Source organism: Staurois parvus, unplaced genomic scaffold (assembly GCF_062004578.1).
Source record: "Staurois parvus isolate SC_StPar_1 unplaced genomic scaffold, SC_StPar_1.0 ptg000078l, whole genome shotgun sequence".
NCBI classification, from domain to species: Eukaryota; Metazoa; Chordata; class Amphibia; order Anura; family Ranidae; genus Staurois; species Staurois parvus.
Window position 1 is genome coordinate 8,417,616 of NW_028317874.1, and position 63,755 is coordinate 8,481,370.

The following is a 63,755-nucleotide window of genomic DNA, read 5'->3' on the forward strand; positions in this document are numbered from 1 at the left end:
ACACACATTTAAAAAAAATTTGGTGTGGGGTTCCTCTCAAAATCCATACCAGACCTGGAGGCCCAGGAGGGATTGGAGGGGGACCCCCACACTTTTTTTTTTTTTAAACCAGCACTTCTTTTGTTTACCTTCTAAAGGTGGGGAATCTTGCTGACAGCAGATGAGTCATGGTTGTTAAGGATGCTCCTTAACAACTACAGATATTCACAATGAATTTGGTGGATCATTATCGAACAAATTGGAAAATAAGATCTTCCAAATGAAATAAATGAACGATTGCATTAGTTATTTTTTCATTATAACTTTCTAAAATTTGTTGCCATTTGTTTCTATGTCCATTCTGAAACTCTGGTGCATCCGAATCTCCTAAAATGAAATTTTTGTCTGAAAAATTAATCTGAGCAAACCAACTTGCATGTCTATTCATTATTAGACAGTAAAATTTGATGCATGTCCATTTCTAACTGTATATGATGCTCCCAGTCTCACTTTGACTTTGTATATCTCATAAAACAACCTCTCCTCTAGGTGCCTGAAACCTACCAATTTAGTATACTTGATAAAGAACATTGGTCACATTATACTAGAATTAATCTTCGGTAAGCATTGTTCATGGCATGTAAAGTCATTGCTATCAAATGAATCAACCCAATCCTTCCTAGCATATCTCAGTTGAAAAAGTTAATTTTCAATAATTTTCAAGTACATCATACCATATGAAAAGGTTGTGTATGGAAGGAAGAACTGCCCCCTTAAATTTCATGAGGTATGGGATTTATGGTGTGAATTTCAACGTGAGGAGTTGACCATAACACTTATAGACCACAATATGGTTACCTACACATATTTTTCTTGATGAAAGTAAGCATATACGGCAACATTTCCACTCACATTGTCAAAGTTTATACTTGTATTTTTTTATTTTGTTATGCTGAATGCTTAGTATACAACATTATATTTTTAATATACCATGGATTTATGCACGTTTATAACTTATTTTACAATTGCATGAGATCAATAGAAAGATAATTGTGCTTATTTCGTAATTAAAAAATAGACATTGATGTATCTGTTCTAAGTATCCAGATCAATCAGATAGCTGGTAATTTGTTTCACAGCCAGCATGGTCTCTCTGCAGGTTGGTTCAATATCATGTTCAGGAAGAAGAAAACCATATTCTCCATCATCGCGTAGTTCAAAAACATATGAGTATTTAATTCCTACATCATACGTCCAGTCAAGTGATGCACCATAAGCTTTGTCTGCAATACAAATTGTACATATATACAGTACATATACACATGATGGAGCCATTTTATAACTGACACCTGTAATCAGCCAAATATCTTGCAATACATATACAGTATAATATTGTCAGACTGCAAATTGGGATCATATTAAAAATACCTTGTGCAAGAGATCTTAAATTTGTAGAAGTTACTGTAGGGCAGACAGAAGCTATGCATTTCGTAGTGTATATCCAGCTTTTTTTCTTTTTTAAGATTTGGATAGAGTGGGTAAAAGCAAGGAAAGGAAACCATCATCAACAGCAAAACAGAGTAGAAGGGTACACTGGTTAAAAAATGAGTTGGGGATTTGATTGATGTCTTAATAATTCTGCATTTTTGTATTGCACAATTTCGGTTAATGACTAACAAAGGTATTTTGTTGTGAATATATATGATTAATTTCCCGCAAGGAGGATGACAATTTTTGTTAGAATTTTAATGGAAAATGATGTGATAATTTAGGGGTGGATCACTAGCTTGATGGACTGTGTACTGTCTGCCTAAACATGACACATGATCATAAAATTGTACGAAAAATACCACTAATCTGATCGTTAGTACACAGATTTTAACAGCCGATCACAACAGCTCCCAACAGTTCATACGAAATTATCCGAAGGGACAAACATAAAAAAATGTTCTTGTACAAAACCAGATCGTATGATTTTTGTTTACCCACTTGCCCTCCAGGGGATTTACCCCCCTTCCTAACCAGGCCATTTTTTGCGATATGGTGCTGCGTTACTTTAACTGACAATTACGCGGTCATGCAACGCTGCACCCAAATTAAGTTTATGTCCTTTTTTCCCACAAATAGAGCTTTCTTTCGGTGGTATTTGATCACCTCTAGATTTTTAAATTTTTGCGCTTTAAAAAAAAAGACTGCCAATTTTAAGAAAATAACAATATTTTTGACTTTGCTATTAAACATGTCCAGTAAATAATAATAAAAAAAAATCTAATTTTGTCATAAATTTAGGCCAAAATCTATTCTGCTACATGTCTTTGCTAGAAAAAAATCCCAATACGTGTAAATTAATTGGTTTATGTGGAAGTTATAGCGTTTACAGATATACAAATTTAGATAGTGGATTTTTTTATTTTATATTAGTAATGGCGGTGATCAGCTACTTATATTGGGACTGTGGCGGCATTCTCATCGTGTGCATGGGGCTTAAGTAAGGGGCCCTGTGTGGCCTAAAATGTTAAACATTGCTTTTAATGGTAACTTTACAATAAAGTTGGATCAAAGTAGCTTCATTGTACAGTCACCAGTAAAACACAGCATGTGTAGCAGTACCACTTTCTTTGCAGGTGACATTTATTAGTAATTTAATTTTTGTAGAGTCAATTTCAAAGACATTTTGGGTTACTGGTGACATGCAATCTACTTTTCTATGATTGAACAAAGCTAGAGGGGTTTGTCAGTCTGCAGCATCACTGCCTTGTCACTTATGGGTATAGAGAAGATTAATTTTTATGTCCTATTACTCCTTGTGAACTTACATATTGTAGTTGCAATGGGTCCATATTTGTAGGTGGTGTTATAAAGGCTGTTCAGGGAATCAAGAGCAGATTTTGCTATCTTGTTCTACAAGATAAAAAGAAAAAAAATATTCTACATATAGCATGACAGAGGACAAATGGGATAAACTATGACAGTCAATCAAAATGCAACTTATGAAGGTTCCATGGTAAAACAAATATAGAACTCTCTCAAAGGCCAACTCCAGACAGGAACAAAAAAATCTTAGAGTGGGGCACTTCTACAGCAAGGGTTAGGTGTATCTTGTGTCTAAGGGGAGATGAAAAAGCTGAATTGCTTCCTTACCCCCAATCCAGCTGGCTTCTCCCTCTGGTGCTCTGGGCTGTGGATGGCCTTTTCAGCATCATTACATACAATGTAGAGCTATTAAATCTGCATTAAACATGGAGGAGCCATGAAAATGACCAAGGTAAAGAGCGCCATACAGAAGAGGTATCGCGTGAACAGTAACATTGCTGGAAGGACCCTGCTGGAGTAAGGAATATGGGATGGTAGGTAAGAGTAAGTTGGGGAAGGGGCAAAGCAGATAAGTACACTTTGCTTTAAAGTGCACTTATTCTTAATGCTGAATCCCAGGCAAAAAGCTCAATGTACAGTTCAACTAATTGTCTTACCTGCCAAAGTATTTGTAATTCTGTGAGCTCACGCTTGTGATCCAGATTCCCTTGCCAGACAGCACAGCCAAGTTTTCTTTTTCTATGATCTCTGTTCAAGCTACAGTGCTTTTGAACAAAGGATCCTGGTCTAGGACCTACCCTAGCCTTCCAATGGACAATGAGGGAGGAGCAGCACACTGATAAAATTATCACTCTTCTCTCTCATCATCGCAGCATATTTACTTTCAGCACATGTGAACATTAGCAGAGCTGGCTTAACTGGCTTCTAGTGCTGCTTTTAATGTGATTACAGAAGACAGATATCCAATCAAATTCAGGTATATTTATCAGCTGCATGTAAAATAACATTTACTGTTTTTTTTAATGAATTTGTAACTAGATTAGGTGGCTTTTTATATCTGACTGCAATTCTGCTTTAAAAATAACTTGGTCACTAATGAAAGGTCAGCTGTTCCCTAAAAAAATACTAATGTACTTCTGTGACAGATCTTAAATTTGTAGAAGTTACTGTAGGACTTTTAAAAAACAGCCACTCACCTGTCCCAGGATCTCGCGGTGTCCCTGCCGCAGCCCGTTTCACTGGCTGTCCTGTATTACCATGCACCGGCATCTTTAGTGTGGGCACCTGGCTGTGATCGCTTGCGGCTTCACAGCCGGGTGCCCACTGCGCATGCACGAGTAGCTTCCTCTACAACGATCCTCTGCAAATTCTCACTCGCATAATAGTGAGCCAAAAAAAGAGATCTCTCACTTCCTTCATCGGCCTCCTGTACTGGGACTGACACACAGCGAGACCACGCCCATCTACCTGTGTGTCAGTCCCAGTACAGGAGGCCGATGAAGGAAGTGAGGGATCTCTTTTTTTGGCTCACTATTATGCGAGTGAGAATTTTCAGAGGATCGTTGTAGAGGAACCTATAAGTCATAAAGGTGAAGGTGTGGAGGAGGCCAAATAGAAGGACAGCCTGAGAGTTACCAACCAGGATTGTTGAGGATCCAGGGTGATCCTAAAGGCTTGTAGGCCCTTAGGGGTCGCTGAAAGGAGGTGAGGAGGCACTGCAGCTGGAGTGGAAGAGTGTGTTTACACGAATGGCACTAATGACACACTGCATGTGTATATAAGCATCACCTGAATTATACTGCTTTATATTTTTCATTATTTGAACATTGGACTATGGATTCGTTTAAAATGAAGTGGCAGGATCACATGGTACATATTTTTGAAGTGGCACTATCACAGGATATATGTTTAGTAGTAAAATATGAAATAGCACTACCACGATGTATGTTTCATAAATATTGCTTATGAATTAAGTGGCACGTGTGTAGATTTGAATATGCTTTTTATGATTTAGTTTACTAGCGCTACACTAGTTTGATATTCATTTGTGCACTGTTTTGGTATCAGTCTGAGTGTAAGCAGCTGAAAGGTAGGGGGGTGGGGTCCATAGAAGCGCAGGAGGATTTATAACAAGTATAAAATATCCGCTTTAAGTTTACCAGTGCAGTGGGATCCCCATAACACTGCATGAGTTAAATGCACCCTCCTAGATAGCTAGGGGGAGCTAGAGTTCCAATCTTCAGTCAGAAAGGCTGAATAGCAACCTGGGTGTAATAGTCAGGGGGTGAAATTGTGGTCAGAGCTGAGAGGCTCTGCAGACCAGCTCTCCAGCTCTCTGGAATTTTCCCCTGCTCTAGAACTGCGGAGCAATTGACTTATGACCATTTTTGTTTAAAAAAGCAAAAAAAACAAAAACAGAACGCAGACCGCCCCCAAAGGGTCTGCTATGTATTTTGGGGGACATTTTGAGGAGCTGACTATGAATGCAATTTGCTGGCAATTCAAACTTTCATTTTTTTTTTTATTTGTAAATGTCATTTTTGATTTAGCACATCCTACAGAAAGAATAAAAATGCATAAATATGCAATCCAAACCCTTTGAGCCTGCTCTTAATTTTAAGGGAATATCTCTCACTCAAACAAAAAGGTCCCCTAAAACTCAGGATCTGCTTTGGATTTTAAGGGGTATTCCATGCAAGTTTTACTCTGCCTGCAGTGTACCACTGTTTTGGCATGTCAATGCTTCTGCAATTGTCTTATAGTCATTTCAATAAAATCTTTATGGAACAAAAAAAAAAAACACAAGAAAAGTGTGAGGTCCCACTAAAAACCGATACCAGACCCTTGATAAGAGCATGCAGCCTAGTCAGCCAGAAATGGGGGGTGGTGGGAGGGGAGGGAAAACGTGTATGTCTCCCCTATACCATACCAGGTCACATACCCTCAACATACCATACCAGGTCACATACCCCCTTGGCAAAGCACCTTGTCCCCATGTTGATGAAGACAAGGGCCACTGCCCCACAGTCCTTCCCAGGTGGTTATGGGGGTCTGCGGGTGGGGGGCTAATTGGAATCTGGAAGTCACCTTTAACAATAGGGCACCCTGATTCCACCCTCCGTGTGAATGAGTATGAGGTTTAACAATTGAAACCTAAAAACGTTTGAAAGTCCTTTATTAAAAAAATACCCCCCCGAAAAAAAAAATGTCCTGTGTTGCAAGTCCATCATCAAAACATATTGTCCAACAATGGAGATCACAATGCCTGATCACAACGACCTGCTAAAAGAAAAAAACTGCCACTGGCAAGACGTCACGCTCGTTCACATGTCACCAGCCGGGGAGGGATGACAACTGTTACATGCAAGAGGTGGTGGTCTACGGGTGATGTCATTGACCATACAGTATATGGATATGATCATATATAGTCAATGACATCACTGGGATTCCACCCCATTGCTTACATGGCCGGGATTCCTGGTCATGTAAGTGAATATGGCTGATATTAAGGACATATTGGTGCCTCCACCTACTGGCATCCTTAACAACCACTGAGAGTGGGAAGCTGCCATGTACAATAACGGTAGTAATACTATCATTATATATGATATTCGACTCTGCTGAATGGGTAAATGTTCAGGTACAGTATATCATCCGAACACCCAAACAGCCAAAGTTTGGTCCACACTTGCGGTCGGACTGAACCTTGAGCTCATCCCTACTTTCGAGTCACTGCTGGGAAAGGGAGCTAGAGCTTGCTTAGAGAAGCACTACAGTGTTTCACAGTGTCTGCAGCTACAGAGATCAAAGAGTGCATTATTTAAAGCTTACTGTATTTGCTGCTTTTAAAGATTTGAAAATAGTTGAATGTCCATAAGCTGGTCACAGGTTTACTTTTAGGGTACACTTAGGAGAGGCCTGTGTAGATCCTGAACAATGTTTTTCCTGTACCCCTTTTACAAAAGCAGGGATATCATCATTGTGTTTCTTTATCATGGATCAGCATATTCTCCATAGTAATAGTAATCCTTTATAAGGAAACAAAATTGATAGCCCTGGATTGTTCAGGACCTACACAAGATCTTATCTAAAGCTCTTAAAAACACTCATAACCCAGTATAAAAAGGTTTATAAAAGGTTCTGCTACTGATTAAAGCTGATTTAATCTGAGATCCACAAAACAGAGGAAAAGAGGAAAACAGTGATTTTACATGGAGCAAGCTGGCCCAGAAGAACCTGGTACACAGACCAGGGGCGGACTGACAACTCATGGGGCCCCTGGGCAATAGGGGATCATGGGGCCCCTGTGTCCTTGCCCAAACTCAAAAAAGCCTATGAAAAAGGTAACGGGCATCTCATGGGGCCCCCTACTGATCCCGGGTTTCCAAATGGTCAGTCTGCCCCTGACACAGACATGTTCAGGCTTCTAGCCAACTATCCATGGTCTCTTCCTAAGAGGCCAGATCTGTTTCCACAAGGCCCTCTAATACATTCTGATTCACAGTCTCTAGCTTCTCTCTCCCTTGTGAAAAGCTTTATTTAAGGTTTTGCTCTTGTTAGCCCCCCCCCCCACCACCACCACCACCAGCACCTTTGCAGCATCCTCTGCTTCCCTGGGGCCTTGATCTGGTTATGTCTGTCCTGCAGAAACCACCCTTTGGACCCATTAAGGAAATTCTATCGCTTCTATTAGAACAATTAATTCCCTGTTTGATCTAACTTCAGGACCTTGTGGGGGACACTTGTGCTTCAAAATCCACCATTAGATGGTGGATCAAGAACTTGATCCCAAGAGCTTATGCTATTCAGAAAAAAACTCCTCCTGAGCTGTTGCTTGCTCACTCCTCTTCTGTGGAAGACTGACACTTGGTCCTCTGTTCATATTTTTTGAACATTTTACTCATGGCTGCAAGGTTCTTGCAGCAGTAGCCTGAGCTTGGGTCTTAGACCCGTGTTGTTTTTTTGTGCCTGATGGCACAGTTCCATTTGCATAAGTTGTTGCACACCCATATATTAATTGCTTGGGAATGTCCTGTGGTGTATGAACAACTTTCCTGTGTCCTGTACTGAACAATTAAAATAAAAACAAATTGACTTAGCTGTAAATTCCATATCTTGGAGTGCAGTGCAAGACACAAGACACCCTACCTTACACTCTTTGGTTTGCTTTGCATTGATGTGTTACAATAATGAGGAGTCACAGAAATGAGGACTCACTGAGTAGATTAGGGTTATAGGAGAGATGCCCAGGGGGTCCTTTGCCAGTGTCCAATCACTTGAATTTATGAGCCTATAACTGGTGTATAGACAAGTTGCGTGTGTCCTGTATGGTACTCCAAAATATGGTATTTGCTGGCTAGTCATAATCCCTTCTTTCTTATTCCCAATTATGTTGTGAAATATATTTATTAACAGTGAATTCCAAGTATGTATTTGAAAATGGAAGCTTTCCCCTAGTGACAGCCCACACAGAGGAGCAGAGGAATGCCTTCAGCCGCTGCTATGCCCCCATCTCTCATCAACAGCAGCATTACATTAGAGGTCATGTAGTAGACAGATCATATCCAAGCTGTTGTCTGAATCCTTCACTCAGATTAATGCCAACCCCTCTATGAAGGGAGTCAATTATTGATCAAAAATTGAAACCAGGAAAAAGTAGACATGGGAATGATACTTTTCAGTCCAGCTGCATAAACATTTTTTTCTAGAAGGCTAAAATGTTACCTTAGGTATATCTTATAAAATGTTAATGTAACGTTTGCCCATTTACTCAGGAAAGTGTAATAATCCCAATATTTTCATTATTTATGATGTATGAAGATGAACCTACCAGTTCCTCGTGATCTGGTACCAATTCCTTTGTATATCCATGGGGATACATGAGCAACTGTCCGAATGCATGGAAACTGATGTACGCTTTCATAATAGAAAGGTGATCACGAATATGTCCAGTAACTGCTTTAGTTTCTGGTGCAGACTCTGGGCCAGTTCCAGAATAAATTTCAAAACATGGATCACCATAAAATCCATCATCTAAAAGAAGAAATTTCTCTATTACTATTGCAGGTTTTTATTTAAAGTACTTATTTATATAAATAGTGGATAGAAAGGTAAAGGCAATGAGCACAGCTTTTGTAGTGCAATTAAAGACTAGAACCTTGCAAGTTTTTATTGCTGTGTCAGCACTGGGAATTTTCCCTGACTTCCTGTCCCAGTGGCAAAGTTATCAATCGAACAGGAAGTGAGGGAAATCTTTCCAATAAAAAGATACCAGTGGGAAAAACAATTTTAGCTGGGGTGCACTTTAAGCAGATGTTCCCGTGTCATCCTTTCCACTATGGAAAGACAGTTGTAAATTGTTTGCATTGAAGAGAACCCACCTGTCCATGAAGCATTGAAATTCCTGTTGAGATCAATGCCAAAACAGTGTTCATTTGGAGTTGTGGCACGATTCTTTCTCCATAACCGATCCTGGAATTTTTAAAAATATTTTGCATCATACACAGATTTTTTTAAAAAGTTAACCTGTTCATAGAATTTCAACCAGCATATAAACTTTAAAACACCTCTTTGAAGACCTCTGTAGCTGCAGACATTGTGGAGCAACATATTCTCAAAGTTCATAACAAAGTCACCTCTGGTCGGGTTGTAGTCAGATTATTAGCAGCTTTGGCTCATTTGCTCTCTCTCCTTAGAAGCTTTTCAGTGTTTAAGTTTAAACAGGGTGTACCTATTCTTTGTTTACACTAGAAGGTCGGAAGGCAGACACTAGTGACATAGATAGAACCACAGCTAAAAGAGAGGGACCGGTAGCAGGGCAGGGAAGAGGGGGAGGAGCCTAACCATGGCGGCGCTGGAGAGCACGATGTGAGTGCTCTCCGACAGACTCCAAGCCAGACCACCACGGAAACCCCCGTTTGCTTAGTCCTGTGGAGACCTACCTGAGTAAGGAGGTCTCCAGGGGGAGAGATGCCGGCGCTCTGAAGGGACGGGAGCCGAGCTAAGGGAGGAGAGCGTGCTACGGAGATCCGCGATCAGCTGCTCGGTTGCCGGGGAGATGCAGTAAGGAGGAGTGAGCACGTGGGTTGGCCGCAAGGGAGCTCTGGGAAGCTGAGACGCCGGCCGGTTCCCTGTCAAGTGCCGGGTCCCAACCAGGAGAGCGGAGACGCCGGTTCAAACCCCAATCCTACCATACAGGAGAGGAAAGAGGAACAGGACCCACAGTTCATAGGAGACCATGTAGGAATCCCCCAGAGACATTGGCCAGATGTAACGAGTGGACGGCTGAGGATCTATGTCGACCCACTGGGTGAGTGGGTGAAGAAGGGTGAGTCCACACGCAAATAATTGTTTAAGCTTGCTGACCTGTGGGAAAGGACTTTGAAATTGCCTATAAAGAAAAAAGGGGGATTCCCAGGGGATTTGGAAAGTGAACAGTGGGAAAAGAAAAAGGAAGTGTTAAATTGACAGAGCCTATCTGACATCATTACCCCAATATACAGTTTAAAATTTCCCCCTGATTAAAGAGCACAGTCAGTGCAGAAGATATGAAGAATAAAAGTGTTAAAGGTAGTGGGCTTAAAGGGTCCCAGACAGGTACAATTAAAAAGTATACCTCCCAGGGGAATGCGACTCCAGAAAGGGCCAACAGTGGAAATGAAAAAGGGGAAATGGAAACCTCCTTGGAGAACAGTCCTAGATTGTCATTGGGCCCGGAAAATAGTAACCAACAGTGGAAAGAAAATTCTGTGAGGATAGACCTGGTAAAAGATCTACAAGTGCCAAATAAAAGAGAGATGGCTGAAATGTTTAAGGATCTGGAAAAAACTATTAAACAAGAAATGACAAATATACGTCAGGATCTAGGGCACCTGCTAATGAGAACGGAAGAAATGGAGGAAAAAATTAACAAACATACCCAAGACATAACAGACTTAGAAAAAAAGTCCGCTATGATGAGGAATATGCAGAAACAACTGCAGTATAAAATAGAAGTACAGGAGAACAGGTCCAGGAGAAGCAACCTGAGGATAAGAGGAATCCCAGATATCCTGAAAGGGGGAGAATTACAAGAAATAGTCTGCAAAATGTTAAATTCCATCATGGACAGACCTGTAACAGAGGAACTTAAACTAGATGGAGTTTTTAGAGCAGGAAAGCCCCAACAAGGTAAAGCGAAGGAAAAATCAAGAGATGTGATTGTTCAGTTGCAAAAATATGGAGATAAGGAAGAGATTTGGAGAAGGACTAAAGGAAGAACAACTATTCAGTATGGAAATATAAATTTCCAGATTTTTGCGGATTTATCGCACGAGACTTTGTGGAGAAGAAGAGCTTTGAGGCCCCTGTTAGAGCAGATGAGATCAAGGAATGTGCAATACAGATGGGGTAACCCAGAGTGTTTAATCGGATGTAAGAACGGTGTTACAGCATTTTTGAGATTTCCTGAGGACTTAAGAGACTTCTGTGACAGACTGGAAATGCAGAGAATGAGGATCAGTGGGTGGGAAACAGAGATAGAAATAGGCTTTGGGGGAAAAGAAGTATGGCAGGAAGTAGGTAGGGGAGGGGTAGCGAGGAGTTAGTTGGGAGAGTGTGAGTTTTTTTTTTTTCCTCTTCTCTCCCTAACTATCTCACTAAACTGCATCGCTAAGGTTAAAGAAATAAAACAGGCATGGGAAACTGTGGAGGTTGGAGGGGGGGTAAGTCGTACATGGGAGGAGTTCAATCCCCAGGTATAAAAATCAAAGGTGGGTTCATTACCACAAATGATTGATAGGCGGCTTGAAGGCCTAAATGGGGGGGGGGGGGGGAGGTGGAGTGAGTAGGAGGGGTGAGAGTGGGAGGGTGTTTAGGGGGAGCGGGGGGGAGGGATTTGATAAGAGGGTTAGGGGGGGCCTTAGGGTTAAGTCTCTGCATGCTAGAGCGGGGAATAAGAATAAATTGATACAAGACTGATGGAAAACTTGCGATTTTTAACATATAATGTAAAAGGTTTGAACTGCCCAGGGAAGAGGTTTAAAGTTTTCAAGGAGCTACAGCACAGAGAGGCTTCAGTGGTTTTTCTGCAGGAGACTCACTTAGAAATTAAATCAAATGTAAAGCTGTACTCAAGAAAATATCCAACATGGTTCTGTTCTGATTCCCCGATTAAAAGAGCTAAGGGTGTAGCAATAGGGTTTGCAAAGAATATAAGGTGGGAGATTGAAGATAGAGTAACAGACCCGGAGGGGAGATTTCTATTTTTGAAGGGTAGATTACAAGAACAGAAATGTACTATTGTGAATATTTATTGCCCAAATAAGAGACCGGAGGTATACCTGAAGGGAGTTCTGAGAAAATTGATGGCATTTAAGGAGGGTCTTCTGATAGTGGCGGGGGATTTGAATTTTTGCATGGACCCACAAATGGACACGACTTCATCGGTGCAGAGAGAGGGAGGTAGAGCTTTGAGAAATCTGAAGGGCGTGTTGTATGAGTGTCAATTGGTGGATATTTGGAGGGTGACACATGGAAAAGAGAGAAATTACACTTACTTTTCTAATGCCCACGGGATGTATTCCAGACTGGACTACATATTAGTTGACCACCAACTCATAGATAGGGTGGACAAAATAGAAATTGAAGAGATTTCTATCTCTGACCATGCTTCGGTTACATTGAAACTGAGGTGGGGGAGATGTTTGTCAGGAGGGACAGGATGGAAGTTGAATGAAGCTCTCCTTCGACCGGAAAATTAGAGTAGAAATCGAAAGATTTTTTCAGGAGAATGAGACAGGGGAGGTGTCGGTGGCCACAGTGTGGGAGACCCATAAGGCCTATATAAGAGGTATACTGATTGCGATCAGGGCAAAAAAGAAAAGGGAAAGAAGAGAGAAACTCACTGGACTGTTAAGAGAAATAAGTGAATTGGAGCAGATACATAAAATTAAAAGAACAGATGAGATAAGACAGAAGATGGTAAAAAAGAGAGAAGAACTAGGGTTGTTGATGGAGGAGGAGAAGAGAAGAATCTTTAATAAAGTTGCTAGTGAGAGATATAGATGGCCAGGTAGATACTTGATGAGAGCTTTGAGGGAAAAGAAAAATAGAAATTATGTAGAAAAAATAAGGACCCCTAACGGAGAAATGGTTTATTCTACCAAAGAGATCACTAGAGTGTTCAGAGAATACTATAGTAAGTTGTATAATATTGCCCCTCAAGACTTAGTCAATATAGGTGGGAAAGAGAGTAGAGAAAAAAGAAGAGCGTATCTTAAAAACGCAGGATTACCAAAGTTAAGTGAGGATCTATTGAATTCCCTAGATATGGAAATAACACAGGAAGAAATAAAAAGTGCATTAAAAAGTACCATAAAGGGGAAAAGTCCAGGCCCAGATGGTTATACAGTGAGGTACTATAAAAAATATAGCGACTTGTTACTACCAAAAATGGAGGAATATATGAATGCCCTGGGAGGAGAGATGGAGATGAGACGGGAATCTTTACAGGCCCATGTGGTATTAATTCAAAAGGAGGGGAAGGATGCTTCTCAATGCTCTAGTTATAGACCAATATCACTTCTGAACATCGATACAAAGTTATATGCAAAGGTCTTAGCAAATAGATTAAAAGATCTAATGCCAGATTGGATCCAGCCAGATCAAGTGGGATTTGTGCCAGGAAGAGAGGGTAGAGACAACGGTTTAAGATCTCTGTTGCTTATCCAGAAGGCCAAGAAGGGGAAAACGCCAGTAGTGGTGCTTTCGATTGATGCTGAAAAAGCATTTGATAGAGTAAACTGGAGCTTTATGATGGACACCCTGGAGACTTTAGGAGTGGGAGCAAGAATGAGAGAGTGGATAGGAGAGCCTTCCGCGGTTATAGTGGTTAATGGGGAGAAGTCAGATACTATAGGAATGTCAAATGGAACTAGACAGGGATGTCCACTGTCCCCATTGCTGTATGTTCTGTTGCTGGAACCTTTGCTGGCAACAATTAGGAAGAATATAGATATAAAAGGGGTGAAGATAGGAGGCGAAGAACATAAAGTGGCAGCTTTCGCTGACGACCTGCTGTTTTATGTGGGAAATCCGAGGATAACACTTCCCAACTTAATGAAGAGCTTAAAGGAATATGGGGAGCTAGCAAACCTGAAAATTAATCCATCAAAAACTGAGATCTTAAATGTTAATCTCCCAAGTAGCGAAAAAGAAAAAATACAAAAAGAATTCTCTTTTATATGGAAAAATAGAGAGATAAAGTATTTAGGGGTTAAATTATCTGCTTCTTATACGAATTTATATAAGTTAAACTATATTCCACTCTTAAATGAGATCAAGGAGGAATTAAGGAAAATGGGAAGAGGTATCCCGTCTTGGATAGGGCGTATAAACCTGATAAAAATGGTAACTGTACCTAAAATCTTATATAAATTTCAGATGGTCCCAGTTAAAATCCCGGAGGCATTCTTTAAAGTAATAAAAAAGATGTTAACAAGATATATATGGAAAAATAAAAAACCTAGAATATCATATGACCTACTGAGTAGAAATAAGGAGAAGGGAGGATTGGGAATGCCAGACATAAAGAGGTACTATAGAGCTGTAATCTTAGCGAGAATGTACGATTGGACACATAACCCAGAGGGAAAAAGGTGGGTTAAGATTGAAAATGATTTAAGCGGATCTACCTTGAGTAAAAATATATGGGTTCCAGCAAAGTATAGAGGTTTAAAAGATTCCACGAGTGTTTTCACAGTAAATGTTTTTAAGGTGTGGGATAATTTGCACAAATATATGAAATGGGAGTTCAATTCACAATTAATATTACTTAGGAACACAGATTTTTTTCCCCCAGGTAGGGAAGAGAGTATAGGAAAATGGTTCAAAAAAGAGGATATTCAACTGAGAGATATAATGGATGGACAGCAGTTGAGAACACTTAAGGACTTGAAAACAGATAAAAGAGAACTTTTTATTAAAATAGATGAATGGAGATATCACCAATTAAAACTCTTTGTTAAAAATTTTCCGAAACCTTTGAGAATGAGAAGGGATTGGAATCCGTTTGAGAGGTTGTTAGATGCACGCGGAGATGGGAAACGGGGCACAGTTAAGGTATATAAAATTCTCACCGAGTTAGTTACACACACAAAGCCACTGTATATAGCAAAATGGGAAAGAGACTTGGAACTAGAGATAGATGAGGAAAAACAAGGGAAAATATATAGGTTGATACACGAAAATATAAGTATGAGAGAGGTGGAGGTAAATTATAAATGTTTATCGCGATGGCACATTGCACCAAACGTGGAACACAAGATGAATGGGGGAAAGGTTTTAGAGTGTTGGAGGGGATGTGGAAGAATAGGTACCTTATATCATCTATGGTGGGAGTGCCCAATGATACAAACCTTCTGGGAGAAAATAGTCCAATTAATTTCGATAATCACTGGGATAAAAATAGGATTGAACCCTGAGGTGTGTCTATTACATAGTACAGATCTACCAGTAAATAGATATAAAGACTCCGGTGTATGGTATTACTTGAATGCGGCTAAAGGTCTGATTCCTAGGTTTTGGCATAGACCAGAGATACCGAGAGAGGAGGACTGGGTAGAAAGAACAAATCAGATATGTAAGATGGAGAAATTATACTACATGCAAGTAGACAAGATGGGGTTATTTTTTAAGAAGTGGAGAAAATGGGAAGATTTTGTAGCAAGATCTACGAAGTAATATCTTAGGAGGAAGTTCTTGTATATTTATTAAGGGAAAAGTCATTAGAAGTATGCAGAGTGGGAGGGTTTATTAATTGGGAAAATGGAGACATTGTAGGGGGGGGGTGGGTTTTTTGGGTGGGGGTTCGGGGGGTGGTAGAGGGAAGAAACTAGGGGTTGTAAAGTAATTATAGGGTTTTGGAAAATGATCTTTTTGTATATGAAACTGATGAAGAAATGTGTATATTATTCTGAAAATAAATAAATATTTAAATTAAAAAAAAAAAAAAAAAAAAAAAAGAGAGGGACCAAGTACCTGACACTTCCAGAATTTTTTTGCATATAGAAGATTTTGCAGCCAACATAGCTTTTTAAAGTGTTAGTTAACCTTTAATGACTTTTGCCAAAAACATCCCTATGAATCCTCAGTAGATGCAGTGCTCTGTTTTGTAAATGAATGCTCATTTTTTAAGCTGATTATTGCACTGCCCACTCTCTCTGTCCTGCAGATAACAGGACATAGTGAACGTTGGATGCACAACCCCAGAAACTCATGAATGGGTACATCTTTGTTCCCTACCCATTCATGTGTAATCTGCTCTCTTTCTGGTGAGTGAAAAAGAGCAGGCTGCACATGTGTGGATAGGGAACAAGCCGAGTTTCTGTTCATGAGTTTGCAGGACCATGCATTCAACACTCGGTGCATCATCTGCCATCTGCAGGACAGCATAAAAATGTGTACCACCCTGCTATAAATGTTTGATTAAGGATGTTGAAGCCAACACAAGATGGCAGTGTCCTACATGTAGCCTGTCATGCTCTCTACCACCCTCTGTCTCTTTACCGTGTCAATCACATCCCACTCTTCCACCGATTGGATTGCTTGATCCATCCAGGTATCAAAGTCATCTTCTCCTGAGGGTGTGGGAACTTTCCCCAAGAAGAACTGTAGTTTGCGATACCCGTAATTGGTGGACCCTACTGAGTTCTTGAGAAGCCCTGTAACTAGTTTGCCAAAGTCAGCCACTAGCAGAGAAAAGGATTCCTCTGAGGATGTCACTGGCTTTGAGGTGCTGACTTCTGGGTCCAGCATGGTGCTTCCTGAGTTCCCCGGAACAGAGTTTGATTCATCTGGGTGAATTAGTATAGCACTGACATCTGCGGTCAGTTGGAAACTGTCTATCTGCAGAACATCAGGAACTCCCTTCTTTCACTCAGTTAGGGCATACGTATGATTTGAGCTAAGGTCTACCCTCACATCCAGCACAGATATTTTGCCTGAGGCAGCCCATGCTTGACGGATTTGGTCCTCGGCCCAGTCACTGCCAGGGCCACTGATCACTACACACAACTCCACCTGCCTGTTTTCTTCACCGCACCACTCAATCGCAGCTGCAGGGTCCATGCTGGCATTGTCTTTAAGAGTTGATTGCAAAGTATTGGAAATTATCCCGGGCGAGCCCCCACATGTAGCGATACCCCCGAAGGGGTCCAGAGTAACAGGGAGCATGAAAATACAAATGTACTGAGGACTCTCTAGTGTACAGGGATGTTTTTGGCAAAAGTCATTAATGGTGAACTAAGCCTTTAGTACAGCAAAGACTGGTGGAACAGGCTATGGGCTGGCCTTTTTCTAAACTATTTTATCTAGTAACAAAGTCTCGTTAAGGACCTATGACACCAAAGCAAAATACTTACACTTGTCCAGGTAAAGATATAGCCGTCAATATTAAATACAGGCAAAACATGGAATATGAGATTATCCAAGAGCTTAGTCATAGATTTATCTTTTCCATATGTATGAATTGCCTATTGGGAAATGAAACATAAAGCGTGTTATTATGTAATATGTAAGGGTTGTATCAGGTTATATAACAAAGAGCTAAGTCTCAGAAAACCATGATAATATACACCATAACAAAAAGAATAACACAAATCATTCTGGGGATTTTGTTAATCTCTATTTTGCTTCATTCTCGTGACAAGCTTCTATACACATATTTTTGTCTTTTTGTAGATCACATCTGTCAAGTTAATGGGTAGCTATTGCTGGCCTGAACACATGCTTCAAATAGCTTCAATACTCCTGTGTAACCGACTCAGGAGATGCATGCAATAAAATGAAAGTCAGAGAAAAGTCAGAATTTTAGCAGTTCAGGGACTCAGAAAATGTTGAACTTAAAGAATCAAAATAATAGCTAGGCAACTAGTATTTTTAGAAAGAAAGATCAGCAGAAGAGCCTTAATAGCCTTAATTATCTCATGATTTGTTTCCTTCAAAAGAGTAAGGTACCATTGCTTATAGCTTGTAACAGGGTGTTAGTCTTGCTTTGTGTAATTCTAATGAGATTTTTGTTTCAGTTCTCACTTTCTACCACTATATGTCCCCATGTGTCCTTAGTTCCTTAACTGAAATTGTTTTTGCCAGGGAAAACCCAGGCATGGCACCAGTGTGTCCTCTGCCGTGGACTCCAGGCATCATCTTAAAGCAGCCTGGACACTGAGTTCTCCCGAGTTTAGGGCAGTATTCTTAGATGGATGCTTTTTAAATCTTTGCTGGGTAAGCCTGGGAGCTCTGTAGTGTGCAGAGAGTAGGTAGGGATCTAGGTAGGGGTCTTTTCAATTGGAAAGGGGCTGCATCTGGTGATTATGGTTATGTTCAGTGAAGTTGTTGTTATTTATCACATGTGAAGGAAACACAGTTCACAATTATGGAGTGGTGTCTCCTTATTTTATTTTTCTTATTTAGACTTTATTTGATTTATGTCAGCAGTGGTGGTGGAACCCACTGAGTGTATATTGAAATAGCGGTGTCATCCACTGGGTTATACAAACTATATTAGCCTGATTTAGCGCTTTATATCAATAGTGGTAATATTCACATTTATAATCCACTTTGGGTAATGTAAAAGACACAGCGCAACATTTATTTTATATTTCATGGATAGAGACCTGCTTTTGAGGAAGAGCTAGGCTAAGCATAGGGACAGGTTCCTCTGCAGAAGGAACAGTCTAGGGCAGCTTTTCTCAATCTTTTTACCCTGGATTAACCTTCAAAATTATTTTGAGGTTTCAGGGAACCCCTGCTAAGAATTATTACATGGACATTTTACGGTAAAATAACATGGTCAGTAAACTGTTGAAAAATTTAAATAAACAAATACAAAATATGGCATACCTATAATATTTGATAACTAGAGCAGATTAATTTCCCTTGCTCTCTATGTCAATCATGAAAATGAATATTGCTACCTGAAAACAAAACACAGACTGTAAAAACTATATTCTCACCTTACATTTGTGGTTAGTGTAGAAAAGCCTCTTTACATTGATGGTTAGTGGAAAAAAAATCCTTTCATCTGTAATCAATCTAGAGTTGGCCCCTTACATTGCATGTTAGTGGTAAGTAGCCCTTTTATTTTGTTAGAATTGTAGGTGGGAGATCAATCTGTCGTTCACTACTCAAGGAACTCCTAGCAAACTCTAAGGGAAACCTATAGTGGAACCTTGATTGAGAAATCCTGGTATAGGGACATCTGCGGCACTCCCTGCTTGTGAAGAGTGATGGGAAAGAAGGCATTTTGCTGCATGAAATCAGCATACCAGTCTGGCATTAGCATGAATGCTGGAAGAGAGCAGCATCACTCTCACAGTCATCAGCTACATGCAAATCTGCTGTATATGCCTACAGCACTACTGAAACTGTCTTATGTTTGATGTTTTAAGGGAAAACTTGTGTCACTTGGTCCCTTTTGCACCATAGCTACATGTAAGGCCCAGCAAAAAGCTAAACTTGTATATTTTTGTAAAATTCTTGAATTTTTTTTTTTAAATGGTTAACATAAGTACCTGCAGATATTTATTTCTGTATTTCCCTGCCTAACAGGAAGAAGGAGAAACAGCATTGTGAACTGTTCATTTGTGTCTGAGACAGGTCGATGACAAAAAAACTCCTAACATTAATCAAAATGTTTTGCTTAGCTACAGAGGAGAAAAAATGTAAAATTGTATCATACTTATCTGTAATTTTCCTTTCCTGGCACCAATTGGTGACCCCAGCTGACAAGTAGGCTCTTTGAACTAACTTTGGACAGCATAAGGTGATTGTGCGGTGACTCCTTTCACCCTTGTTGGTTCTCAAGGAGCTAAGAATAGCTATTCTGAATACCTAATGGCTCTGTCATTTGAAAGTGTGTTCCCATTGATCTACAGTATATGCATTAAGAATTTTCAAAAGCAGTCTTATTGTGGGTTGGGCAAAATGTACACAAATATTAACAGGCCCAAGACACAAGACAACAGCAAAACTGGGAACTGTCTGCAGCACAAAGAGTCTGCTCAAGGGGTCTTATAACTAAAGTTAGCTTCAGATTAGGCCAAATATCCTCCTAGTAGGATGTAGATGAAGCGAGGATAAAAGCCAAGATGGCAGCCTTGAAGATCTGAGAAACCATTGTCTGAGGCAAAAAACTGAAGAAGCACTTATAGATGTAAGAGAGTGTGTCTTGGCAGGAAATGATAGAACCTGAATCATGAGGTTGCAGGATGGTCTGTTTAAATTACCTCAAGATGGTGGAACTAGAACCTTGAGCATTGTTACAGGGTCCATCCTGGCAAACAAAGAGGAAAAAGCCTGTCTGAAAGAAAGAGAGGCTGAGAAATAGACTCTCACAGCCTGAGCCATCTACAATAGCAGGGAATTTCCTTTGCGCAAGCCAGAGGCTGACCAAGGTATAGGATAATGATGTCTTGGTTGGAGTGACAGGTAAAATCTAACTTAAACAAGAGGAAGAACTGGCCCTCAAAACTGCCTTACCTTATGCAAAACTGGGAGGGTTCCTTACCAGATAAGGCCACTAGTTCAGATACATGCCACACCAAAGCAAATCATACACTCTCTATGGGTGAGAGTAGATAGAGGAAATCCTATGGTGGGTTTAAAAGCCATCTGGAACACAGACTGAACCATATCCTACATGGGAGACCCCCCCCCCCCAAGACCTGAATGCTCTCCCAGGCCCAGCACCAGTAGAGGATTCATCCTAAGGAGAAACTCCTTGCATGTCCAATGATAGACTTACAAAAAGCATACCTTCCAGCTTTAGCATTAAGCCATTTATAGACTCAGTGATGCCCTTGTCCCCCATGCTGTTAAAGGTAGCAACAGTGAAGCTGGATGGTGAATTTGGTCTTTGGGGGCAGAAGCACCTGATCCAGTAAAGTCTATTAAAAAATACCTGGCATACCATATCTGCTTGGTTTAAATTGACAAAGTGAACAATATTGGAATGTCATCCATCTCAAACCTGTAAGACAAATAGGGAAATGCATAAATCAGGGAGTAGTGATCCCACAGAGTCACCAGAGCATCCTCTGCTTCCACCAGAAGACTACTGTGCCTGAGGTGAACCTGTCCCGATTTGTTGCTGAACTTGGAGGCCAGGAAGTAAGCCTCTGGAGTTGCTTACTTGTGACACATATCCTGGAATACCTTCAGGAGTGGGAACCAAGCCTCTGGGTTCAGGTGCCGCCACCTGAGGAAGTTTGTGTATGTCTGGAATTCACATAGCTAACAAGGCTGGAACGGGAATTTGTGCCAAGGACAGGATCCAATTTATCTCTCTTGCTGCAGCAAACATCTGGATCCACCTAACAATTAATGTATGCCATAGCCATGACATTGTCTGCTTCAATATAAATGAATAACTTTCTATTAAGAAGGTGTAATGCTTCGGGGACAGTCAAATATTGCCCAAAACCTCTGAATGTTGTTTGTAAAACAGGACTCCTTTGACTGCCAAGTTCCCTGTAATAAGGTTGTTCATGTCTTCTCCCCAGACATGCTGACTGGCAATCTTTTGTGGGATTCCTTAAACAATAAAGAGGAAATATTCCCAGAACTGGATCCCTGAGCCTCAGCAATAGGTAAACCATCTGTCCAAAGACTCAGTCGACTCTTCCCACAAAGAAAGAATGTTACTTTGTAAAGGTTGGGGTGAAAACTAGGTCGAAGGAATTGCCTCAAAAAGCGCTACTCACAAAACTAGGATTCTCACACAAAAGTGGAGAGACGCATGGCTCCTGTACCAGAGACCTCAAATCTGATACCACAGTAGATAAAGTTTTCCTTACAGAAGAAACACTCTGTCCTGAGCTGTGTGCAGGACCAACAAGATATTCAGAGAACAATGAGTCAGTTCTAGTGACTATCTCTAATGGAGTTGATGGAGTTTATGCCAACTATCATCTAAGTATCCCACAATGGTAACGTTTCAGGAGCGCAATAGTGTTACTACTGGGTCCAGTATCCTGAGGAATACCTGAAAGCAGAAAAGAGGCCAAGCGGCAGGCCCATGAACTGGTAATGCATGGGCCCCATAGCAAGAAGTGGGAATCGCTGATGTAATGGGAATATGGGAACATGTAGGTAATCATCTCAGATGCCCACAACAGCCAGAAAATCTTGCAGGAGAAAGGAGGCAAAGCCAAATTTAGTATATTTATATGCACCCTATATATTAACCCATCCATTCAGAACTTTGAGATACATAATGAAAGAATGTCTGCTGTGGGCTTTGGAACAGTGAAAAGAAGATGGGGGACTGAAAATCGAGGAGGGGCAGGGAGCGAAATTCCAGCCTGTAGACCTGTCATACAACTTCCTGCTGCCCATACATCTGCAAAAGTTCAAAAGGGCATCTCACTCCAAAAGGTGTACCTTCATATAGGAGGATTAGTCTGAGGATGTGGTAAACTTGATTGCCAGGATTTGTAGGTGGACAAAGAGCCAATCTTGACGAGGAGTTTAGAAGTAGAAAAACAAAAAAATTACATTTTCTAACAATTAGAAATGGAGAAGACCTTGCAATCTGTTTTATAGCTTTCTTACACTGAGGAATCAAGAGTGTTCTCACCTTCAGTTTCATCTTTGATGCTGATGTCTTGAGCTGTTCTGAAGAGGCACTGTCCCCAAAGACAAAACAGCCTACTTCTTCTGTCAGAGGTAATACTCTAGAAAGTTTCTTTATTTACCTAGAGCCCTTTGGATGGAAACTCACCTTCTCCCTGCTGTGGGAGACTCTTTCCAGTTGATAGAAATGGTGTTATAAAGTACCTTGAGTTATTTGCAATATCTTATTTATAGTAAAGTTAGCACTGAGAAGCTTCAATAGGGCTACTGACACTGACACAATCTAACCCTGTGTTTTCCTGATCTGGAGTTAGATGTGATACTATTGTACCACAAGATCCCTACGTGTGAGAGTCATAGTCTTGAGGAGAATCCTGGCAGAAATGATCACATCACCTGGCATGGGGCAGAAACTACTCCCTGCTCTTAGTTTCTATGACTCTGGCTACCTCTCAGGCAGTCCTGGCACACACTTCCAGGCACAATAACAATTATTTTATAGCTGTGAATAGCCAGAAGGAAAGCTTCAGTGGCAGCATTCTCTAAAAAGAGATCTGGGGTGTCCATAAAGCTAGGATTTTTTATTTTGGGCTGGACTCTTCCTCTACAGTGAATTTTTGTCAGTAGAGTGTGCTTGGATTTTATCCAAGAGAGCCCTGCTAGCACCTGAATGCACTCATTTAGTAGCAAAATACTGGCCTCATATGATGACCCTTACCTAAAGGAACTGTGTGGATTTTATTATGCAGTCAGCTCATGGTGCTGGGCAGCAGCAGTACTGACAAGAGGCAAATATGATAATGCAGCATAGAAGCATGACTAAGGGCATTGATTCATAGACTGTACCTGGTAACAGCAAATGGCCCTTAATTCAGAGTTTGCAGCTACAGACATGCAAATCTTAGCCGTTGGACGTCATATCTATAAAGCTGCTGTTTTTTTTAAACATTTTCTCCACGTGTCTACCTGCTCCCTGTCTCTTGGCCAATCTGCTCAGTTTTCCCATTTCCAAGATGGTTTGCTGGGCAATGTTTTACCCAAACCCAAGATGGCCTCTGGTTGTTTTTTTGCTAAAAAACCAAGATGGCCACCAGGTGATATCAATCGACTGCAAATGGTCAGAATAATGTTTCATTCCATATAGTCACTTTTGGTTTTCCTTCCCTAATGTCTGTTGGAATGCATCCATGTCCAATCAGAGAGAAAACACAGCACATAACTTCTGAGGATGTTAACAGACCAACCCCAAACAGACAGAAAACATACTTGTTGATAATGCAGCCCCACAGCTCTATGAATCATTCACTTCTTGGGGAGTAGGCTGGGAAAACTTCAGACAAGGAGAACTATTTAGAGGAAGATATCTTTGACTGCAATGTTATATGTGGGATTGAAACTCACAGATTTCTACCTCAAAAGATCCAGAGAAAGGTCCCCTGCATTATTGAAAAATGTTGGACTTGGTGTCAGGAAATGGGCTACAGGAAAAGCTGGAACATAAGGTTTTTTCCTCCTCACACTGTTTGTGAGTTCCATCAAAGACTGGCTGAACGGAATTTCAAACCCCTTTGCAGATAAGTATTTCAGCTTTGTATATAATTGTTTGCTGGAATTATGCTTTAAATTAACTGAATACATTTTACTGCTTTTCTAAAATTTTTGATGAAAATAAAATACACAAAAATAAATTGTTACCTCATTCACAAACCACTGGCAGAAAGCTGGAGAAATCCATTCTCTGGCATGAATGCCACATTCCAAAAACACAGCCTTTTTGCCTGACTTTGGGTTTCCAATCTTAAAAAAATAAACAGGATGTTAGATAGTTTTACTTTGTTCCCTTGTAGCTATTACTACCATTTAAAATGTTAACACTAGAATAGAAATTCGCGTGTAGTAGCTCTTGTAATAACTTTTCAAATAATGGAAAAGAGTTATTCCACAGCCGTTCTCCTTAAAATGATAGCGTGACAGTAGTCTTATATTATAATTCAATGGTTATTCATGCCGAATAACCAGGTCTTCATGGAACTGAAGACCAATGCAGCATCACAGGAAAAAAAAATATTTTATACACAGAATGCCCTCATCAGATTTCCAAAACTACACAAATTGTTTGGTTATTAGAATTGTGTTCTCCAAGGAACACTTTTCTTTGAAGGTCTGTATTTATCCTTGAACTTGCTTTCCTCCACAGTACAAAAAATGCTTCTTTTACTAACCTGGAGTTCAGAAGCTCCATGTGGCCCTTTGGCACTTACAGTATTTTGGGGACCTCAGGGTCAAGATAATTTTTTTTACTGTGCTAGATATAAAATATTTATTTTAAAAATCTATATGTACATTATCCTCCCATGACACTAGATCTAACAAGTACTGTATGTTTTTCATAGAGAGATAACACAGCAGAAGCTTGACTTCAGATTCTCTCTCTGTTTGAAGTGCCATAGTTTCCTGTCTGAGCAATGCAGGCAGGTTTGTAAAGGAAAGTGGAGCACTCTGACATTTAAAAAATTAAGCATTTTTCTGGTAAGGTAGCAAAAGTTAGTCTGGTAAGCATATGAAAATATATACCTGCTGTTTTGATATGCAAATCTTTTCATGTAGTCTTTCATATTGGTCTGAAAATATATTGTAAAATACCATACATTCCTTTTAAATGTGAATACTTTAGCAAACATAATGATGCAAGTATTCTATATTAGGGATTAGGTTGGCATTTCCTGCTGCCCAGGATTTGCACAAACTTTGGGTGTTCACCGTTTTGCAAACGGCCAAACTAAATAGAATGTTTACCCTAGAGTTGAACCCAAGTAGAATTGCTCATCACTATTCTATATTCAGGTTTTTCAATCAACATGTCTTATCCTGAAGACCAAATAATGTGACAGAAACTTTTACCTTCAAAACGTGCATGGGGTGTCCTTCAACCGTGTTTCCAATTGTAACCAAGGAGGCCAAATTTGGGTATTTTATTGAAATGGAATAAGCCCACATAGCAATCTAATGAAATGGGTAAATCCTTCATGAATCTTCTGACTGAGCCTTTTCGAAAGAATATAGAAACATTTATTTGTTACTCACCTCCTTCCATTGACGGTACCTTGGCATACCCTTCTGATATTTACCTTGTTTTCTAAACTGGTTGTCAACAGCTTCTTGTAAGTTATGGATAATGACCCTGGTATAGAAAAACAACATCACAATGTGAACCAATCTGAAATGTACAAACTTCACATCTAATGCATGAGTAGTGGCACATTTGTGTATTAACACAATAATAAAAGACTGTCTTATATTTCTAATATATGCAAAGGGACATAAACAATGCACACATTCTTGCTATCCTATATTAAGCAAAAGTATAATAAAACACTTACTTGTACTGAATTCCTTCCCTGTTTAATAGATCCACAATGGTTTCTGAGTGTTCTGCATTGGTGTGGAAGTACACACTGGATTTTGGCGTAATATGATGAGCTGATTGAGGTTTCCAAAAATCAAGCTGCAAAAGTTATAAATGTCAGGAAATACAGACAGAGGTACATTTTCTGCATAATTACTATTAGTAAACCTACTGACGTAATTACATCTATTTTCACTTTTCTTTATTGAAGTGATCTGCAGGTCTTTGTATCATTTGTACGAATATTATTATTCCTACGTCCTGCTTTCTTTAATACATGTTCACATAGAAAAACTTTTTTTTAAATATTCTAAAGAGAAGCAGTGCTATGTTATTTGAGACAGATTTTCTACAAGATTGTGGTTTGAGTGTTTTAAAGTGGAACTTCACTCTCTCCATCAACACTATTTTAAATCCTTATGCTGTTAGCATTAGCAAATAGATAGGAAAGTATATCATATTTACTTTTTTAAACTTTTTTCTTAACATTTCTTCAGTTACTTCCTGGTAAAAAAATGTATTGTACTAGAAACATTAAAGGCTAAGTTTACCCTCTTTTCTTTTCTAAATTCCAGCCTTCTATGTACCAATAATATATCTATGTACCAATGTACCAATAATGTATCTATGTACCAATGTACCAATAATGTATCTATGTACCAATGAACCAATAATATATCTATGTACCAATGAACCAATAATGTATCTATGTACCAATGTACCAATAATGTATCTATGTACCAATGAACCAATAATGTATCTATGTACCAATGAACCAATAATGTATCTATGTTGCTGAAAATAAAAAGCTTTCTCTATATTCAAGAGCAGGTATTACCTCTGCCCCCAGTATGTCCTATAGAAAACTCCTCTATTACTTTCTGGTATTCGTCCTTAGGATAACCTCAATAACCATCTAATATCGTGCTATAGCTGAAACAGGGCAACAGAACCATTTTGGGAGGGCATTCATGGACATCCTCCGAGAACCCTACCCCTTGCGCACCCCTTGGTACACATCAGATGCGCTCTGTGATGGCTGTGTCCTTTGGAGCCCCACAGCTGGATTTAGATTGGGATAAAGGGCCAATCGCAGCGCCCTTTACCATGTGATCAACTGTGTTCAATCACAACTGATCACATGTAAACAGGCTTGCCGGTTATCAACTGTCTTTTCCTCATACGCTGTGTCTGTGTGAGGAAAAGAGAGCTGATAACTGGGAAGGCTGTCAGTACATGGTTTACACTGATAATCCTGGCACTGACCATCAGTGCCTTGATTATCAGTCGAGCCCCATCAGTGCCAATCAGTGCAGCATATCAGTGCCCATCAGTGCCTCCTATCAGTGATACCTAATCAGTTTCCATCAGTGCCCATCAGTACTGCCCAACAGTGCTGCCTCATCAGTGCAGCCTCAACAGTACCCATCAGTGACCATCAGTGCAGCCTCATCAGTGGCCATCAATGCAGCCTCATCAATGAACATTAGTGCAGGCTCATCAATGAGCATCAGTGCAGCCTTATCAGTGCCCACCAGTGCAGCCTATCAGTGCCCATCAGTGCAATCTCATCAGCGCACATCAGTGAAGAAGAAAATTTACTTATTTGCAAAGTGTTATAAAAGAAACTAAGAAAAAGGTTTTTTTCTCAACATTTTCATTCTTTTTTAATTTGTTTAGTAAAAATAAAAAAACCATGTGGTGATTAAATACCTCCAAAAAAGCTCTATCTGCCTCAAAAAAGGTTACAAATTTCATATGGCACACAATTGTCATTCAAAGTGCAACAGCACTGAAAACAGAAAATTGGCCTGGACAGGAATGGGGTGAAAGTGCCCAGCATCGAAGTGGTCAACACACACTCTGCACCTGCCCTCCCCCTCTAGGTGATTGTTCCCACTCGCCTCTGTAGTTTCATGCTTCTCTAGTATAGGCAATGTCAGTGAGCACTGTTCTCACTGTGGTGTCCGTTTATGAACCAGCGGTAAATGATCGCTGCTCAATTCTCCTGAATTCTCAGAGAACACAGTTCTCTTGTGAATGCCGTTTATGAAGCGGTGTAGAGCAGTTCTCCAAACGAAGGGAGAACAGTCTACAAACGCTGGAAAACGGCTGATTTTACTATAATCTTGCGAGATTACAGTAAAAGATCAGTTTACTAAACCGAGGTAAATAATCTCTGCTTAGTTTTCGGTCCCTCCGATTCTCCAGCTCTAGGCTGGAGAATCTGGAGGGAGAACACAGATCTCCAGTGAAGGGCTAAACATGTTCTCCGCTGATCTCCTGAGTGTCATAAACTGTGAATGACCAGAGAATAGCTGCGATCCTCTGAATCACAGCTATTCTCTGTGTCATAAACGGACACCTAAATATGGAGCGGAGCTGTAGTATTGAAAACAGGAGAAGTGTGTCCTGGAAGTCTGTAAAGCTCACCATACACGACACAATCTATTTGCACAACCTCTTTTAGATCTACCATCAACTATGTAGTGCAAGTGCCTGCCTGATTGGATACAGTAATTGGATAGACAGGTGTGTCCTTCTATTGTATCGTTTTGGTAAATCTAAGGGAGATTGTACAGAGATTGTACAATCAGATTGCATAGTGTATGACCATTTTTATACACCTAAAATTAACTAGTTGAGCTTTTGGTGCCATTATTGTTAATGGCATTCCAAAAGTGGAAGCAAACGTGCTTTTTTTCTGAGTGCAAATGTGCACAACCGATGCTCAGTAAAAAATGTGCAAACTGCAACATGCCAAAATGCCCCATGGGCTATTTTGATGTCTTTGTCTATGTGTGTTTCAGGAAAAACACACCAAAACATTGTGCTCCCACTATGCTGTGTAAATGGGGCCTGAAAGTGAAATTGGTGTTTTTACTCCCCATCCTTGAGCTGACGCTGGATTACAAAAACATTGACAACTCAATGTCTGCCTCCCATGTACTTGTATAAATGCAAAATGATTGTACAATCTCTGTACAATTTCCTGTAGATTTGCAGTCTACAGAAGTAAAACTCACCCAATTCTGTGGTGCATTAAGGCAATGTATGATATGATATGAAGTTTCCTGGAGGGTCACATGATGCAACAGGAAGTGATGGGTTCACAATGCAATTTAAAAAAATGTTGAACTGAGAGGTGTAGATTCAAAGCTGCCATGGACTAGGTAAGTGAGAGATAAGCACATTGGAATGACTTGGGTAGATAAGACATTAGAAAAGGACGAAAAGTGAAATACTGCCTGAAAACGAAGCCGTTAAGGGCTCTTGCACACAGTACTGATGAACATCCGATATTACTGGCAGAAAGTTCCTGCGTTAAAATGTAAGGATGAGCTGTATAGTACATGGGAATATGCACGTAAATGTATGTACACTAGGGCCATCTTTAAAGTGATTCTAAAGGTTGTTTTTTTTTATAACAAACATGTCTATACTTACCTGCTGTGTCCAGTGGTTTTTCACAGATCCTCCTCTTCTCAGGTCCCCAGCCGGAACTCCTGGCCCCTCCCTCCTATTGGGTGCCCCCACAGCAAGCAGGTTGTATCCATTTACACATGGAGCTGCGGTTCGGCCCTGCCCCCTCTCTCATCTCATTGGCTCACTGGCTGTGATTGACAATGGGTCCCGCTTGCAATGAGAAGAGGGAGTCCCGGGATAGCCAAGACTCCAGCTTACATCGCTGGATCAAGAGGAGGCTTAGGTGAGTATTAGGGGGCTCAGGAGGATGCTGCACAGAGAAGGTTTTTTACCTTCCTGCATAAAATGTATGAAGGTAAAAAACTTTGAGCCTTTAGAACCACTTCAAGGAGGGGCAAAAAGGGAAGCTGCCCTGGACCCAGTGATTGTTATAGGGCCTAAAGTAGCTGCCCCTTACTTGCCAACTGTCCTGGTTTACATTCCATTGTCCCTTGAAGTCTTAGTCCCCTGCTGTGTCCCGATATCTCAGTGCAAAGTGCTGTCACTTATGCTGCCCAGCTTTGCCCTATTGCCATGTACAGATGACTGGTGCAAACTGTGTCAGCATTCACATGTAAATAACTGGCATTCACATGTAAATAGTGGCAGGCCTGCAGCATTCATATGTAAATAGCAGCACCATTCATATGTAAATAACTGCAGCATTCATATCTATATTATGTCCCCTGAGGATCCAGCCACCATCACCTCTTCTGAATGCTGCCCACTGGGGAGGTAAACAAGGGCATTCTTTAAAGTCCTGCCTGCAACTGTGGTCACCGAGCCTGTTCTGCAACGGTAAAAGCAAAGTGTGGGGGTTAGGGGTGGTGATGCAGAGGTGGGCAGAAAAGGAACTACAGTTTGAGGTGCACAGGTGAGCAAGGAGGGGATGTACAGAGGTAAGGAAGAGGGGGGTTGCAGAGATGAGCAGAGGAGGCATGTAGAGAGGATAGGGGAGGTTTGGGGTGCAGAGGTTAGCATGGAAATTTAGGATGCAAAGGTGTACTGACGGCATGGATAAAGATGTACAACAGGCATGGACAGCCCATCCATTTTAATGGGCTGCTCTATGCACTAGAAAGGTGGGAAAAAAAGTCCCTTACTCTCTTTCAAAATCACAGCTAGTCACACAGTGAATTATGGTGCATGTGAAAACGCGTACATCAGCAGATGTGTGAGGGTGTCAATAACAATTATTGACACTGCTGTGTATCTGCTAAAGGACAGCACGATTCTGTTGTGTCAGGAAACAAATGTGAACATAGGCTAAATATCTTAATTACTTTGGTGGTCAGTGTAAGTCCCTCTTTACATTGGTGGTCACTGTGAATGCTCCTATTACATTAGTGGCCAGTGTGAATCCCCTTTACATTTGTGGCCAGTGTAGAAACTTCTCTTTATATTGGTAGTCATTGGCAGCAGAAAATCCTAACTTGCACTTTTGGTCAATGTTGAATTCTCTCTTACAATGGCGGTCCATGTAGAAGCCCCCCTTTAAATTGGTGGTCAGTGTAAATTCCCCCTGACATGGGTGGCCAGTGTATAAATGTATTGGTGGTTGGTGTAAAATTCCCCATTACATTGGTTGCCAGTGTAAATTCTTCATTACATTGGTGGTTAGCGCAAATTCCCCATTACATTGGTAACCAGTGTAAATTTCCCTTTACATTGGTGGTAAGTGCAGAATTGTCCTTACACTGGGGGTCAGTGTAAATCCCCCCTTACATTGGTCATCAGTGTAAATCACCTCTTACATTGGTGATCAGGACAGAAATGTCACCTCACATCCCCATCCAGCACTCCCACTGATCCCATCCACTCCAATCATTGCCACTGATCCCTCCCCTCCAAGCACTGCTATTGATATCATCCCCCACCAGTTCTGTCACTCATCCCATCCCCCCAGCACAGCCACTTATCCCATCCAACACCACTGCCACTTATCCCATCAACCCCCAGCACTGCTGCTGGTCACACCCTCCCCTCAGCACTGCCACTGATCCCAGGAGTCCTAGGATCCCTAGGAGTTTTCTGTCTTGGTGGGTTCCCTCACCTTCCCTTCTTCTTTTTTGTGATTATCTCCACTTTAACTTGCAATTACGTGGTCATGCAGCACTGTACCCAAATTAACTTTATATCATTTTTTTCACACACATAAAGCTTTTTTTTGGTGGTTTTTGATCACCACTGGGTTTTTTATTTTTTATCATATAAACAAAAAGAAGACTGAAAATGTTGAACCCCCCCCCTCACAAATCCAATAAAAAAACTAAAAATGTGTTCTGCTACATGTCTTTGGTAAATAAAAATCACAATAAGTGTATATTAATTGGTTTGCTAAAAGTTTTAATGTCTACAAACTATGGGATATATACTGGAATTGTTATTTTTTTTTCTATTTGTAATGGTGGTGTTCAATGACTTATAGTAGGGTTGTGATAGTGCAGAAGGCAATCTGACACTAACTGACACTTTGTGGGAATTCATTAACTGCCACTGACATTTCTAGTGACACTAATGTGATCAGTGCTAATACTATTCACTGTCACTGTACTGATGACACTGGCTGGGAAGGGCTTAACATCTAGGGGCAATCAAAGGGTTAACGGTGTGCTTGTATACAACAAGCTGCTGCCCATCTGCGACAGATATCCATGTCTGAAAGTGCAGTGCAACAGAAAGCTCTTGTCAGCTCCAACACATGTGAATGAATGAATATAGCCGTCACCCACAATAGGTCCTGAGATACTTTATTTGCTTGAGGGATGACAACATACATTCATACTCATGCCTATGAATAAGACCTACTGGGGGTCTATCCACATGAGCATGGGGGACTGTATGTTGTATTCCCTCAAGTGAAATATCATAAGAGCAGGGCCGTCTTTAACCACTTCAAGTCCGGACACTTTTACCCTCTTCCTGTCCAGGCCAATTTTCAGCTTTCAGCGCTATCACACTTTGAATGACAATTGCGCAGTCATGCAACACTGGACCATATGAATTTTTTAGCATTTTTTTGAGACAGATAAAACTTTATTTTGGTGGTATTTATTCACCACTGGGATTTATAAATTAAATGTCAAAAAATTTAGAAAAAAAGTTTTTGCAAATAAATAATTTCATCATAAATCTTGGCCAAAATTTATTCAGTTATCATTTTAGTAAAAAAAAACCCACATTTTTTAAAAAAAATTTTTACATTTTTATTTTTTAAAATATTACTTATGTTTTTTTTTTTACATACTGTCACCCTAGAAGTACAGTGTCACCATGCAGTCATTGAGACACTGAGATCATGGTGACACTGTACTACTTGTGGGGGGTGATGAAGATTTTTTTTTTTTTACACTGATTGTTTTTACACCCATAAAGGCTGTAAACGCAATCAATTCTCCTTCTCTCTGGCTGCATTCTTACAGCCATTGAGAAATACTGTGTGAGCTGTGATTGGTCACATCTTGTCACATGGTTCAAGGCTATTGTGATTAGCCTTGTACCATGTGACTTCTGTGATCATTCACAGATTTCACACATAGAAAGCAATGATGTCAGAAGTGACATCTTGCTTACTACTCTGCATGTGATCAATGATTGGCCAATCAGTAATCACATGATCGGGACCTCGTACAGAGGTCTCGTCCGACGATCAGTGTTCCACTGTGTCCGGAGGACACACGGGCACCGGATCGCGGTGCTGCGCGTTCCCAGGGAGTGTGCACAAGCAGGGAGCGGGGAGGCCGTTTATAAACAGTGATCAGTGTTCCACTGTGTCCGGAGGACACAGCGGGCACCGGATCGCGGTGCTGCGCGTTCCCAGGGAGCGTGCACAAGCAGGGAGCGGGGAGGCCGTTTATAAACAGCCACCCACCCCTGCACTGCCACCATTCGGCCATTTATATACAACAGCCGGATGGGAGGTGGTTAAGGAGGGGCAAAAGGGGCAGCTGCCCAGGGCCCAGTCATTGTTGTGGAGCCCAAAGCAGCTGTCCCATACTTGCCAACTGTACTGGTTTACATTCCCTTGTTCCTGGAAATCTTTGTCCTAGGCTGTGTCCGATATCTCATTGTGAAGTGCTGTCACTTAAGCTGTCCAGCTGTCTTATTGCCATGTACAGATGACTCACTTGTGCAGGCCATGTCAGCATTCACATATAAATAAGGGCAACATTCATATGGCATTCATATGTATATTATACCCCCCCAAGGCTCCAGCCACCAACACCTCTGCTGCTGGTCAGTGTAAATTCCCCCTTACATTGGTGGCCAGTATAGAAATGTATTGCTTGTTGGTGTAAAATCCCCCATTACATTGGATGTCAGTGTAAATTCTTCATTACATTGGTGGTCAGTGCAAATTCCCCATTACATTGGGCATCAGTTTTAATCCCCCCCCAGCAATGATGGTTGGTGTAGAAAAGTCACCTTCCATCCCCACTCAGCACTGCCACTGATCTCATCCACCCCAAGCACTGCCATTGATCCCTTCCCCCCAAGCACTGCCACTGATTCCATCCACCCATCAGCACTGTCAGAGTTTTCTGTCAATTGATGGGTCCCCTAACCTTCTCAGTCTATGGTGTGCAGGCAGCGAGGAGATGATGTGCTCTAACCTTCAGCAACCAATCAGGGAGATGTAATTAAGTGCTGTAACCAATCAGTGAGTGGTAATGATGTGCAGTATCCTCTAGCAACCAGTTGGTGAGTGGTATTGATGTGCAGTAACCTCTAACAACCAATCAGTGAGTGGTAATAATGTTCAGTAACCTCTAGCAACCAATCAGCAAGCAGAAATCGTGCTGTAACCTCAATCAATCAGTCAGTGAGCAATAATGATGTGCTGTAACCTCCGAAAATCAATTGCAATTGCTGCCTGGCCTGCTGGAGTAAATTGATTTTGAGTTTAGCTGCTATTGATTGTATGTTTCAGAGCAGGTGGAGAGCAAATTTCATGGGGGGACCCAAGAAAATGTTTGCCCAGGGTCCAATCAATAATAAAGATGGCCCTGCGTAAGAGTTACAGTGGGTGCCGGCTATATTCATTCATTAACTGTGTGCCAAGCAATATGTAACATATTTAGTATATGCTGCTTTTACTAAGCAATGTGCCTGCTGTCTGTAGAGAGCTCTGTGTTGTTTGTCAACACAGAGCTCTGTTCTGTTATACGCTCAGCTGATCAGCAGGTCCCAGCCATAAAGCAATAGTCCACTGATTATCTTGTGCTGTAGTGAATTATAGCACAGACAGGGTGGCATGTGAGACAGCACGCCCCCTACCCGGAAATGCTAGATCATATATATATATATACAGGTATGTGATCCAACAGATAGCGTCTGCCCTGTAGCAGTAAAGCTACAGAAGGTGGTCTGCAAGTGGTTCTAAAGGTTTGAGTTTATTTTACTTTAAAGCAGTTTCAGCATGAAAGTAAAAGCCCTTCTGCAAGCAGCCCCCTTCCAGCCCCCTAATACTTACCTGACCCAGATCTCAATCCAGTCATGCACACAAGATCAGCGGCTCTCCTGGCTCTCTCTCCTCATTGGGCAGAGAGGAAGCAAAGGGAGCCATTGGCTCCTGCTACTGTCAATCACAGTTAGTGAGGAGGGAGTGGATGGAGGGTCTGAGCTGTGCTCTGTGTGTCTATGGACACACAGAACTGGCTTGGGAGCAAGCGTGCATTAATGCCCACAGAGCAAGCGGGTTGCTATGGCAGCACTTGGCAGTGGGGAGGGGCCCGAAGCACTGGCAGGGGAACTGAGAATATGAAGGTCAGGGCTGCTCTGTGTTGCTTTGGTAAGTGTTGCTGGGAAATCTTTTGCTTCTTTGTGATGTGCATTGCCCTTCCATGTGCACCTCACTGCTAAGGCTGGTTGTAGGTTGGGATGGTTGCCATCTTTTGTGTAGTTGGCTAATTTGGATGCAGGGATGCACTTGATGCCTTTTGCTGTCATTTTGGTATAGCTGGGTATCATGTGCGTTCCTGTACCTTTAAGGAGGGATTGGCTCCTCCAGGCACACCTGTCCTTAACCTATCCATTGATATATGTGCTCCTACTATAGAGGCTCTGGAAATTTTAGAGTTAGGTCCACAGTATACAGAGGACCCTTGACGTGGGACTGTGGCTTACACATGTATTTGCAAATGTGTGCAAACAAAACCCTCTGTTTTTAATGCAGACTGTTAGACAGGGCCAAATTGGTTGTTTTGCAGGCTGGCTGGTACGTGTTGCTGGGAAATCTTTTGTTCATTTGCGGTCTGTGCATAAGCAGGAACATATAACTTTGTTATTTATTTATTTTTTTTACCATTAGAGTCACTTTAAATCCCATCCCATGTGACTATCTACAGTGGCTAGGGGGCAGCTACAGCATAAGTGATTGACAGATTAAACGTCTTCTCTGCCAGCTCCATGTAATACTCTTCAGCAGCTTGCAGGGTGGCTCCAGCTGTCAATCTGAAGACACTCCCCCTCCTTTTGTCCAAACATCATAAATATACTACGTATATTTATACTCCACTGTAAAATGTACTATGTACACATTTAATAGCTTTCCCACCACACAATAGCAGAAATACTGCTACATGGCGGCAGGGGTGCTCAAAATCACGTATATATACGTGATTTTGCAGTTCCGGGTAGGGGGCGCGTCCTGCCTGTGCCGCCATTTGCAGCCTCAGCTGTCAATCACCAGCTCTCGCCTGGTGATTACTTGCCGCCATCCGGTGATCGCCGTGTATTACCGACAGAGGAGAGAACTGTATGTAAACAATACAGATCTCTCCCCGCTCAGCTCCTGCACACTGCTTTGTATGGCTCTGCATTGCAGAGCCATACAAAGCAGTGTGCTTACAGTGGAAAGCACACACACAGCACATAGTGAAACAGAACATAGCACAAGGTTAACCCTTTGATCGCCCTAGATATTAACCCCTTCCTGCCCAGTATAGTGTCAGTGCTTTTTAGTAGTACTGATTACTGAATTGCTGTCACTGGGTACTGTATGTCAGTGACACCAACTTATTTCCCCCCAGCATCAGAATGCCCGCCGCAGCCCCGCTATAAGTCTTTGATCGCCGCCATTACTAGTGAAAAAAAAAAATCCAGTATATATACCGCCATTTGTAAACACTATAACTTTCACGCAAACCAAGTAGTTTACGCATATTGGAATTTTTTTTAGCAAAGACATGTAGCGGAATACATTTTGCCCTAAATTTATGATGAGATTTGATTTTTTAAATTTTTTTACTGAACATGTATTATAGCAAAAAGTCAAAAATATAGTTTTTTTCTCAAAATTGTCGGTCAGTTTTTGTTTAGAGTGCAAAAAATAAATAATGCACAGGCAATCAAATGCCACTGAAAGAAAACTCAATTTGTGGGGAAAAAAGGATGTAAATTTCATTTGGGTGCAGCGTTGCATGACCACAATTGTCAGTTAAAGTAACGCAACACTGTAATGCAAAAAATAGCCTGGTCAGGAAGGGGGGGTAAATCCTTTGGAGGGCAAGTGGCTAATTAAAAATAAAATAGTGTTTTTTAACGTAATATCATTACATTACAGTGCCAATTTGCTTGTGCAGCAATGGAGTAAGTAGGCAAACATTGGCTGTGACTTCTACAGGTAGCATCATAGGTTGCTTGCATGCTACACCCATATATCTCACAGTGTGGTTCGGAAGGATGGTGTATAAAAAGCTGTAAAAAAGGTATTGTACAATAATTTTACAAACTGATCTGTTTCCAACTGTTTACAGTCTCCTGATTTTATTATACATAGACAAAAGGGTGTTAAAAAGGTTTAGATACATTTTAGGAGATGTTTTTTGATTGATAGATTAGGGATATAGCCAGGGGCGGACTTACAATTCATGGGGCCCGCCGGGCAATAGGGGATCATGGGGCCCCTGTGTCCTTGCCCAAACTCAAAAAAGCCTATGAAAAAGATACCAGGGGCATCTCATGGGGCCCCCTACTGACCCCGGGCCCTTGGGCAGTGCCCGAGTTTCCAAATGGTCAGTCCGCCCCTGGTTATAGCACCATCATTCCTCTTTAGTCTTCTTTACCAAACCTGAGCATATGAAGCTAAATAGCAAACTATATAGAACACATATAGTTGATCCAGGGAATATCCTCTCGGGGGATCAGGAAGGAATTTTGTTCCCTGCAGGAGCAAATTGGATCATGCTTTGCTGTTTTTTTTTCCTTCCTCTGGATCAACTGTGGGTGTAGGATTATAATTTTTTTTTAATGGATGAACTGGATGCACTTTTGTCTTTTTTCAGCCAGACTAACTATGTAACTATGAAATAGGGTACAGAAAGGAAAGCATTAGCACACAATAACCCCCTCAACACTTTGCTCCCTTGACCTCACTACCACCGAAGAGGTCACTAAGATTTTCTTCGAAGCCCGCCTCACCACCTGCCCCCTGGACCCTGTCTCCTCACAACTCCTGCAGTCCCCCTCCTCTTCCATCATATGCTCCTTCACTCACATCTTCAATCTTTCCCTCTCCACCGGTACCTTCCCCTCCCCTCTAAAGCACGCGCACATCACTCCCATACTTAAGAAACCCTTCCTGGACCCCACTGACCTGAACAACTTAAGACCCATCTCCCTACTGCCATTTACCTCTAAACTCCTAGAACGCTTAGTCTACAATCGCCTGAGCTCCCATCTCACCGACAACAACCTTCTCGACCCCCTACAGTTCGGCTTCCGCCCCCTACACTCCACCGAAACTGCCCTACTCAAACTCACCAATGACCTACTAACCGCCAAAACCAATGGCCACTATACTATACTCCTACTACTTGACCTCTCTACGGCTTTTGATACGGTTGATCACCCCCTCCTCAAAAAACTGCACTCTCTTGGCCTCAGAGACTCCGCTCTCTCCTGGTTCCCCTCCTATCTATCGCAGAGCTCCTTTAGTGTTACCTATAACGCTGCCTCCTCCTCCTCTTCACTCCCTCTCTCTGTAGGGGTCCCTCAAGGTTCTGTCCTTGGACCCCTCCTCTTCTCCATCTACACCTCCTCCCTTGGCCAATTGATAAACTCCCACGGCTTCAACTACCATCTCTATGCCGACGACACACAAATCTATCTCTCTACCCCTCACCTCACCCCCTCAGTCTCTAATCGCATCACCAGCCTACTAAGGGACATATCGGACTGGATGTCACTCCACTTCCTCAAACTCAATCTTTCCAAAACTGAGCTCCTAGTATTCCACCCAGCCCATGCCCCCCCCCCGAATTCTCCATCAAGATCAACAACACTATCATCAGTCCCACCCCTCACGCCATGGTACTAGGTGTAATCCTAGACTCCAATCTGTCCTTTCAGCCCCAGGTCCAATCGCTGACAAACTCATGTAGACTTCACCTCCGCAACATCTCCAAGATACGACCGTTCCTAACCTCGGAAACCACTAAGCAACTTATTCACTACCTTATTATATCTCGCCTTGACTACTTTAACTCCCACCTCATTGGCCTACCTCATCGCAGGCTATCCCCTCTTCAATCTATCTTGAATGCTGCTGCCAGACTCATCCACCTTACTAACCATTCTGTATCTGCCACCCCACTCTGCCAATCCCTCCACTGGCTTCTAATTGCCCAATGGATAAAATTCAAAACACTAACACTGACATACAAAGCTGTTCATAACACTGCCCCTAATTACATCACCGACCTTGTCTCTAAATACCACCCAAACCATACTCTCCGCTCCTCGCAAGACCTCCTACTCTCTAGCTCCCTTGTCTCCTCCTCCCATGCCCGTCTCCAGGATTTCTCAAGGGCTTCACCCATCCTCTGGAACTCCGCCTACTCTGCTCACTTTTAGGTGCGCTCTGAAAACCCATCTCTTCAGGGAAGCCTACCCCGACCCCAGATAATACTGGAATCCTCTACTCTTCCTACCACTCCATCCCCCACAGCTAATTACCTCTTGTACCACTATCCCCTCCCTCCTAGATTGTAAGCTCCAAGGAGCAGGGCCCTCTAATCCCTCTTGTAATGTTACTGTATTGTCTCCCTCCATAATGTAAAGCACTGAGCAAACTGTCGGCGCTATATAAGGCCTGTATAATACTAATAATAATTAATACTGAGCTATTAATTCAAAGAACATACTGTATAATTTAAATAAAATGCAAGTAGAGTGTAACATAAACCGTATTTTTCATTTTCAAGCAGAACATAAAGCAAACATCTAAATAAATATATTAAAATCATATATAGGCACAGTTTTACTTGCCAAAGAATGTGTATTTCTGTCCATCCAGTTCTGAGATTTACACATCTCTGGTACACAGCACAGTCTTGTCTGTCAGGCAAACAATCTGATTTTTTCACTGTTGCAGTAAAGTTAAAATTACAGGTCCTTTTCGCCCCACAGTCTGCGACTGGATGTTGAAAAATGAAGCTGCAAGTTAATGGACTCATCGCTATGCCCTCTCCTTCTACCAGCATTTTTCATCCCGTGCAGTACAACTGCTTATCTCCCTGTGCTGCTTCTTCCTCACCCTCTCTGAGCTCTGCTATTGGAGCTGCAAAACTTTAATAAGTCAACTTCAGGTACTTACAGTATGTTGGTTGAATGTAAATAAGTACATTTAATGATGTATTAAAGGCAAAAATCTTTATTTAATTCTGGATAGAGTGGGGAAGGGGTAGACCATCTGTCAAATAGTAGTTGATGCCTGTATCTTCAATGGAGACATTTACCCCTCTATTGATAATGTTGACTTTTGTACCAAAAATAAAGTGAGTCCTCCCAAGAACACGAGGTAAGAAGAAATCTTAAAATGGTCTGAGAGCAGAAAAAAAATAAGCGGCAGGGGTTTTAACCCTTTTCTTACTGTATAAAAAACAAGTTAATGAAAAAAGCTTCATCATTTTGTGTCATTTATATCTGCCTGGAGTTTAACTTTAAAGTGTTACTAAACCCACAAAAGGAAAATCAGTCTGCTTATGCAGTGAAACATGCTTGTTATACTCACTGTGGAACTTAAGGGGTTAATCCTCTGCATTGTGTAAAAAGGATGTTTGATCCTGTCTTCTCTGATACTCCCCTTCTTCCATGGTTCCCATGTCATCTCATGATAGAACAGAGCCTTGGGGGCAAGCTGCACATGCTCAGTTTAGTGTGTATTGCTAGAGAGCTTTTTCTTGGGAGGGTGCATGTGATTAGCACAGGACCAATCAGCATTGTCCAGACAGAGGGTCAGGGGTTATGCAGACTCATAGGGCAGTGAGAAGAGAATGAAAACTCCTCCTACAAGCTTTAACCAGTGCTCAGCAAGACAGAGATAGAGACCTTAAGACTGCTATATACTGCTGATGAGAAAATCTATTTAGCAGTTTGTATTTACTAAAATCATTGCATTTCCATGCTCTGTACACTGTGGGAGACCAGATATATTGAATGCAGGGTCCTGGGTTTAGTAACACTTTAAATCATATAAATATTTTTATATTGGCATTTTCCTTTCAGCCTTATTAAATAGTCTCTGAAGATGTGTTTAATAGCCTTGATTTTTACTTTTTACTTGTTCAGTTTAAAATTTAATTTAGTTTGTCTGCACATTTTAAATGTACAGTTCCCAGCAGGCATATTTAATGAACATTTGCCTTTTTGTAGCTGAATCCTACTATTGCAGTAAAGACATACTGAGACTGATTTTCTAAAATAGTTGAGAACCTTTACATAATAAGTTGTATGAGTATTCACTTAAATGATCAAATTGTGTGAAAAGCAAACTTTTTTTTTTACATCTTTCATCTGCAAATGACTTGATAATTGGAGTGAATATTCACACAAGTTATTAATGAGAAATGAAGGAGTGTATTCAATAATGGATGCATGCAAAACATGTTGATTGAACAACTATATTTTGGTAAGGAAATCAAATATTTCATGCTAACAATTATCATAAGAGAAAAGAATAACCACATTTATCATGACTCATACAGTTTAGTGAATTGAACCATGTTTCATGCAAAAAACCATACTACATATCTAGTGGAAATTGTAATATATTGCCAGTAACCAGTATGATAAAGGTTGAAATTTTCAGCTCAACATGAGTATATAATTGTATCAGGAAAGTGAAATTGTGTCTTACCTTCATTGTTTCATCCAAATGTTTAATGAAATTCACTTCCTTTTCATCATCTGGCTTGACATGGAATACTTTTTCTCTGTGAAAGTGAAAAAAATATGCTGCAGCCAGAATTTTGATAATGAATCTAAATATATAAATCTATAGTAGATGGATAGATTGATATATGGATAGGTAGAAAGACAGATATTGTTACTTACTTGTCAAACCGACGACTTTTGGAAATGCTGACACTTGCCACAACACAAGGCAAAAGCAGCCACAGCTTCATATTGTTCAGACACAAAAATCTCATTATGGTCATTTTCAAATATGAATTTGAATGAATTTATTCTGGTGATGATCACATGCACCCAAAAGATAAGAGATAAATATAAATGTATCTCTTATCTTTAGGGTGCATGTGATTATCACCAGAATAAATTCAGTTATTCTCTTATCATGTTTCTAACAACGTTTGTACAGGAAGTCAGCCTAATCTAGGATTCAATCATTTTCAGGCTTAGATTTGATAGAGCTATACAGTTTATTGTAAAAGTATCTGACTTTGTGTTTGACATCTACTTTGAGAAAAGCTCCCTTTCCAAGTACCCCATAATGAGAGTAAGTCTATTCCAAGTACCCACTTTTTTCATCTTTGGATTTTGCAGGTCATTGGATAATATAATGCTGTTAAAGCTAAACTCTAGGTATGGTTTTTATTGCATGGTTACTTACAAGGGTTCAGCCTGCAGATCCAACAGGGGGTCACTTGCTTGATTCTTCCAACATTCATAGAATGGCATGTATTTTTGCAACCACTTGCCACCACCACTTACCACCCACAGTCCATTTACTGTGAGTGGGCATCAAAGCCAGGTTGAGCAACATACTAGATGTTGCCCAGAACATGCTCAGCGGCACGATCCTGTAATCACTATGTCCTGTGGATGCAATAGATTACAGCACTCAGAATGACCAACCATAGCGGTGATCACATGATATTTATGTAAGCGACCTGTCATGAATGGGTTTCTGTTCATGACAGCTTGGTTACTGTTGTGATGCTGTAATTGGCCCAAGTGGTACCTGGCTACCTGTACCGTGTGGTTAGCTGTAGCCAATCATAGCCTGTCAACAGTAACTAAGCTAAACCTATGGCTTATAACAGTGAACTTCACTGTTTTAAGCAATAACAGTTTAAAAAAAAACCCTGATCACCCCCCCCCCCACAGAGTAATACAGTGTCACAATGGTTACACTAAACTACTTTGATGAAAGTATGTAAAAACAAAATTGAAAAAAAGAAAAAATGTTTAAAAAAAGAAAATAAATATTTAAAATATGCAATTAAAAAAACATGTTTTTTTTGCAACTGTCACCGGTCAATTTTCCTGATGACCACCACACCAGCCAAATGATGACACTGCACTGGTTACAGTATGTAAAACAAATTGTGAAAATAAACTAACTTTATTTAATTTCTTCATTTTCCCAAAAATTGTGTCCAAAATAAATTTACAACTTCAAAAACCGTGTTATGCCTCTTACTAAATACCTTGAACTGTCTGTTTTCCAAAAAGGGGTCATTTGAGGATATACATACTGTTCTGGCATTTTAAGACCTCAAGGAATTAGGTCATCAGAACATCAGAATTGATCAATTTTCAGATATACTGTATATACCATAGTCTGTAGACTTTGTAACTTTCACACAGACTAAATAATATATACTGATTTGGGTTATTGTTACCAAAGACATGTAACAGAATACATCTTGGCCTAAATTTGTGAAGAAAGATTATTCATTTTTAAAATTTTATAACAATTTTTTTCAAAATGTATGACACTCTTTTGTTTATATAGCAAAAAAACAGTGGTAATTAAATTCCACCAAAAGAAAGCTCTATTTGTGTAACAAAATTATAAAAATGTAATTTGCGTATAGTGTTGCATGACTGAGCTATTGCCAGTTAAAGTAGCACAGTGCTGAATAGCAAAAAATGGGGTAAAACCTACTGGCAGGCCGTAGATAATTTTTTTCTGAGGCGGTTCTGCTCACGCTTGCCAACTGCTTCCACTTTAGCTGAAAAGGCAGAAGATGGGGGCAAAAGTTCTACAGACTAATGAACTTGGCAGACAGTAGCACCTATCAAATGTGACCCATTCACCATGCAACACTAATGCCTCCTCACAGATGCACAAGCCTAAGCAGGATAAAGATTGAGAACTAACACTTTGTCTGAGTCTACAGTAAAGATGAACCTTATTAAAACAGTTGTAAACTACACAGCAATGGACAACTGTTGTTGAAATTTAAAAAAAACACTTTAATCAGACAAATAGAACACAACATAAGTGGAGTCCAAGTGAAAGGCTAGACATACATCAAGACAAAATCAAGTTGGATGGAGAAATTCTCACCACTGTGTTAAGGTACTCTAAAACTGCCCATAGGTGAATCGAAATTTGGCTAATTTAGCAGGGATTGGCTGCATTTTGATCCAGGTATGGGCTTACCGGTTGTAAACAAGTAGATCTATTGATTGACTTGTATACAACCAGCCTGCCTTGTTTTTCCCAGGTCAGTGTCACTGGCTATAGCTGGAAACTGATTATTGATCATTGTATTCTGCTGACAGGGAAGGCTCCTCATGGTAGAATACAAAAGCACAGCGGGAGGTATTCCCCCATCCTCCCTGAATGTATGGATGGGGAAATCAATTCATTTCTTTTTTTGTTCAACCTACTGGTTGAACGGAAAAAAAAAAAGAATCATATATGGTCTGCCTAAAGCTACATCCAGGGTCAATCACTGGCAAGAATCAGATTATTGGTGGTGGTTGTGAAGCTGCCTGTACACACTGTATGTGGCCAGCAACAGCTCTTAACCTCCCTAGTGGTTTGATTATGCCCATATTTCTGTGCTCAAAGCGGTACATTTTTTTGCATGGAAATATGTATTTTTTTTTATTGTAGGCCTGTCATTTTTAGGAATAACTCACTGAAATCTGTCCAAACAAGGGTCTAGTAAACATCCCGGGTATGTTAAAATTTGAAACACGAAATCATAATTTAATAAATATTCATAAAAAATAATAATATAATAATAATAAATTTAATTCAATAATATAATCAAACCAAAAACACTGAAATTTGAAATATAGCGCCAAGTTCACCCATCACTGAGCAAAGTCGCAAAATTGTTTTCAGTGTCTGATGACGAATTTCCCCACGAATCATTATCACTCAATTCTGCAAGTGGTTCTGATTTACTATCGCTGTTCTCTAGCTGGTCTAAAACCGATTTTTACCTAAAGGGACGCTTTTTGGACGCCATGGACGTTTCTCAGTTTCCAGGCAGGACAGTAAAAATGCAGGCAGGCCACAGGACAAAGCACTAGGGACAAAATGTATGTGAAATGGTTGGACACAGTAATGTTTTACTATGTGATGTTAGTGAGTTTAGTGAATGTCACTTTTTGTCATTTTCAAATTTCCTGCCAGTTCCGTCCCCGTACGTCCCGACGTCGTAGGGAACGGAACCCAGAAGACAGATGCCGGCATCCACCGGAGGACATTACAGTGGACACTGCAGGAGGGACATCGCGGGAGCGCAGGACAAGGTAAGTGATCGAGGGATCGCGGAGCAGCGCTGCATGGTAAGCACGAGTGTAGCTCGGGGATACCGCTTGTGGTAATGAAACTTTACCCCAAGCTACACTCAGGAATACCGCCAGGGAGGCTACAGGAGAAGTAGAGCCAAAGCTCTGTTTGTCTGCACTTCTCCTGTGGATCACAGGAGTGCAGTTCATTCTGCGTTCCTGTGACCACTTTTCATCTGACGGCGGGCTAAAGCCGATGTTGGCTGGCGTCACTCAACTGGTTAAGGCTGGGGAACAATCCCAACTTTAAAGTTAGGATCCATCCAGATGCCTCAAACAGGAGTCTGCAAGCTGAAGAGAGGCTGGGGCCAGCCGCTCACGCCCTCTCCACAGCCTGGTGCTCAAGTGAAGGCTGAGAATTGAGTGAGCAGCGGTGTTTGATCATTCAGTTCTCAATCTTAGAAGCGGCGGTGGACAGATGCAGCATCCACCTAAGTGAGTGTAATTTTTTTTTTTTTAAAGTCATACTCTTTTAACAGCAGCTGTCAGATCTCTACTCTGTACAAATCAATCACCTGTACTGCTGTTCACATGTAAGTGCTTAAGTAAGTGAACAGAGCCTCTGACTGACCTGGGACACAGACCATGTGCATTCAGAGAGAGTTTCTGTGGAGGTCTGGCTGCACACATACTTGCCCCAGCTAATCAGCCAATTAGTACACAGCCGTACACAGCCGCATTTATCTGCCTCTGATTACAGCAAACTATTTGCCTCCCTGTGCCTGTGTGATAGTGTGATTTGTAGAAGATGCGGGGCTTTTATTCAGCTGGAACTTTGTGGAACTCAGCTCCACCACCTCTGGCTCAGGACCTCTGCTCCCTGCACAACACTATCACTTGAAACACACAGATATCCGGCTTCTATGTATACAGGTGATAGCTTGTCTCCCAATCGGATCTGAGTGGCTCCCACTGAGTGCAGGATGGGGACAAGGGAGATGCTGGTGCCCGGGGTGTGGTGCGGATGCTGACACCCCCACTGGATGATCTCCCTGAAAGTGAGAAAGGCAGAACCACCTACAGGGAGGTACTAGGGCTGAGTGCTTCAGCTTAATCCAGCAATAAAAGAAAGACATGTGAAAGATGGTGAAGGTTTTAAAGAGGGGGGGAGAGGGGGGTAATGGAGGGGGGGGGGTTGCATGCAGAGGTCAGAACTGAAGAGGCATGAAAGTGAGATGTGGATGGGTGATACAGAGGTAAACAGCTGTGGAAAAAGGCTGAACTCTGTACTCTGTGTGTAGCGCATCTCTGAACTCTGCACTCTGTATGCAGCACACCCCTGAACGCTACACTCTGTATGTAGCACACCCCTGAACGCTACACTCTGTATGTAGCACACCCCTGAACTCTGCACTCTGTATGTAGCACACCCCTGAACTCTACATTCTGTATGCAGCACACCCTTGATCTCTGCACTCTGTATGTAGCACACCCCTGAACTCTACTCTCTGTATGTAGCACACCCCTGAACTCTACTCTCTGTATGTAGCACACCCCTGAACTCTACACTCTGTATGTAGCACTCTGCACTCTGTATGTAGCACACCCCTGAACTCTGCACTCTGTATGTATCACACCCCCAAACTCTGCACTCTGTATGTATCACTCCGCACTTTGTATGTAGCACACCCCTGAACTCTGCACTCTGTATGTAGCACACCCCTGAACTCTGCACTCTGTATGTAGCACTCTGCACTCAGTATGTAGCACACCCCTGAACTCTGCATTCTGTATGTAGCACACCCCTGAGCTCTGTACTCAGTGTTTAACATCCCCCCCCAAAAAAATCTGTACATAATACACTCCTAGTATTTAATGGCTCTTTAACCACTTGCCAACCGCAGATAGCCAAATGATGGCTTCACTGCGGCCAGCCAATTCTGGGTGGGCGTCATATGACATCCTCCCAGAACGTGCTCACCTGCGCGCCCCCAGGGGCGCACACCCGACAACCTCTGTGATCGTTGTGTCCTACGGACACAGCTGATCACGTGGTATGGTAAAAAGCCAATCACAGCGGCCCTTTACCGTGTGATCAGCCATGTCCAATGACACACTGATCACTGGGAAATGCAATCGCTGGTTATCGGCTGCACTTTCCTCACGCTGTCACTCACCTTCAGGATTTCAAAGTGGTCATTGGATTTCAGGCTCCAGTATGTGGCTAGGCTCCAAAAACATCTCACACATATGGTATCCCTGTACTCGGTAGAAGTAGCAGAATGTATTTTGGGGTGTAATTCCACATATACCCATGGCTTGTGTGAGAAATAAACCATTTAAATGACAACTTTGTGTAAAAAAAAAAATTTTTTTTTGTCATTTTCCAGAAACTTGTGGAAAAAAATAAATCTTCCATGGACTCAATATGCCTCTCAGCAGATAGCTTAGGGTGTCTACTTTCTGAAAAGGGGTCATTTGGGGGTGTTTGTATTATCCTGGTATTTTAGCACCTCAAGAAATGTGATCGGCAGTCAGAAAGTAAAAGCTGTGTAAATTCCATTATCTATACCATAGTTTGTAGATGCTATAACGTTCACAAAAAGCTATCAATATACACTTATTGGGATTTTTTATCCAAAAACATGTAGCAGAATACATTTTGGCCTAAATTTATGACAAAAGTTTATAAAATAAATACATTTTTAAAAAATATTGTTTTTTTTTAAAAAAAATGTTTTTTCTTCAAAACTTTTTTTGTTTATAGCACCAAAAATAAAAAGCACACAGATGATCAAATACCACCAAAATAAATCTCTATTTGTGTGAAAAAAAAGGACATAAATTTAATTTATGTACCATATTGCATGACCGCGCAATTGTCCGTTAAACTAGTGCAGCGCTGTATAGCAATAAATGGTGTAAATTGCAGTATCTATACCATAGTTTGTAGACGCTATACATTCACACAAAGCAATCAATATACACTTATTAGAATTTTTTACCAAAAACATGTAGCAGAATACATTTTTGCCTAAATTTATAACTAACTTTGAGTTTACTATATAGTTTTTATAGCCGAAAGTAAAAAATATTGTTTTTCTTCAAAATATTTGGTCTTTTTTTGTTTATAGTGCGAAAACTAAAAAGTGCACAGGTGATCAAATACCACCAAAAGACAGCTCTATTTATGTGAAAAAAGGACGTAAATTTCGTTTGGGTGCAGCATTGCATGACCGCGCAATTATCAGTTGAATTAGTGCAGCGCCAAGTAGCAAAAGAGGCCTGGTCATTAAGGGGGGTAAATCCTCTGGAGGGCAGGTGGTTAATGTCTTGCCTCTGGCTAGTCTCTGCCTTAGACTTTACACAAATTCTTTTTACATCATTCTGTAATTCAGACAACTGAATATCTTTTATTTGAATTGCACTTTGCAGGTCACCTATTTGCTCAGACAAACTCTGGCAATTAGCACATACACTGTTATCTTGCTCTGACTTATTCACTACACAAGCAGCATTTCTAGGACCCTCAAAAATCATAGCGTTAAAAACTTTAAGTAACTTCATTACATTTATACCTTGTTTGCTCAGTTTCTTAAAGGAAAATCTAGATAGTTTTCTCTTAATATTAGCTTGTAAACATTCATTATACATGTACCACCAAAGCTTGTCATCATTAACAGATTTAGACAGATTTTTGAATTCCAATTTAAGGTCTCTATATAATTCATGAATAAAATCCATTACCTACCAATTAAGAAGGTCTTTTTCATGTAATGCGCCTTTTCTCTCTTGGTGGGAAGTTACATCACCAAAGAACAGCATTTTCTCTGACTTGCATGAAGTTTCGATGATGCTGAAGGCTTTTATTTCTCCTGAAAGCTTGACTTCATAGTTTGCTGACTTTGTAGCCATCTTCCCTCTTATTAAGGTGAAGGGGAAAAAAGCAAAAAACAATTGATATTAAAAAAAAAATTGATCTGGCATGGCTCGTCAAATTTAAACATATTGATATTGTCTTGATATTCTGTAAACTTATATTGGTGACTCCAAAATGGAAAGTCCTTACAGCTCCTTTGTAAAAACTCAAAATGGATTTAATAATACAATTGCATGAAATTACAAGTAAAATATTATAATACAGAAAGTAATATAATGTAAAAAAAAGTAGTTATTTTCTTGAGATAAAAATTGTGTGTATAGTCGTGTGTGTGTGTATCTCAGGGCAGCCATCTGTCCAGCTTATAGTTTCGTGTAAGTGAATTCCCGTCCAACCTTTGTTCTCCTTTTTTTTTGGAAGGAGCAATTCAGCTCCCATTCTCTCCTAAAACAGGCTGGGTTATATTTCTTCTGTGACTTTTGATCCCACTATAATATCTAATGACAAATGTATAGAAGAAACCTTCAACTTTCTCTCACTGGGTATCTGGCTTCTGAAATTCAATACTCAAGGCCTCTACTCCATAGGAGTCGGGTGGTGGTGGGGGGGGAGGGGGTGGGATAAAAAATGTTACACACACACACACGTATATCAATCTTAATGTAAAGTTATATCTTATATAAATATCCTAATCAAGAAATATTACAGTATAAAACCTGTATTCTTAACATATATGAAATAGATTTTTACACTCCTATTAGCCATCCCATAGGGAAACTTTAGCCTTGTCACTAACAGAGATGGGGGAAGGAAAGCTAGCCAATTCATGGTTAATTACTACCACATGTTGCTAGAATGTACAAAAAAACCAAGCCTATATATTTAAATACATATATATTCACATAGGCTATAAAAGTTTTTTACTTTTCCTAATCCAGAACAAATAGAAATATAACTGCTCAATTACTATATCAAGATTCAACACATTCATACATATGTTAGTAATGATAATAAGCAGATATTAGATTAAGGAAGGATTTTAACATTTCCCTCAAAATGATTGATTTAACCAGTCTTAATAACTTTCTTATCTTAATCCATCCATTCCACATTCTTGTCACTTTCATATCTATCTATCTATCTATCTATCTATCTATCTATCTATGTATATATATATATATATATATATATATATATATATATATAGATAGATATATACAATTTTTGATCTTAAGATAATTGATCTGAATATAACGCAATTATTCTATTAAGATCCAACACATTTATATATATGTTAGTAATGTTACTAAGCAGATATTAGATTAAGGTAGGCTTCTGACAGTGTCACAGATTTCAGGAATTTGGAGAGGACTAATTGAGCAAATAATGTTTTTGCTTGTGTTGGGGCCTATTCTAAGTAGCAGGTATACACTGGGGGATATTTACAAAAACTGGTGCAGACAGAATCTGGTCAGCTCTGCATAGAAACCAATCATCTTCCAAGTTGTATTGTCAAAGCCTAATTTAACAAATTGAAGTTAGAAGCTGATTGGATACTATGCACAGCTGCACCAGATTCTGTGTTCCCCAGTTTTAGTAAATCTCCCCCACTGTTTTTGGCAGGAAAGCACAACTATAAATAATGTTGTTAGATTTCTGCCATTTCACTTTATATCTTCAGTATCTGACCCACTCGGAAGTGTAAGGTTGCTGGCCCACTCAGCAGACTTTGATTCCACCAACTACTGCACATAGTAGTAACAAAAGGGACCAACATATAGAACGATAATATGCAGTGTGGAGCCACAAATCACCCAGCTACGTATGTCTTGGTTGTACACAATTTTTATAGCCACTGTAGCTCTGAAACAGAAAAATGATCAGCAGTGCTGGCAGTGGAACAAGTAATTATTAAAACGTATCTTAACATGGAGCCTTTATAAAAGCCTTTTTCATCTAGGGATATGGTTGTTTTAAAGCAAACTATTGGTGTATTTGGATAAGTCCCTGGATTGTAAAGCAGACACATAAAGGTAATTACTCTTACATTATATTTATTTTCAAAGTTCCTCAGGAGCCATAAAATAAAGGGAAATCTATCACACAATTTCTGACCATATCTTGCATGACCGTGCTTTGACCATCCATTGGTCAGTAATGCTGACCAAAACATTTGGTGGCCAATACACAGGTATGGTGGGAGGTGGGGTGTAGAAGGGGAAAACCAGAATGCGACAATTGATCCACTCAAGATATTTTTTTATTGCGTGTCTTGGATTTTAGATCTATAGAAACTTTCTGAAATTAAACTGATTTATGCAGATATCTAGAAGCATTTGTGGTACAATTCACTGGATTCTTTAAGAACTTTACTTTCAAAATGCCACAGATACACTTTAAAGCTAGTCATGACTATAGACATGTAGCACCCTCCTAGTTTAGGTAGGCTGCTAGGAAAATTTAGTTTAGCTCCTTTGTTACCAAAGGAGCAGGGCTTAATTGCTAGGAGCTGTTCAGTGTCTCACAGGTTGCTGATCTGCTACTTTAATCCTGTATTCAGGAGAGTTCTAAAATTATAAAGGGAGGAAGAGCAGGACTTATGGCTTGAATATTTATGGGTCTCCAGTCAATCCCTGGGAAGGCATGCACAGTAGGTGGAGGGAAAGCTCATAAATATTTTGCGGGCTGGCAGCCTGGAGAGAGTTCCAGGGTCCAGCCTGCTGGAAGAGACCCTTCTGCTAGGGGCTCTTCCCCTGGGGCAGATAGGCCAAGGAGTCCTTTGAGAAGACATCAAGGTTCCAGCTAGACTTAGCTGGAGGTGGCCTACTGAAGGGCAAGAGAGTCTGAAAAGATCCAGAAGAATTAGAGTAAGGAAGGTCCACTATTTGGGCGTGAGTAAGTGGAACCTGCTACACTATAGAGAAGTGACTATGAGGTGTTTCACCTAGCAACTTAATGCAGTGCCACCAGTGAAAGACAGACAGGAGTGTGTCTTTCATTGTAAAGTGTGCCTATTGTTACCAGAAGCTGTGCAATACAGCCAAACTCTCTAGAGAGACAGTACAGTGCAGTTTAAGGCTGTGCAATACAGCCAGCATTTTATACAGAGCATCTAGAAATGTAGTAGTCCTCAAGTCCTGCAGTGCTACAGTTTGGAGCAGGGGAGGACTGACCATTTGGGAACTCGGGCACTGCCCGAGGGCTCGGGGTCAGTAGGGGGCCCCATGAAATGCCCCTGGTACCTTTTTCATAGGCTTTTTTGAGTTTGGGCAAGGACACAGGGGCCCCATGATCCCCTATTGCCCGAGGTCCCCATGTGTTCTCAGTCCTCCTCTGGTTTGGAGTATCCCACAGCTCCCTGATCCTGTGTTTGCTGTTTGGCTGGCTACTGCACTAGCAGAAATGTCCTGCTGGGATTCTCTGCTCTCCAGCTGCTGCATGGTTCCTGCGCTGCCATGTTGCCTTGTGACAGCTGCCAGCTCTTTCAGGTGCAGGCGCCGCTGGGGCTTCCCCCTTTTTACTGAATGGAACACAAGTTTAGTGCTCCTGGTGCTTCCTGGGACATGCGTGCCATGCATCTCAGGAGACACTGATGTCATTCGTCTAGGTGAATGTCACAGTATAGGGGGAGGGGGCTGGGTTGATGAGACCTTTTGAAGAAAGAAAGTAAAAAAAAAAACCCCACAGAATTTCTGTGTTGTGGAGTTGGGATAGGATGGAGAGAAGGAGAATGCTATGGAAGGGTGGTGATGATTCACTTTAACTAGTTGCGGAGTTTGGGTGTGATAAATAAACTCAAAAAACTTCATCACTGGATGCACAAAGAGCATTTGTAGCACCAGTCTCTCTGCCTTGCTTCTGGGAACCCCCTTCTAGTATACAGACTTTTTCTCTGATTAAATTGTAATATCAGCATTACAGTATACTCAGAGAAGTCAGCAGGTCTAGCTGTCAAAAGTCTCAAGCAGTCTGAATTAGTATTTATACAGGACACTGCTCAGAACACATTATACAAAGTTACATATCGTTACATTTGTATATATCTGATCTTTCATCTGCAGATCAAAGGAATGAACTTAGATCTGCAGATGATGCAAGTTAAAGAAACTTGAAAGTAAAAAGAAACGTTTTTTTTAATAAAATGTTCCTTTGTTTAACCCCTTATTAACCCTAAGTTTACTCTAATCAGCCCTAATTAACTCCTTAGTCTCCTTCTCTACAACTAATTTCCCTGCTGATTTTTTCATTTGTTTCTATTTTATTAGCTATTATACTTGTTCTTGTTTTGTTTGTTAATATTGCTACACATGTAACATATTTACACTTTTCCCATTGCAAAAGTGCAAAACTGAAAAAACCCACTTTAATTCATTTGTAAATACCTTTGCAATGCTTTGTATCAGAATCATAATTTTAGTGTAATTTTAAACAGGACAAATTACAACATAAAATGTGCACAGTAACACTATTTATTTTTAAACTAATACTACTCACAAAATATATTGTTGAATGACAATATCATGACAAAAAGCCTTGTTTGTCCTTAAAGAAATAAATACATTGCCTTGTTATCTTTATTATTATTATTTATTTATTACAGGTACTTCTTTAGTAATGACAAAGTTATTGCTGAATAAATGGGCCCATAGCTGAAAGTAAACGTTGCTCTGTTCCATAGGGGTGAACAGGTGTGAGAGGCTAAGTGGTTAAACTTGCGGTCCTGGTCGAGGGTAGCGTTACAGACATAAGAGAGTAATAATGGGAACTGAAAGGTTTAAGTATGTTTTCTTAGGGAGCCCACCTTTAGGGTAGCTGTAAAGCCATTAAGGGTTGACTTTAGGGACTGGATTTTGCAAATACATTTATTTAAATATATCGGTTAACATTTCACATGGTTTTGAACATTTTTTGATATTCTTCATGTTTGAAAAATCTTACTGTTATAATGACTACACTTAAACAGTGAAAGCTAAGGTTCACAATATCCATAAATTGTTCTCAGATCCACATTAAACTGGGGAAGCCACCAGGAGGATGGGTGCAATTATGTATTTTTCTTCAGTGTGCAAAAATTATTTTACCTTTTGAAATGATGCAGTTCAACAAGAATATTGCCAAAGGTTAAAAAGGTACAGCTTTCCCTGGGCTTAATCAAAAGCACAATTCTTGTTTACCTGTAGGTGCTTACATATTTTCTTTGCAACACATTTTTACATTTGGCTGCTGTTTGGGAAATTCTATGTCAGCATTATGAAAATTTACCACTAGATGGCATACGTGTTGCAATTTAAAACCAAAGGTGAAGAGATTTTTGTAACAAAGGTATTATCATTAACAGTTAACACGCTAATAATCATTTATGTATCCGGATACTGACAGTAAATGTTATATAGTGGTTTTGTAATCTTTTTATCTGTAAATAGGGTGCATTCCTATAGTTTACACAGTCTTTCATACTACTTAACTTTTCAACATGTTGTATTAACATCTAAATTTAATTGTAATGCTGACCCACTTAGGTACGTCACTGCCTGTTTCCGGGTTTGGGGCACATGTGCATGACTCCGCCCTCCTACACCCATGTAATTTGACAAAACATGAGTTCATTAACAGATCCTGGCCAATGCTGGACCTGCTGATCAGCTGTCCTTAATCACAGTCTAGAGCTCTGTGTTGGTAAACAACACAGGGCTCTGTACAAAGGGAGCAATTGCTTTGTTTCTTTTCCCTGCTAAAAAGAAAATAATACATTTGTCTGTAGTACAAAGCAGCACATAGTAAACACATTAACATTTGCTCCCCACGCAATTAACCTCTTGATTGTCCTAGATGTTAACCCCTTCCCAACCAGTGTCATTAATACAGTGACAGTGTATATTTTTAGCACTGATCACTGTATTAGTGTCACAGTTGATGTCAGTGTCAATTAGTCAGTGCCCATAAAGTGTCAGTTAGTGTCAGAATGCCCGCCTCACTAGTTCCGCTATAATTTGCTGATAGTATATTTAAAAAATAAATAAAAATTCCAGTAGCTATCCCAGTTTGTAGATGCTATGACTTTCACGCAAACCAATTATTATACACTTATTGGAATTTGTTTTTACCAAAAATATTAATTCAAATACATTTTGGCCTAAATTATGAAGACATTTTATTTATTTTTGTTGAATATGTTTTATAGCAGAAAGTAAAAAGAAAAAGAGTATTTTTTCCCCAAAATGTATGGTGTTGTTTTCATATATATAATAAGAAGCAAAAAACCTAGTGGTGATCAAATACCACCAAAAGAAAACTTTATTTGTGGGGAAAAAAATGGTGTAAATTTCATTTGTGTACAGCGTTGAATGACCATACAATTGTCAGATATATTAGCGCAGTGCTGCATAGTAAAAAATAGTCTAGTCATGAAGTGGGAAAACTCTTCAAGGGCTTAAGACGGTATATATGGTTTTTCTTTTGTTTGTGAATCTTGTGTTCATCTCTGAAAATAATCAAAGAGAAAATGTTAACCTACATGCTCTGACCTTTAACCCTACACAAACCCTTAAGCTGACCTTAACTTAAACTCCAAACCCTAAAACTTAACTTAGAGTCTAAAATATACCCTTAACACTTAACCTCCCATTAAACAGTTAACCTAGCCTTAAAACTTCACCCCTAACTTTGAAATGTAACTTAAAGCCCAACTCTGGGAAAATGTAAAATTAACCCTTGCAATGGGGCTACGCCAGCACTGCGACAATTGAATGCTCATTTTGTCTAGGGGAGAGGAGAAACAATTCCACTTACCTGATCTTCAGCTCCCTTGGCAAATGGCATCCCCCCATGCTCCAGAAGTGGACTACCCCTAGGCAGCAACACATCCAATACAGGATCATGGACCCTGCAATGGTCTTCATGACATCAGCAAGACTGTGTGTTGGAGATTAGGCTGTAGGGACCAGTCTAGCAGTAGGGAGGAGTTGAGGATCAGATAAGTAAAGCTTTTTTCATTGTTTTTCTAGACCTGAATGAGCAATAAAACCACGCAGAGTTGGCACAGCCCCACTGCAAGGGATTTTTTTTTAGTTGCCTGGAGTTGGGCTTTAACCCAGAATTTCAATCTGAAGTGTAGTGTGCACATATAATACCTTCAGATATTTCCCCCTCCCCCTGATCAACATGCACTTAATATTTTTAAATCAAATAATTTTGTTTTTCAAAAAATACCTCTTTTGAGATCTAGTGATATAATCACTGGCTGCCTCTGCTGTTCTTTGCTCCAAATTCAGTGAGAGGGGCCTGCAGGCTCTTGTAAACATCAAAGCATTTAAAATGATTTTATGAAAAAGCACATTCCCGGGATCTCTTTAGACATGCCTGCTTCTCCTTGGTGGCCACTGGGTGGTGCAGACTCTAGCTGTGTTTTATGCTGATTGGTTGCTGGAGGCTGAAGTTCAGCTTTAAATTGTATTTTTTTTTTTTTGCTGATCCCTCTATTAGTCCTATTGACTATTGTCAAGAAGACAGAATGTAAACACAAAACTTCTGAACTGTCACCAGAGAAGGAGCTAATGGTAAATCCTTTTTAAGATAGGAATTCCATTCACTTTGGAAGGTTGCTTCTAACCTCCTGTTCTATTTACAGGAAAGGAAGTGGAGAGAAAAAACCTGCTAGGAATTTAAAGCCTTACATACTATATCTAAACTAAAAAAAAGAAAGGAAGGAAGGGTGTAGGTCAATCTACTGTATGTGTACATTTACTTGAGCTAATGAGCTCTGTAAACAACAGCTTTTTAACAAAGGATTTAAAGGGAACCTAGAGAAAAACAGGGAATTCCACCTGCTGACTGCATTTTAAAATGCAGTGACCCTAATTTACTAAATAAAAATGCCAAAAAGCCCACCATGAAGGTAAATGGCACAGTTCTCTTGTAAGTTCACGAGTGGGAATTATTTACTAAAGTTCGAGAGTGCAAAATCTGATGCAACTCTTCATAGAAACCAATCAGCTTCCAGGTTTTATTGTCAAAGCTTAACTGAACAAGCTGAAGTTATAAGCTGATTGGCTACCATGCACAGCTGCACCACATTCTGAGTACTCCAGTTTTAGTAAATCTACCTCATGATTTTTTACATGATGTGTTAAAGTATAAACTCATATAATGCCCATTTGCAGAGCAAGTTGGACATTGAAATAAAGCCGTTTGTGTGGCTTATGTACAGAATAGGTGAAACAAGTAATGTCTGCAGTTAATTTTCTAAGTAAGAAGCGCATGTTCACTTGGTGAGGTGAAGTTTCACTATGTAAAGTAAAAACTCAATTTGAAAAGTATGCAAAGTAAACCCGTTCTACTCCTTAAGTGTATCAGCCTCATTGGGAGAATATGCGTTGACTTTTTGACCGGGTTTGCAATTGCATGGATGCATCAGGGTATGCTCATTTCTTTAGTACGTCAGGCCAAATATATTCATATGCAATATTTTAGACATTACCATAATAACTAATGAAAGTATATACAAAACCACTATACATTCCCCTCAAAGAAAATTGTCACATACACATTAATTCAACACTCAATATTTTATGATCAGGTTTTCATTTTCTGTATTTTTACATTTTATTCTAAACATGTTTCTTTCCATAACACTTCCTTTGGAAACTTAAAGTAAAGAGGATTAATCAGATAATGTTTAGTGGAGATGCTGATGTTTATATATCCTGTATGTAACCTTCTGAGTCAGCAAATGCCATTTCTCATTCCTCAGCCACATACAGCTGTTCTTTGAGATTTCTTCTTCAGAGGCCCATTGAATGCTACAATTACTGTATGTTTCTATCTGCTACTGATTTGGATGTTATAATATATCCTGTTTATATGGTCATTTTTGTGTTGCACATAAAAACAAGTTGTACTGTACATGCATGTTTTTTGAAGGTGTGACCAGTTAACTAATTATTCATTCATTTAAAGCACACTATGCAGGATTATGCAAAACAGATGACATAGATAAATCTGTATATGTGTAGCATACTAGACTAAATTATTTATTTGTCTGGTCAGGGTTTCCTGTGTTTGATTTCTCTCACCTACCTCTGAAAGAGGTTTGCAGAATATAGGGCGGGGAGGTTCAAAAGACCAGTGTGACTATTTATCATTCTCTACCCAATTCCTGGGAGGAGGCGTCCAGAAGGTGGCTGGGGAGGTGATATGTGTCTAGGAGGCCATAGCAGAGTGCTCTTTTCCCTACAGGAAGGGTCCAAGCTCTCTTAAGCCTGCTACCCATGGAGGTAGTTTTACTGAGACAAGAAATTGCAGTCTGGCCCCCAGCAGCAACTGGGCTCGGGGCCTGGAGAAGATTACCAAATACTACATTTGCTGGAAGTCCTCGTCTGGAGAAAGATCTTTTTTGTCTCCCTCACTGAGGATTTACCTATGGTGGCTGGGTGGCAAACAGTTCCTATTACAAAGCAAGTAAAGACCTTGTTGGGGACCATTGGTTTTGCAAGTGTCAAAAAGGAACTAAGCGCCAGCAGCGGCTATATGGACTGAGTGTCATTATAGGGTCCCAGAAGTACTGGCCATTCCCTATTACTTCCAATAAAGGTGGTTATAGAGAAAATTAGCAAAAAGTTTGTCCTCCCATTATTGCTATTGACCATTTTGGAGTATCCTGTGATCCAAAGACTGTTACAATTCTTCAGCAATAAATACTAAAAATACATCCAGTAGACTGAGTCTGAATTGTGGTGTGCGTGGGATGGTGCTTTTGTGACTGGTGGACTCTGTTCTGCATTGGGAGGCCTAGATATATTCTTGATGGCAGCCTGTACCCTGTGGTAAAGGCTGCCATTGCCAGTAGAAACCATCATAAAATGGAGAGGTTGGGGTGTTTCTATGGACTGTCCGGTGCATGCATAATAAGATAGGGTTGCTACAGTGCTTGTCAGCTGTGAGAAACAAAGTGTGCCAAAAAAACAGTTGCCAGTTGTGGGTGCAGTTCAGACATGTAGTGACGAGTTAACTCCCAGTGCAGGTGAGCAGGGGGAGGATTCTGGTGCCAAAAAGTCTGGACAGGAGAGGCACAATTACTGACCTCAATGTGAAGAGGTGTAACTTGCAAAGAGCTATCCACTTGGAGCAAGTGTACCTAAATGAGTGCACTATCATTTTTTTTGGTCACTGAAGGGTACTTGGATCTGGAAGTACCACTGCATCAGGGCACTTGGACCTGCTGGTAAAGTCTCAAAACTCACCAAGAAGATAAGAATAATAAACCTCCTGCGCTCAAAGTACCAGATGTGGCAAATATGGAAGGACCTTCATAGACCTTAGCAGTCACCTAAATTCGGGGCTAATAGTGTCAGTGAAGAAGCAGAGCAGTACAAATGGAGTGGTTCAGGGTCACCCCATAGATTGAACCTTTTCCCTCCATGTACCTTTGCTCAAATTGTGGCACAGAATGAGGCCCATAGGGAGCTGATCAAGAAAGCTCCTTGCTTCTAAGTTTTGTCTGGAAAAAGGAAAATAGAGGAGTGCCAAGATGATTAATATAGGAAATAGAAGAGCAAGAGTGGTGTGATGGGAAGTATGGGAATACCTCAATGTACCTAAGCCATGCTGAAATAAGGAATCTCCTGTATTCTGGAAAAGGTTCTTGGATATCTTGGAAGGATCTGGGAGTTCTGGTAGATCACAAGCTTAATAATGGCATGCAATGCCAAGCTGCGGTTTCTAACGTGAGCAAAATCCTCTCTTGTTAAAAGAGGTAAAGACTCCAGAGAGAGAGATATCATTTTACACCTGTATAAATCATTAGTAATACCTCATCTGGATTATGCAGTTCATTTTTGGGCACCAATTCGCAAAAAGAACATTGGGGAACTGGAGAAAGTACAGAGAAGGGCAACTAAACTGATAAGAGGCATGGAGGAGCTCAGCTAAGAGGAAGGATTAGAGGAACTGAATTTATTATCTCTTGAGAAGTGGAGATTAAGGAGGATATGATCAACATGTATAAATACATCAGTGGTTCATATAGTGAACTGTAGCGTTATTCACCCTGAGGTCATCACAGAAAACAAGGAGGCACTCTTTACGTCTGGAGGAAAAGAAATTTAATCTCCACACACGGAATGGTTTTTTCACAGTGAGAGCTGTGAAAATGTGGAATAGACTCCCTCAAGAGTTGGTTCTGGCCAGCTCCATGGATTGCTTTAAAAAAGGCCTGGATTATTTCCTAGATACACAGAATATAACTGGATACTATCATTTATAGGTAAAGTTGCTCCAGGGAATACCCGACTGCCTCTCGGGGGATCAGGAAGGAATTTTTTTTCCTGCAAGAGCAAATTGGATCATGCTTTGCTGGATAGGATTCTAACTTTTTTTGTAATGGTTGAACTGGATGGACTTTTGTCCTTTTTCAACCAGATTAACTATGTAACTATATCAGGGAAAGTTTGGAGCCTGGGACAATTGATCTTCCAGGATATGATCATCATCAAAAGGCAGGATGCAGGGACCAGGAGTAGTCCATTAATATATGGGGCCCTGAAAGGAATTGGTACAGGACTATGACCCCAATTTCTACAGATGAGCTGTCATTTGTTTTTTCTCTCCTCATCTGTTGCTATGTTCTGATAAACTGATTCTACAATTTGCTGGTGTTTAAGAAAGTTGAACCAAAGGAATGAACTGTTTCCCAAGGCAGGGGGCAATCTACATTCAAACATACATGACAGGCCATGCTATGTTGGATTTCATCTGCAGAGGGGATAGTCTGCCCCTTTCTACAGTTTGCTGGACTTGCACAAAAAGGTCTGTAAGTTTTTTTGTCATTTCTGTTTTGGCAGGACAAGATAGCAGCTGCATGTAGAGTTCTGAGCATTCCTGAGTGCATCTTGTTTACTTTGGCCAGATAGAGATCTGGCCCATTGCTGAGGCTGCATTTTTTTCTAGAACACATCAGAACGTATGTGTGGCATATGACATGGAATAGAGCCAATCTGGTGGATATGAGTGGATAAGATCAGGAACGATATTCCTTTGTTACAGTTGAGAATGAATGTGTGGGGCAGCTTCTTTGGAGTATCCTATGGTGCACGATTATAACTTGAAGATCGTGTCCATGGTGTGCAGAATCACTTACATGAGTGTGGTGGTGTTGGAGGAGGTGTTCACTGTCTCACAGATAAAAGAATAAAATATATAATGCATATTATAGAAGATAAATTAACTTTTCAGTCAACAATATTTCTTATTTGCAGTATGTAATATATATTTTCACATTTTTGTTTATATGAATTGTGTCATTTAAATCCCTGAGTACTTGGAAATCACATGGTGGACTTTATAAATGTATTTACACTGTTCAAAAAAAGTAAAGGAACACTTTTTATTCAGAGTATAGCATCAAACAAATCAGACTCTTGGGATATTGGTCTGGTCAGTTACATAGCAGAGGGGGTTGTTAATCAGTTTCAGCTGCTTTTAGCTGAAATTAACAAAAGGTGCACTAGATGGGCAACAATGAGATGACCCCCAAAACAGGAATGGCTTTACAGGTGGAGGCCACTGACATTTTATTCCTTACTCATCTTTTATGATGATTTTTCACTATTTTTGCATTTGGCTAGGGTCAGTGTCACTACTGGTAGCATGAGGTGATACCTGGACCCTACAGAGTTTGCACAGGCAGTCCAACTCCTCCAGGACGGCACATCAATACGTGCCATTGCCAGAAGGTTTACTGTGTCTCCCAGCACAGACTCAAGAGCATGGAGGAGATTCCAGGAGACAGGCAGTTACACTAGGAGAGCTGGACAGGGCCATAAAAGTCCTTAACCCATCAGAAAGATCGGTATATGCAACCTTGTGCAAGGAGGAACAGGATGAGCACTGCCAGAACCCTACAAAATGACCTCCAGCAGGCCACTGGTGTGAATGTCTCTGACCAAACAATCAGAAACAGACTTCATGACGGTGGCCTCCAACATCCTCTAGTGGGCCCTGTGCTCACTGCTCGGCACCATAGAGCTCAACTGACATTTCCGTTGAACACCAGAATTGGCATGGCAGGTCCGCCACTGGCGCCCTGTGCTTTACACAGATGAGAGCAGATTCACCCTGAGCTCATATGACAGACGTGAAAGGATCTGAAGAAGCCGTGGAGAACGTTATGTTGCCTATAACATCATTCAGCATGACCGTTTTGGTTGTGGGTCAGTGACGGTGTGGGGAGGCATAACCATTGAGGGACACACAGACCTCTACAGGGTAGACAATGGCACCCTGACTGCCATTAGGTATCGGGATGAAATCCTTGGAGCCATTATCAGACCCTACGCTGATGCAGTGAGTCCTGGGTTCCTCCTGGTGCACGACAATGCCCGGTTTCATGTGGCAAGAGTATGCAGGCAGTTCCTGGAGGATGAAGGAATTGATATCATTGAATCACTCCCATGTTCGCCTGACCTAAATCCAATAGAACACCTCTGGGATATCATGTTTCGGTCCATCCAACTCCGCCAGGTTGTACCTCAGACTGTTCAGGAGCTCAGTGATGCCCTGGTCTAGATATGGGAGGAAATACCCCAGGATACCATCCGTCGTCTCATTAGGAGCATGCCCCGACACTGTCAGGCACGCATACAAGCACATGGGGGCCATACAAACTACTTAGTTGCTGCAATGAAATACATATATATGGGTTCGACTTCAAGTGTAGAGCTCACAGATAATCCGAGCATCAAGTGAGTTTAAAAAGGCTTCCTGTACGCGTTTATTGGTCAGCGTTGCAACAAAAAATAACAATACAAGAGGTTTCCTCGCAGGGGAAATATTCACAGTCAAAAAAACATTATCTACCAGAAAAATGATTAAGCCTCCTGGCTAGTAGATATAGCCCTCTGGGTTTGCTTCAGATGTTCAGACTCGTTTCATCATGGTCTCCTTGCATCTTTTCCCAAAAACAACAACTCATTAACCTAGGGAAAGAGCAAATTGCACCCCAGATTGGGAACAAAGTGTGGCCATTGCTTACCCCCTTGCATCCTGCTACAGACCTTTCACTGTCATCTATTTATCTTATGAACCACAAAATCCTATGCGTCAGATACACTCTCCATCCACAGCTGACGGGCTGTTTACTTTACAGTATATACTGCATATTGTATTGATGAATTTATGTTTTATTTTATTTTACAAGATGTGTCTGTCATTTGTTTTGCATACTTTTTGTGTGTTAACTGTTTGCCAACCCCACTCTGTATCTTTACTGCTACAGTACGGGCAGGCTGTGCAAAATCACATATATACATGGTTTTGCTTTTCCAGGTAGAGGGCCAGCCTACCCGCACTGTCATTGGCTCACTGACATGCCGATCAGCAGTTTCCAGCCAATGCTTCACAGCCAGGACCCGCTGATCGTTGGAGCTTGTGACAGAAGAGAGATCTGTTGGTAAACAACACAGATCTTTCTACTGACAGTGGGGATGTGCCAGTTTTTGTTTCCCTGCAAGCAGGGAGACAAAAATTGTCACAACCCCTAGGAAAACAGCACACGTTGCACACATCACATATAGTTAGGCACACAGTTAGCCCTTTTATTTCCCCAGATGTTAACCTCTTTCTGCCCAGTGTCATTAGTACAGTGTCAGCAGAGGCGTCCCTAGGGTCGGTGTCACCTGGTGCGGTAACACGTGGTATCACCCCTCCAGAGAGGAAGGAGCGGTTCCGTTGTAGAGGTAAAATGAGTATCCCAACCTGTGAAGATATGTATCCGCTGAAGCAACTGCACATTTCAGGCCAAAGAAGCCGATCTCCGACTTTAACATCAGTTAACCCCGTATAGGTTTAACCTGTACGGGGTTAACTGATCTTGCAACCCATATTGAT

General features: G+C 40.7%; 1 protein-coding gene across 1 annotated transcript; it reads right to left on the bottom strand.

The window, feature by feature from the left end:
• Window positions 1–892: 892 nt before the first annotated feature.
• Window positions 893–41,733, bottom strand: LOC149469251 (mast cell carboxypeptidase A-like). Its single transcript, XM_089669531.1, has 11 exons — window positions 41,612–41,733; window positions 41,415–41,490; window positions 25,785–25,909; window positions 25,489–25,585; window positions 25,306–25,407; window positions 24,100–24,201; window positions 17,193–17,303; window positions 9,174–9,264; window positions 8,624–8,826; window positions 2,796–2,880; window positions 893–1,262 (listed from the first exon to the last, which is right to left on the bottom strand). The coding sequence occupies exons 1-11, from the start codon at window positions 41,713–41,715 to the stop codon at window positions 1,075–1,077; spliced, it is 1,284 nt and encodes a 427-aa protein (XP_089525657.1). The 5' UTR covers window positions 41,716–41,733; the 3' UTR covers window positions 893–1,074.
• Between the last annotated feature and the right edge of the window lie 22,022 nt (window positions 41,734–63,755).

Coding starts and splice junctions, on each gene's coding strand:
- LOC149469251 (XM_089669531.1), bottom strand. CDS start 41,715: ATGACCATAATGAGATTTTTGTGTCTGAACAATATGAAGCTGTGGCTG. Junction 25,586..25,784: donor AGGGAAGGAATTCAGTACAA/GTAAGTGTTTTA, acceptor TTTCTATACCAG/GGTCATTATCCATAACTTAC. Junction 8,827..9,173: donor TTTCAATGCTTCATGGACAG/GTGGGTTCTCTT, acceptor TTCTTCTTTTAG/ATGATGGATTTTATGGTGAT.